General features: G+C 49.2%; 5 protein-coding genes and 1 pseudogene across 9 annotated transcripts; 3 read left to right on the forward strand and 3 right to left on the reverse strand.

Annotated features, from left to right (window-relative positions):
- The first annotated feature begins 10,149 nt into the window (after window positions 1-10,149).
- On the forward strand, window positions 10,150-18,559 carry LOC120649735 (MADS-box transcription factor 14-like). 2 transcript variants are annotated; one of them, XM_039926606.1, is made up of 8 exons: window positions 10,150-10,561; window positions 15,987-16,065; window positions 17,217-17,281; window positions 17,366-17,465; window positions 17,556-17,597; window positions 17,717-17,758; window positions 17,880-17,998; window positions 18,136-18,547. In XM_039926606.1, the coding sequence occupies exons 1-8, from the start codon at window positions 10,377-10,379 to the stop codon at window positions 18,239-18,241; spliced, it is 738 nt and encodes a 245-aa protein (XP_039782540.1). In that variant the 5' UTR covers window positions 10,150-10,376; the 3' UTR covers window positions 18,242-18,547. The 2 variants fall into 2 exon arrangements, with proteins under 2 accessions (XP_039782540.1, XP_039782539.1); XM_039926605.1 differs by having other exon boundaries at window positions 10,316-10,561; window positions 18,133-18,559.
- Window positions 18,560-39,808: 21,249 nt separating this feature from the next.
- On the reverse strand, window positions 39,809-43,224 carry LOC120649737. Of its 2 annotated transcripts, none has more exons than XM_039926607.1 (5): window positions 42,886-43,224; window positions 41,379-42,754; window positions 41,008-41,121; window positions 40,773-40,904; window positions 39,809-40,414 (listed from the first exon to the last, which is right to left on the reverse strand). In XM_039926607.1, the coding sequence occupies exons 2-5, from the start codon at window positions 42,663-42,665 to the stop codon at window positions 40,268-40,270; spliced, it is 1,680 nt and encodes a 559-aa protein (XP_039782541.1). In that variant the 5' UTR covers window positions 42,666-42,754; window positions 42,886-43,224; the 3' UTR covers window positions 39,809-40,267. The 2 variants fall into 2 exon arrangements, with proteins under 2 accessions (XP_039782541.1, XP_039782542.1); XM_039926608.1 differs by having other exon boundaries at window positions 39,849-40,414; window positions 41,379-42,747; window positions 42,781-43,188.
- Window positions 43,225-44,218: 994 nt separating this feature from the next.
- Window positions 44,219-46,349, reverse strand: LOC120649739 (senescence-specific cysteine protease SAG39-like). Its single transcript, XM_039926609.1, has 2 exons — window positions 45,583-46,349; window positions 44,219-45,223 (listed from the first exon to the last, which is right to left on the reverse strand). Exons 1-2 carry the CDS (start codon window positions 46,043-46,045, stop codon window positions 44,631-44,633), a joined length of 1,056 nt encoding a protein of 351 aa, XP_039782543.1. The 5' UTR covers window positions 46,046-46,349; the 3' UTR covers window positions 44,219-44,630.
- Window positions 46,350-49,712: 3,363 nt separating this feature from the next.
- LOC120649740 (two pore potassium channel a-like) lies at window positions 49,713-51,912 on the forward strand. The gene is made up of 3 exons (XM_039926611.1): window positions 49,713-49,880; window positions 50,566-51,511; window positions 51,622-51,912. The coding sequence occupies exons 2-3, from the start codon at window positions 50,598-50,600 to the stop codon at window positions 51,773-51,775; spliced, it is 1,068 nt and encodes a 355-aa protein (XP_039782545.1). The 5' UTR covers window positions 49,713-49,880; window positions 50,566-50,597; the 3' UTR covers window positions 51,776-51,912.
- A 540-nt stretch (window positions 51,913-52,452) lies between these two features.
- LOC120649742 lies at window positions 52,453-56,522 on the reverse strand. Of its 2 annotated transcripts, none has more exons than XM_039926613.1 (5): window positions 55,653-56,522; window positions 55,225-55,542; window positions 54,270-55,149; window positions 53,120-53,896; window positions 52,453-53,044 (listed from the first exon to the last, which is right to left on the reverse strand). In XM_039926613.1, the coding sequence occupies exons 3-5, from the start codon at window positions 54,357-54,359 to the stop codon at window positions 53,030-53,032; spliced, it is 882 nt and encodes a 293-aa protein (XP_039782547.1). In that variant the 5' UTR covers window positions 54,360-55,149; window positions 55,225-55,542; window positions 55,653-56,522; the 3' UTR covers window positions 52,453-53,029. The 2 variants fall into 2 exon arrangements, with proteins under 2 accessions (XP_039782547.1, XP_039782546.1); XM_039926612.1 differs by having other exon boundaries at window positions 53,120-53,908.
- Window positions 56,523-58,284: 1,762 nt separating this feature from the next.
- Window positions 58,285-59,651, forward strand: LOC120649741 (annotated as a pseudogene). Its single transcript, XR_005665363.1, has 2 exons — window positions 58,285-59,215; window positions 59,337-59,651. The product of XR_005665363.1 is annotated as a two pore potassium channel a-like (transcript).
- The last annotated feature ends 9,818 nt before the right edge of the window (window positions 59,652-69,469 follow it).

Genomic DNA, 69,469 nt, shown 5'->3' on the forward strand with positions numbered 1-69,469 from the left:
GCAAAGAGATCAAGGGGTCGGGGTGGAACTTACCGAAGGCTCGTGGTGGCCAGAGCTGCTGCGCAAGGTGGTCGTCGGCGAGCTCCGGGCGGCGGGTCGTGGCGGAGCTCGCGGAGAGGGTGCTGGAGGATTGCGCCGGGCCTGCTGATCCACGAAATAGGTCCGCACGAGTCCTGAGGAGGTGTTTCGGGGGTCAGGGAAGCCCAGTGTACGCCGGCGGCGAGGATTTGAAGTAACGGGGCTACTCACCGGCGGCGGCCCACGGGGAAAAAAATCCGGCGCACGCAGGCCTCAGAGTCGCGATTGGGGCCTTGGAAAGCTACCTGGTGCCAGAACAAAGCAGCTTCGGGGCCTGGTCAGAGCTAGGGTGCGGCGGGTTGGCGTGGTTACGGCGGCGAGATGCTCTCCTCCAAGCAGAGGCAGGGCGGAGCGGCTAGGGTTTGGGGCGCGGTGCTGCGGGGCGAGGGTAGGGGGAAGGAGGCCGCGGGGCGCCAGTTAAAGGAGGAGGCCGGTGATCACGGCGCGTACGCTCGGGAAGGGAAGCCGACGATCTCGGCGGCAATGCCGCGCGGACGTTGCGCTGCGGGGGGGAGAAGAAGGGCCTGACCGGTGGGCCAGGGCTGTCAGCGGCGGGGAACGGGCGAACGGCGACTCGCGAGGCGCGGGAGGCAGCGGCTGACTGGTGGGGCGCTCGGGTAAAGGAACCGTGTCACTGGCAGGCGGGCCCGGGAGCGGGGTGCGGGGCGCGCGCGAGCGGGCTGAGGAGGCACGCGCGAAGAGCGGGCGGGGTGCGTTGGGCCGTGCCGCATGGGGGAGGCTGGGACTCGGCGGGAGTGGGCCATGCGTGGGGTTCTGCTGGGCCGATCCAACAGGCAAGGAGGAAAGTGCGTCGCGGCGGACTGGGCTACCTGGGTTGGCGCTGCAGTTGGGTCGCGGTGCTGGCTGAGCACGCGGACGGAGGCAGCTGGGAGAGGAATGCGCGGGTGGAGTGAGGCGCTGACCGGTGGGCCGGCGGGACACGTCCATGTGGGCGTTGCGACGCTGGTCTGCGGGCCTAGCTGGTCGGACGGGGGAGGCGCGCGTGACGCAGCTGAGCGGAGAGATGGAGCGAGCGGGACGTGGCGTTGGCGTGCGGGTGCTGCTGGGCCGCGCGGGCGAGCCGGGGCGCTGGGCGTGAGCGTGGGCCGAGCTAAGCAGGAAAGGGGGCAGGCCAGGCTGACGGGCGCTGGGCCGCGGGAAAGGGTGCTGGACTGGGCCGGGCTGGCTGGGCTGAGTGCTGGGGTGGTTTGGGCTGGGTTTGGGTTGAGTTAGTGGGCTCCCTGGGTGTGGGTTTAGGGGTTTGGGCTCCTTTTCTAAATCAAATCCTAATTCAACTCAAGACAAATGAATTCAAATTTAAATTTGAATTCACACAAGCACTCAACAGATAAAACAATGCTCCAGCATGAATGCAACAACCAAAAATCAAACCTATGATAGATTTTTAATTACTTATAGAACAAAAATTTAGATTAAATGCAAGTCTAACACAATAAACCTTAGAAAATTAAATAAAACCAATTAAATTTATTATAAATGGCTGAAATTTGAATTAGGGTGTTACACTTGCAAAGGTATGTCAAAAAAAGTTGATAGCCCGTGATGGAAATAACAAAAGAAAGAGAGTCATGCAAAAGAGTTCATCCTCAAATCACCAGAAATAGTCCAAACACTTGCACATCTTGATCAGACTGTATGACTCATTTCTGCTCGGATCTTGTTTTTGACTCAGCAATACAAGCAAGGCAAACATGCCTCTCCACTCCTACCCTGAGCCCCACATAAGCCTGAGTAGATGGTAGGAGAAGGACGGCAGCATCTTTGTCTTGGTGAGGATATAAAACAAAAAGAGTGATTCAGAGAGTAATTTGAGGAGCAAGGCTATCTTTCTGTTTTCAAAATAAAAATCTCCAAGTGCTAAGCAGGAAGAGCTAAGAGCCTGAATTCTGAGTCGTTCCTTTGTTCAATCACCCAAGACTGCATGGTAGCCAGACAAAAATTCACAAGGGTGAGAAGAAGCTTGGAATAACTTGTATGCAGGTTAAATTCAAGGAGTAGCATCCACCTTGGTCCTTCAAACTTTACTCGAGGACGAGCAAAGGACTAAGTGTGGGGGTGTTGTTGACGGACCTTAAGTGTCGTTTTCGACCATCAACTCTTGCAGCTTTTTACTAGAAATAATCACCAAACGTAGATATAGGGCTTACAACTAACCATTTCCACGAGTTTTGGTGAATTGTCATCTGCAGGCACCCACATCTGTAAAAGAGGGAAAACACAAGTGAACATGAGGAAAAATGCACAAAATATCCACAATGAAATGTGTCACTTACAAGGAGGGCCCACATGTCAGAGCAAACGGGGGAACCAAGGCAAATGCACCATGGGATCTTGACATGGGCCCACAGATCAGACTCCCCGAGGAAGATAAGGACGAGAGGTGACCAGGTGGGGCCGCCCGACCCCCTGGGTCGGCCGAACCTGGCCGGCCTCCCGTCCAGGTGCACTTCGACGTGGCGTGCCCCTACTCCTCCTGATCACCTTCCATATATGCTTTTGGCGGGAACCGACCTTGAAGACTATAAAAGGGGGCTCCCTCCACCTCTCACAAGACACACCATTTCATATGTGAAGGAGAAGAGTAGAGAGGCTCCACCTCTTTGTATCATTAGCCTAGGGAGTGTGTGAGGAACGAGTGCGGAGAAGAGCCGGACTTGTCGGCGTCTCTTCGGCTTTGTACCTCTACGGATATGGTACATTTGGAGTACATATCCGGGTTCTTCTATTTGGTGAGTTCTAGTAAAGTTACTCTTCTGTTCTCATTCGTTCGCGGGTTCATCGTCCGTTCTCGTAGCGGATACTCTATAAGAGGGCCCCTGATAAAGACGGGATAACCCTGCGCAACTCTAGAGTAGTAGTCGAAGGCATAGGCGTGGTGTCTGGGCCTTAGATTACCTTTGTTTGTCTCGTACTCAGCTGGTATTGTGGGGTAGACGGCAGGTGGTGACAGTCATGTCCATCTGCTACGGAGACAGTCTGCGTGGTTAGGGCACTCCCCCCCCCCCCCCCCCCCCCCCCGCCTGGGTACGACATAGAGCGATACCGGATATTCCTAGGCAGACCAGGGTCAAACTGGTGCCTAAAGTGAGCGAGTGGAAACATTAGTGTATCTTCGCTTGAACCTATCCATAGATCAGAATCACACTACCCTAAGGTATCTTTATCTCTTATCTTCTTCAGGGTAATCTAGATAGAAGACAATTACACACCCGTTCCTCGTGGAAAATACGATACCCTGAATACTCCCGGGTGAAGTGCTACAACGGTATTTCCATGCGCTTGTGGATTCTCTATGAGAGTTAAGAAATACCAACAGGAGTCCTCCTCCTCGGTGGACTCGGGCGTGGCGGGCTGCGGCTTTCCCTCCGCGTGTGCAATCTTGCACTCCTTATCGTGCTTTTCCTTCCTCTTCCTCTTCCTCTTCCTGGCGGCGGCCTCCTCCGCCGCATCCTTCCTCTTCTTCATCGCCTATCCGTGCAGGCGGTTGACTTCGCGTTCCTCCGGGACCGAGGGCTTCGAGGTGTTGCCCTTGTAGCTCACCCCCTACAAACGCAACGAAGACAGGATCAAGGAGTGGGGAGTAGCACAAATCGACTACAAATTGAAACTCGAACTCACCACAAAAAGGTACCCCATCTCGGGGTGCATCTTGATCTCCCAGAGATCATCTGGGTTGTCGAGGAACTCCGCCATCGCATTCTTCGCCCTCCGGGCAGCGACGTCACGGGGGAGCGACACGTTCGACATCTTCGAGCCCGCGCCTCGATCCCCAGGTACCCCTCGCAGATGGCGATGAAGACCACCGCCTGCGAGATGGAGTTGGGGCTGAAGTTGTGCAGCTCCACTCCGTAGTATTCGCACAGCGCCCGCATGAATCTGACGACAGGAACGCCGAATCCCCGCTCGTGGAGCCGCACGAGACTCACGACGTAGCCCTCGAGGGGATTCGGCTCGGTCTCCTCCGGCCGCGGGGGAATCCACGCCGGCCGCTCCAAGTTGTTGTTCATTGGAAGCAGCCTCTCTGCGACAAGCTGCTCCAAAACCACCACGGTGGCGGTGGACTTCCCCCACGGCAACGGCTCCTGGACATCCGACATCACTTCGAACTATCAGGGAATGCGGGGAGGCAAGCTCTACAATGGCTAAGGTACGCTCTCGCTCTCTCCTTCTTCCTCCCGCTCGCGGCTCTGGGCTCAGGATGCAGGGGAGGCGGAGAAAGCAGGGGAGACGAAGGCAAAGTGGCCAGGTGAGCCCAAATAATGTCCCCTTCCTCGCTTTTATCCATCAAGACGGGCAAATTCGCTGCCGCAACCCGAATCCACCGCATTGAATGCGGTAGATTTTGCGGTCATCGACAGTTGGGCCCCACAACCGCGGAGTCTCCCACGCGCGCACTCGGCGATAATTACGGCGCGGTAACCGACGAGCGCGGCGCGACTGTAGCATTGTTCCATCCGTCAGCCGCCGCCCACGCCTCTTCGCCTACCCGAGGCAGCCGCCTGAAAAGGCACACCCCGCACCGCGCTAAGCGTACTGGGCCATGTAGCCCATGACTAATGGGAGACTGGCGCGCACAACCGGCGACTCCACGCCGTTTAGCGAACCGTTACGGAATATTCCCCTCGGGGATTCCTTACCGTCGAAGGAAATCGACTTCGAGGCCTTACTGATCAGAGGTTCGAAGACTGGCCCGTCGAGGGTTCGACAGGTGCCCCATATCACCAGAGTCAGGGACTACATGGATGTACCATACAAGCTACCCTCGAACATGGAGTTCGAGACATCCTACGCAGTGTTCAAGGCCAGTCGAGGGTGCCTAGCAGGGGGATCCCATCGAGGGAGAGCATCGAGCCCTCGGACCCTATCGAATTGGTCCGAGCCCCGCCTAGCGAACCTTTGCGAGCGCTTTATGTGATGTGTCCACGGACCACGAGCCGACCCCTATCAAATGGGGCACGGACGTCCACTTGAACCACCCGATAATAGCTCACTGAAGCAGTCATAGCTCGCGGCCCGGGCATGGGTAGCATGGTGCGCTTCACCCCTCCTCCCTGCTGAAGGGTGACGAGGGTCATAATAGAAGTCGAGGGTCCCCTGAACGCCTTCACACAGGCCAGGGCTCGGGGGCTCCTCGCACACCGCGGCTCAGGCTGCACCCTTGAATGGATCGACAACCATCGATTGTGAAGCTCCATGTGTTTAACCAAAACCCCCACTCTTAACGCGTGCCCGCCAGATGGTTCAACAGGACCCCGAGTCGCTGTGCCAGCACGAAAAACGCCGAGGCCGGCTGAAAGGAATGCCGATGCCAGCTGAAAAGGAAGCTGAGTAGCCTCCCTAGTAAAGCAACCAAATAGGGCGACGTTTATAGCCCTTGGACGAGTGCAAACACTCCTCCAATGCCTCGGGGGCTACACCCGCGGGTGCGCTGACGCGCCCCCACGGAAGAAACTTCACACATTCGAGGACCAAAATCCTCTGCAGGCCTGCTCGAATGCCTTCAGCAGCCAGACGGCAACATCCCTAGCGGCGGCGTCATGGTGCTCGAGGTGACTATGATCTGCATAGGCAACTCGGAGTGGCCACCTCACTGCTTCTCCAGCGACGAACCCCGATCCCGAATCAACAATGCTCCCCGGAGCACCGTTGCGCCCCCGTCGGGCAAACCAAGACCACCGCGGTCAGTACCCGAGTCACGCGCTCGAAGGGTTAAGCCTCTGCAGGGTTGATGCTCACCCTTACACCCTCGGTCATCCTCTCCGTGAAGAAGTAGGAGACTTCATTGCTCCTTGCAATAAAGATTACAAAGAGTTACCGGCTCGAAGCCGTCAAAAAGTACAAATGCATTGCCACCTACATGGCAATTTTCCCTGTCTTGGGGAGGAGCGAGCGCCGATGAAGAGCACCGAGTCCTTGGCCGACATTACGACCAGGCTGCTCGGGATTGCGAGGAGCAGCCCCTAGACTACACGGGTCCGAAGGGATGCCCTTCTCGCAAGCTTTCTTCTAGCTTCTCCTCCACCGAAGACCTTGCGGGGGGGCCAAGCTGGCGGACAGCACCCTCTACGCCACCTCCCAGAGAGCAACTTTGTCGCCAAGAGGGATGGTGCAAAGAACGGCTGCCAAACCTGGCGCCGACGCCATGGTAAGGCGTCTCAACGCCCCTTCAGGCTGAGGGACGTCGCAGAAGCAGGACCCCACGAGCCCAATGTTCTACTGCTAATCCCACTGAAGCTGAAGGACGGTGAGCACGCCCTCTCCAGCATTCCCCCGCCACTCGCAAGCATTCTTCTAGCCTCAAAGCCTAAAGGAGCCAGGCCACCCCGTCCGAGGGTAGGCCGTGAAAGGCAAAGGGAAACATTACGAGACTTAGGCGAAGCTAGAAGTAAGAGCAGGGAAGTTGGAAAGGAAAAGGAGTCCCACGACCCCTATTTATAGTTGCGTCGGGCGCCAAGCTTTAAGCCTGTCGCAGGGGAAAGGCTTGGACCGCCCGTGACGGTGCGGCACCCCACGAGCGAAAGACGCCCTCGGTTATCGTGCCGAGACGTGACCAGACAAGGCAAAGTCGAGCCACTGGACGTTGAGCAGCGCAACATCGGCACTGGCCGACTGCCCTCGAACGGTGCATCGCGAGGCCACCAGGGAAAGCAGGGCGGAGACCCTGCACGTCGGACAGCGCGGCATTAGCACCGGCTGCAGAGCAGCAGGCGCCATAATGACCTTGGCCTACTCAGCACGCTGACGCATCTCGTCACCAAAACAAACAAGAAGGGGCGCGCGCCTCGGAGTACTTTTTCTGCAGGCGCACTACCCCGACCGACGAGTTGTCATCTCCACCAGGCAAGCGCCCAGACGCGCCCGGCGGGAACGCAATGCCGATCGATCACATCAAGGAGTAAAATTGCCAAATACCCTTTAGCCGAATCCCCTGACTCGACCAAAGGCTCGAGGGCTACTGTCGGGTACCATGATTAGGTGCACCCTAACCAGGGGACTAAAATCGCCGTAAAAACGCAAACACATGTTAGGCAACCGGGCCCACAAAGGCCTACAGCCTCCTTCCAATCCGGAAGAAATGAAAAGACTCAAAGAAGCCCAGTACGCGACCCACGTCCACAGTGCGGCCCATCCAAAACCCCTCGAACCCGCGGGGCGATCTCCGCCTCGCTCGAGGGCTGCCCGCCGAGACCCTCGACCGCGCCCCACGTCTCCGCCTTGCTCGAGGGTAGCGAGCCTACCCTCGAGAGAACAGATCGACTCTGCCTCGCTCGAGGCCACCCCTCGACAGGAAGGACAAACGGCCCTTCCTCTCACCCGCCCGATGTATGGAGGCATTAAATTCCAACCACTCCTCCGCAGCATCCGGGTTGGACGGCGTCAGGCAGCCACTCCGCACAGTGGCTGTGACCGGAGTCCTGTCCGCCAACTCCGGTCACTGCTCCGCCATTCCGAACACTGTGGCGGCACTGTGGAACCAGCGACGCAGTGAAAGACGTGCCCAGCACTGGTCCAGCCACTGTACTGCCAACTCCCCATACCTCCTGCACACTTTCCCCTCCGCGAAGCCCTCGAACGGCATGGGCACGACCCTTGGAAGCGGCCTCGACCTTGATCAGGACAGGACCCAGGCCTGCAGGACCCTCGGAATGCCGCCACGCCAAGCCTGGGGGACGGTACCCCCTACAACAACCACCACACCGCCCGCTGGAGCTACGAGGACGCCGGCGCGATCTCCGCAAGACCAAGGACGACTGCCATGCCAGACGCTATACCCCACAGTGCACTTTCTACAGTGCTCGACCACTGCACCCCCGCGATTCGGGGAGAAGACAACGACTTCTCCTTTCTCCCGTGCATGTACACCGCCCCTCCTTGTGTCTATAAAAGGGGGAGGCGGGCTCTATCTCAGGGGGATGTTCGTCTGGACAAAATACAACACTCAGCACCACTCATAGAGCACATACGCTCTTCGGAGCCCCGATATTGGCACTCGCCTCAATCAACCCTTGCTCTAGCAGAGACCTGGGAGCTTCCCTCCCTCTCTCGCCTCGCTTGTACCCCCTACTACAGGCACCCCCGGTGCAAGACAGTACAGTGCTCTCGCACACCCCTTTGCTGGACGTACGGCCCCACAGCCGGAACCAGGATAAACCCGTGCGTTACTGTGTTGCCTCTTGCATCAACCATCTGGGACGAGGAACACGCAGCATCATCACTAGTTGGTGCCGGACCACCGGGTCAGGACACCGACAAGTAAGAAGCTAGAAGGGCCAAAATGAACTGGAAAAGTGGTGAAATTGGTGAAGCTAGGAAATCGAGCTTCACCAGCTTCAGCCTCACCTCAGCATAGTACTGCTACAGTGTCAGAAGCTGCAAACGCTGAAGCTGTGCCAAAGGGAGCACGAAACTGAAGCTGCGCCAAAGGGAGCACGAAACTGAAGCTCGCCCGGGCGGAGCTGTGCCAAAGGGGGCCTTAGATTGGGAGCCGAGCGAAGCCCCAGTGAGCAGCGCATCTGATGCTTAAGGCGTGTTTGATAGGGTGGCCCGTGGGCTCGGCTGCGCTCCCGGGAGCCCAGTCCAGCATTTGGCTTCACTCAAGTCTCCCCCGGCCCGGCCTGCGGGGGCCAAATCCGCCCCCTCCGCCTGGCTGCGAGCGTACGCGAGAAATCGGCGTAGCTGGGGAGCTCGGCTCCGCGCGGCGCAAGGCGGGCGATTTCGGCCGGCGGCGGGTGGCTCGCGCGGTCTCGAGCGGGAACGGTGAAACTTCTCGCGCCATCCCTCCTCCGCGAAATTGTGACCGTGAAACCCTTGAACCTTGGTATTGTAAATGTTGGTATTGTGACCGTGAACCCCTTGAACCTTGGCACCTTGGTATTGTGAACATTGGTATTGTGACCGTGAACCTTGGTATTGTGACTGTGAACCTTAGTATTGTGACTGTGAAAACTTTGGTGAAACTGGTTACTGTGAATTGTGACTGTGAAGAAACAAGACCTTGGTGTAATTTTTACGAATGGTCGATCAATCCAATACTAGTACAAGGAACAAGATGGATCAACCGAACAAGATGGTTGCCCAGCCTGGCTCGGCACCAAACACCACCTCGAACTGGCAGTTGGTGGTGGTTGGGCTGCCAGCCCGGCTCCCAGGTGCTACCCAAACAACACCTGGGGACGCCCAGGCTGGGTTGGGTCACTGCGACAAACAAGAATGGGTGGCCCGTTGCCACCAGGCTCTGGCTGGCAATAGCCTGATCGCTGGGCCGGGCTGGCCACAGCCACCCTTCCAAACACGCCCTTACTGCGTCCGCGTGGCATGCATGGAGGGAGGGCTGCACGGAGGCAACTTTACAACTGATGCCAGCTACGGCTGATCTTCTCTCACAAGCACACTATAGAAACAGCCAGCCCCAACCGGCTTAGGCCCGGTTTAGGGTGTGTTTAGATCCCACCCGTAAACGCAAAAAAACCGTAAACGCATTAAAGTGAAAAGGAATCTTGCTAATTTGAAGTACTAAATGAAGTCTATTTACAAAACTTTTTGCATGGTTGGGCTGTAAATCGCGAGACGCATCTAATGAGCCTACTTAATCCATGATTTGAAACAGTTATTCTACAGTAATCATTTGCTAATTATTGATTAATCATGGATTAATTAGCATCATTAGATTCGTCTTGCGATTTACAACTCATCTGTGCAAAAAGTTTTGTAAATAGACTTCATTTAGTACTTCAAATTGGGAATATTCTCACACAAAAAAAATTTGGGTTTACACCTCCCCTAAACACGGCCTTAGTTCCCAACCGAACAGGCCCAGCCCTCCAGCAGGGAATTTTTTTTCCGTTTCGACCGTACGAGGAGGAGACACATCACCCCGCGGGGTGGCGGGCCCCGGCGACGGGAAGCCTCGGCCAATGGCAGTTCGACAGCGCCCTGCACGAAACCATCCCGGTTTCGCGATACCGCCTTCCTCCCCGCCGATCCGTCGCGCGGCGCGGCAGCGCCGCTTTAAATCCGGCGCCACCCTCCTCCTCCTCCTCCTCCTCCTCCCCGCCCCGGCCGGTCCCCCCCGCCTGCCACTCTCTCTCTCCACCACCGCGGCCGTGACGTCATGCACTCCCCGGCGCTGCCGCCTACCCTCCACAACCAGAATCTAGCCAATCAGCCCTCGTAGGTGGCCTGTTTTATAGCTGCTGCCGTCGTTGTCGTCGCGGCTGAGGCGACGTGAGGATTGGTTAGAGAGGGAACCAGGAGGACTTGGTTGAGAGGAGGCGGCGATGGGGCGCGGGAAGGTGCAGCTGAAGCGGATCGAGAACAAGATCAACCGCCAGGTGACCTTCTCCAAGCGCCGCTCGGGGTTGCTCAAGAAGGCGCACGAGATCTCCGTGCTCTGCGACGCCGAGGTCGCACTCATCATCTTCTCCACCAAGGGGAAGCTCTACGAGTACGCCACAGACACATGGTACGCGCTTCGCTGACTCCGCCCGCTTACGTTTCAACCGAGCCCGTTCCTTGAGCTTGAATGCTTGATTACTCCGTTTCCGAGCTGCTTCAACTTTGAATTGCGGTATTCGGTTATTTATCTGTCTGAATTTTGATGAGATTTTTCGGTGCTCGGGTGATCTAGAATTCTAGATGAATTTTAGCGTGTAGCGTGCGTCGCTCGTGCGCTATATATGAGGTAATTTTATGTTCCGCTTTCGCTTGGGATGGCGTTCGTACTGCTCTATTTGGGGAAATTTTTGTTGCCATATGCTGCATGTGTTAATTGCTCGACTGAGTTGACTCTTAAGTAGGAGTACAAAGCTTAGTACCAGAAGAGGAAGGATACTATGCTATACTCAGCTCCTACTCTTAATTTGTATATGAACGTTACATCCTTGCCATGCTGGGATGATTTTGAGGATTACATGGTGGATTATGGTTTCTGTAATTTGGATTTTGCTCATCCAGCTGGTACCATTAAATCATTAATTTCTAGCCACATGATGTGCTACCTCGCTTGCTGCTTGGAGTCTGCTTCTTTCTTCGCGTTTCGATCCACCGCTTAGTTTGGCCGTGATTTAACATCCGTTATCGGGGAAAAGAAGTTTGGTCGTGATTATTTCTTTATTCTTCTATCCTTTCAACCCCTGTTGATTAGAGCTACTTGCCGTCGACCTCATGGTATACACACGATTTCATACATGGAGTTTTGCTCACTGCTACAAGCATCTAAGCTAGCTTGTCTCTCACTCTCTTGACTGACGATCGATGGTGCTGAGCCTAACTCCTCCAGTAGAGCATGCTAGTATCTCAAGCCCAAAATCAACATGAACTTTAGTTTGTGTGCGTGTAGACTATTTATTTGACTTTGTTATGATACACATGCATGCTACTGGGAGTTGCCTTGATTTTCGCCAAGCAAGAATAGATAGACACACTACTATAACGTGGATCCCACCCTCTTCAGTACTACTTACTATCGGCTATTAGCCCATCTTGGCTTCTATTACCATCTCATTTCTGAGTTTAATTCAGAACAATTAGTGGATGTGACTGGTTTCTAAATAGACCCCATTCACTGCAGCTGCTTAAGTTGATGTGAATTTCTTCTCGTTTTCCCCTTTTGTTTTATCATCGTTCCTTTTGCCATCAGTATGTCATATCATCTGATGAATGACCCTTAGCCATGACGACCCAGGCACTTTTGTGGATGGGCAAATCTTGTTAGTAGTTATGCATTTTATCAGGTTCGTAGTTTTTATTGATTAACGTTGTGTGCATACAGTTCTTGATTTTTGTTCCAGAACTATGCTAATTAGTGGGGCTGAACATATATGCGAGTAAACACATACTCTCTTGTGCATCAAAATAACTACGTCTGTTCTCCCTCTTCTCTTCTCCACTTTCTTGTCCCCCCAAAAGTCATTAGTTCCAATGATTGGTTTTTCGTGTGTATCCTCCAAGAACCATTCATTCGGATATAACTAAAGTGTCTTCCTTGCGAGCTCATTCAGCAGTTTAATTGAGTTAGAACAAATGAGGGTAGATGGAGGGGGACACATGCAAGTACAGGTCATGCATGTAATGTGGGGAAAAGCCAGACCACAAGTTCACCAGGGTCCTGTACCTATCAAACGACGGGGTCATCATGCACTATTAATATGTATGAACAGTGATTTTCATTGGATTTAGCAAAATTCGTCGGGGTCGGCGGACCCCGGCGAGAAGCTGCAGCTCCGCCACTGGTGATGTATGTGATTGAAAAGGGAGGACTCTCAGGCAAATGGGAAGACTAAGTTTCAATTTGAAGAGACCTGCAGTTTGGGATGGAAAGACTGTTAACTTGACCTAACTGAACTTATTCATCATCATTAACTCTCTGTAAAAAAGAAGCATAGGTGGCCTGGTGCCTTGTAGTGCAATATATATGTTTCTCAGACCAAGAAGAATTTTTTTTGTTGATGCGTTACGGGTTCTTACACGAGCAACATGTGGGATGCTTGCATGTAATCTAGGAAGATATGATACTCAGTACTGCATGAGTAAGGCTGAATAGGAGGATATAAATCCTTTGACATTATATCCATTCAAGTGTGGCACTCATGTAAGAACCTGATCTGCTGTGAATTTGGTTACCCCGAAATAATGAAATTAGGGTGCTGCCCCATTACAATAACAACAACAACATAGTCTTTTTTCCCAAGCAAGTTGGTGGTGCCCCATTGGAAAAAAGGAAAAAAAAATGTGGCACTCGTCTATTGCAGTTCTCTCAAGCTCCTGTAACCTACAGTGAGCAGGATTCTGAGATTATGTAAAAAACACATGTAAGACATAAACACGATCACTTTGTTAACTAATGGGAACTTGCATTAGTCGCATGAGAATTGCTGCTAGAATTTAAAAAATGCAGGTGTTTGACCTTTCAATTTAGTGAAGTTTTATATGAGAATCTGTTCCTTTGCAATATGCATGGATTCCTAGTTCAAATAGATGAATGAATAGTAGCCTTCTCTACCAGAGAACATTTAACTTGCAACAATTTCACTTTCTAAACATTCGTCACATGCCTATATTATTTTCTCCCTTCCTTTTCCAACTTATCTTGACATTTTTCACACTTATCTTCTAAAATTGCAAATAGTTGCAGATTGAATTGAAAAATCAACCAGATTAGATTCGGAATGCATGTTATTTGCATCTTGATCAATATCACATGTGCAATTTTGATTCATGATTGTGGTTGTGTACCAATGCAAGCTTTACAGGTAGGAACATTCCCACATATCACTCATTAACACATGAATGCCATGTGGTGTATAGCCGTATGGGGGTACCCTGTTGTGGACTCCATTGATCTGAATTTTCAGTTGCAGTTTTATTTCCTTGTTTAATTAAGAGATAAGGTTCTATGAGGTTCCCTCCAACTTGGACTTACAGCCCACCACTTTCTTGAAGTATAATAAGTGTATAACTTCAAAAGCTTTTGCTGGTTTTATTTTAGCAGCTTTTATCGAAGACCTTATTTTTCCAGAACACCTATGGTGTTTACATATTGAAAATTATCCTTCCCCTTTCGGTAAAATTCTAGAAATTAGCTTTTGTATAAAAATGTAAAAGATTATGCTTGATGTGCTTCATGATTTGACAAAAGTCAGTAACCAAATTCATACAGTCACTCAAAACATGAACTGGAAAATCACACACTTTTATCTGTTTGCTTTATGGATTAATTTAACAAAATACTATGAATAAAATGCACCAGAGGTCCACCGCCTTGTAAGAGTGTGTCATTTAGGTTAACGAAATCCAAAAGTGCATTGTTAGGTCCATCAACTTGTAAATTGTGTCAACACTTAGGTCCATAAACTTTGAAGACATAGGTCCATAAACTCTAAAAGTGCATTCCATAAACTTGTAATTTCTGCCACTTAGATCTATAAACTCCAAAAGTGCATTTTTAGATCCATAAACTTCATCCATGAGTAGTTGTGTGGTCACAGACACGCCCACAATGGTCGTCTCGATATCACTATCCATAAATATCTTTCAGCCCCTCACCGAGAACCATTGTGGATTGATCCCAGTCTAACATCGTCACGAGATTTTTTGCCACAACACCTGGTGCCACCATATCTGGCTCCCCGCGCCACAAAGGACATAATATCCCCTACCACAGTACGCATGCTTTGAGTCCCTCTTTGACATCCTCCACCTTTTCCAAGCCATCACCCCTCCTCTCCACCCACATTACGGGTTCATATCTAGATCTAATCTCCAGAACTCACCAATGGCAATCTGTAAGCTTTCCTTTGAATCCTAATACATGTCAATAACCTCCAAAATAAGTCTTTCATCCCTCCTACCTTCTCTCCATGTGCTCTTGATTCAAAATTGGGGCTCCCTTCTTGTGAAACACCATCAATGTGTGGGCACCGTGTAGATTCATGTTGGTGTGATATCAATGCATGAAGGCTAGATGGAGGGGTATAGATCTAGGTGACACAAATTACAAGTTTATGGATCTAGAAATGGACTTTCAAAGTTTGTGGACCTAAATGACACAAATTACAAGTTTATGAACCAGAAATGCAATTTCAAACTTGATGGACTTAAGTGATACCTTCTTACGAGTTGATGGACCTCTGGTGCATTTTACTCAAATAATTATTCCAAACACAAGTTCCTAAAGATAAGTTTATAGTAATACCCTTGTAAAGTTTTTCCAAGATATTATCTTAGGAACAAGTCTATGTAACCCCCAAACTATTGTGGTTGGACTACATCACCCACCAAACTAAACAAACCTAATATTTAATCCCTCAACTTTGCAAAAACGTGTGCTTAGCCCCCTTAGCTGATTTTGCATAGCGGTTTTAGCCATGTGGCATGACGAGATATGGTCCAACTCAGCATTTCTGTCCATCTCAGCATGCCACGTGGCTAAAATCGCTATGCAAAACCAGCTAAGGGGGCTAAGTACATAGTTTTGAAAAGTTGGAGGGGTGAATATCCGATTTTTAGTTTGGGGCGTGATGTAGTCCTACCATAGTAGTTTGGGGGGTTATGTAGACTTCTTCCTATTATCCTATGTTGTTATGCAAGTGTCTTGTAAATTAACTGATGGACAAGAGAAGCTTTCATTTATACCATGATGTTTTAAATTTAGTAAGCTTATGTGATTTGCTAGATATTCATATACTTTAATGTGAATATTTATACATTGCTCCATGGAAATTAAGTTACTGCAGAAAACAAATAGAGTCTTGAATCATAAAAGAAACTATACAGGAATAGTTCATAGCAGTACTTTCTATGTTTGGAGAAATGTTCAACTTTTGGACCGAGGTTCTTTCATTAACATAGTTCAGTTTTGATGATAACCAATTTTATGGTACAGGTTATATAAAAAGACTACTATGAATTCTTAAAAGATATACTTCCACACTTAAACTGACTGAAAGAGCTAGCTGCAATGTAATGCAGTTAACAGCATCCGCAACCTTATTTTGACTTGGCTTCTTTAATTTACTTCATATATGTTGCTGTCTTCTGTAACTGTTCTTGAGGACGCTGGTGCTGTAATTAACTGGGATGTCAAAATTGGACTCCATTTTTTGTATCCTGCTTCTAATTTGGTTTCTTAACCAGTTGCACTAAGTGTTTTTACATCCTTGTTGAAAAAGGGAGAATATTTAGGTAGTGTATGTCTGTATGAATTTATTGTAGTGTATAAAATATTACATTATGAATTTATGATTGAAGTCTTATAGGGCATAAAGGTGCCATGATAATTGCGTACATTACTGAATACACACTTCTCCCATTCTTTATCTTCAATTGTATATTCATGTTTACATTTATTTACTTCCAGTGATAAAATATCATTTCCACAATTTTCACAGTATGGACAAAATTCTTGAACGGTATGAACGCTACTCCTATGCAGAAAAGGTTCTCGTTTCAGCAGAATCTGAAACTCAGGTACTAGCTTTAGTAATTTGTCTTTATTTGATTCATTACTCATTACTACTGTTTGTTTTTAGCTTTTGTTCATAAGAAATCTCATTCAGTTCGTGTCAAGTTGGGCCAAAACTATGATCTTTCATGTTGAACTGATTGTACTGTATAAACATGTTGGTCTTGTCTTGAACTATTGGTAGAACCTACTACTTTATTTCTTTTGCCAAATTAATCTGTACCTAGGAGCAGAAAAACTGCTTTCCCTTGCATGGATGTATCATTGATGCAGTAAATATGAATGTTAGATGGACTCGAAGTCTTTATCCACTTAGACCTATCAGAGCACATTGTGGTATAACAGACATTATCGGGCAGTCCATGGAATACCTTAGTTTTATTCTATATGCTACTATTTGTGAAGTGCTAGCAATTTAGTGTTTCACAAAAGCAGGGATTGTAGGCTCAATATGCACATGTCAAATAATTGTCATTGATCACTAGTCAAAATAAATTGCCACGCACGTCCCAAAAGAGGGAAGGAGACAAAGACAGATACGAACAGACATTGTGGAATTGACCGTAATTAGTTCCACCATTATGTTCACTTTTCAACAGGATTTACTTTGATTTTTTTATGTATTTGGTGGACTTGGCAATCACAAGACAGGCGTCAGTACTGACATACTGTTGGCAGTTATAAGAATACATAGGCGTAAACAAATTACAAAGCATTGATAATTTGGGATATTCTCTTGGTATAAAAAAATTCTCTTTATTATATACTAACTCACATGTGTTTTCAGGATCTGTTTTTGTGTGACATTAGTAGGATCAAGACGCACATATTGTTATTGAGGTTTAGCAATATAGATCCTAAAAGTACCCATATGTTATACCATGTTTATAGTAGGCTATGGAAGCACAAGAAATACTAAATTCAACCATATGTTGTCAACCTTTTTTTTTACTATCCTAATGCAAACTCCATGGATATTTGTCATATTTGTGACTATAGATGGTCCAGTGTCCTAGTTATTCACAGCAATAAATTGATTTCAAACTAATAGAAAAAAATCACACAACCAATAGCAGTCCTTGGTTCAGTTAGTTATCCCCTTTAACTGTGACATACTGAATTGGTAGTATTATTCCTTTTCATGATGTCCACCCAGGGCAACTGGTGCCATGAATATACAAAGCTAAAGGCGAAGGTTGAGACGATACAGAAATGTCAAAAGTAATTCATTGTGATTTAAGTCGCAGCAAGTTCATTAAACTACTCGGTGGAAAAAATATACGAGCCAATTTGTGTGTCCTACAGGCACCTCATGGGAGAGGATCTTGAAACTCTGAATCTCAAGGAGCTTCAGCAACTAGAGCAGCAGCTAGAGAGTTCACTGAAACATATCAGATCCAGAAAGGTAGTGTAACCATATATACTGTACACTACGCGGGGACAATGATGTGCTAAAAAAGCTGACAACTACGTATTATATTCGTTGCATGTGCAGAGCCAGCTTATGATGGAGTCAATTTCGGAGCTTCAACGGAAGGTAAATTGTCGAACTTGCATGTTAAACTGTGATTTCTTTAGCTGTCCATCAGATGGACTTGGTTTATAGCAAGCCATGTGAATGTTGTGAATGCACTGTAACATCCACGCGCTCCGCAGGAGAAGTCCCTGCAGGAGGAGAACAAGATTCTGCAGAAGGAGGTAGGCATAGCTATGGCTGCTGGCTGCTCAACCCATTGCCTCGTCCATGCTCTAGCTCTTCCATTGTTTTCCCATGAAGAAAGTTAAATTGACAGAAAGCGTTATTGCTCCTTCCATGCAGCCCGCAGAGAAGCAGAAAGCTCAGCGACAGCAAGCGCAATGGGACCAGAATCAACAACAAACAAGCTCGTCTTCCTCGTCCTTCATGATGAGAGAAGCTCCCCCAGCAACAAATATCAGGTAGATCACATCACACTCCAATCCCAAAATAGTAAAGATCTTCCCTATTTTCCCCCAGAACGCGCGATGCCCTACTGACCATTCCAGGCAGCAACTGACAAAAGAATACCCGCCCGTTTGTCTGGTTTGTGCAGCAGCTACCCTGTGCCTGTGGCAGCAGGCGGGAGGGTGGAGCGGGCAGCAGCGCAGCCGCAGGCTCTCATTGGGCTGCCAGCGTGGATGCTTAGCCACATCAGCAGCTGAACTGAAGGCTTTCCTCTCGCCCGTGTCGGTGCGCGAGCCCAAAAATCCAGCAACGCAACGGTAGCATGCTCACCCCCGGCTGCCCCGCGGCTCCACCTGATGAATTATTATCGTCGATCTTGTCGTGATCGCCACCGGCAGCAGTAGCAGGGGTTTATCATAATTTGAGCAGCATATAAGTACCAATCTTCGCTGTGTATATTTTGCTTTTGTTCATCGCCGTTTCCGCTGAGCCGACCGTACGATGAATAATTTACCCATGTAATATATAATATAATATGCGCAGCATGAATGTCAAATATCCCACTTTCCATGACACATTTGCGCGGTTTGTCAATCGAGTCCTCGCCTCCCCCGCTGCAGCCGAGAGCACCCCGCATTCTGCTTTGGTGCCTCCCTGCATATCGCTGCTCCTGCTTCTGCTGGCACTGCCCAGATTTGACCGTGTGCCTTCCCCTCCCAGCACCACACCATTCTCCTGTCACACCACCCCCCTCCCGGCCTGTGCCGCTACCGGTTGGTGCGCGGTGGCGAAGTACAGCCGCAGCAGTGCTGCAGGTGCCGCAGCTGGCCTCGACACCGCGCCACGTGGCCCCTTAGTCTTATTGGTCTGAAGATCACTTTGTTAGTTTAGGGAAGAGATTATGTAAATCCATCTTCGTCGGAATGCCCTTTTCCCCAGCATTCAAATAGTATCAAAGCTTACAGCTGTGATGTATTAATAGAGATTTGAAATTTATTTAATCATGTGTAGACTGATTGTTTATGTTGATTTCAAGAGTGTGCTCATCTTAAGACTCCTAATTAAATTTCTAAATTCACAGAGAGATGAATGCAGAACCAAAAATACTCGAGATTACAAGTAGTAGTGCAGTTACCAACATGTAATAAACAAAGAACCTGAGTAGGTGGTGGCTTTAACAAAAAATTCTGTAGAAATATGGTGGCCCGAAGAAATTGCTGTCAGCGATAATGTACCAGATTTGTATTGAGTTATATCGTCATGTTTTATGTAAATAATGATTATATCAAATGAAGAATTCAGTTTGGAAAACACTATTAATGGAGCACAGTTTGTAAAGATTTTGATGGAGGAAGGTCCTCGGCGCCTAGGTCTCTAGGCGACTCGAGGTTTTCGTGGGCGACTAGGGTTTCCTCGTTTCCCCTCCGTTTCTTCCTCCTTCTGCCTGGCCCGATCTCCACCTTGGTGATCTGACTTCGAGTCCACGTCCCATCCCACATCTGTGTCCACGTTGAGATCTCGGTTGAGCCTAACCTAAACCTGCTAGCCTCCTAGTCGCCCCGGGGTGTCTGGTAGTGGTGTGCAGATCGCATCTCTTGTTGGTGGGCGAGGTAGTAAAGGAGAATGGAGGCGGTGCAGGGCATGATGGAGCGCATGAAGCTGACGGTGACGGAGAGGAAGGGAATTAGGGTTTCGACGCCGAGTGGATCGAGATCCAATTCGGGTGATCCGCAGGCGGTTGGTAAGGTTCTGGCAGAAAAACTGGTGAGCGAGGAAGGGTTGAAGCAAACCATAGGGAGGATCTGGTGTCCGATCAAAGGGGTGTTGTGCAAGGATCTTGGAGAAAACCATTTTCTGTTTACCTTCCTGCAGGCGGCTGGAAAGAAGCGTGCCCTGGAAGATGGTCCTTGGATGTTTGGCAAAGATCTGGTCGTGATGATCGACTACGATGAGATGAAGACTATTGAGGAAATGGACTTCTCGTTCATTCCAATCTGGGTACGGGTGATAAAGCTCCCTCTTGGCATGATGAATAAGGCGATCGGTGAGGCCATCGGTGGAGAGATTGGTGAATTCATGGCGATGGACCTGGATGAAGATAATTCTGCTGTGGGGCGCTTCCTTCGTATTAAAGTGAGGTTGGATATCAGGAAACCTCTCATGAGAGGTGTGACGGTGTGTGTGGGGAAGGAGGAAAAGACTTTATGGTGTCCTGTGGAATATGAATTCCTGCCGGATTTTTGCTACACCTGTGGCATAATTGGCCATACCGACAAGGTGTGTGAAACACAATTGAAAAAATGGGAGCCCCAACAATTTTCGAAGAAGCTGAGATGCATTCCTGAGAAGAGAAGGGTGGAGGAAGGTAGTGGTGGGCGATTTGGGGGGGGGTCGTTTTAATCAAAGCTGGAGGACTTCTGGAGGAGGTGGTAGAAGCAGGTTTGTTGGCACTGGCTCGCGCAGCAGTTCTGGCAGATCGGGAAGTGATGCTCCTTCATGGAAGAAAACTTCAAGTGATACTGGTATGTTGAAGGAGGGAAACAAGATAGGAGAGGAGGACGAGGTGATGAGCCCTAGCAAAAATAAGTGCCCCAGCGAAGGTTATGCAAAACAAAACACTTTACCTGATCATTCGGCTATGCAAGCGAAGGTTGGCGGATCTGATGGGGGAGGGGGGGAAGGAGGTTCAGGCTATTGGGGGATGCGAGGGAGGGTGACAGACTAGTTGTGTTGCCTGATGGGGAGCACATGAACAGCGCCCTACAGACCATGCATGTAGATGAAGTGCCGCTGGCCCCTGGTGTTCGAGAGGAGAAGGGAGGAGAGGAAGGAGAAAAGAAGAAGGAGAGGAGAGCTGGCACTTATAAGAAGAGGTCACGTAATGTTGACCAAAATAGGGGCACCTCTCCCCTTGGCGCTCTCGAGAAGAAAAGATAGCTGGAGGTTGTAATGGACGATGTTGATGGGAAGAAACTGAAATCTGATGCACACTTTGACAAGGCGGGGCTGTCAGAACAACCCTGCAAAGATCAATGAAGGTAATTGCTTGGAACTACCGGGGGCTGGGGAATGGCTCGGCAGTTCGTAGCCTTCTGAACCTGCAGAAGGAGGAGGATCCCGACATCCTGTTCTTGTCCGAAACCAAGATGGACACGAGGAGGATACAAGGCTTGAGGTGGCGATTGGGGCTGACAAACATGGTTGTAAAGGATTGCAATGGGAAGAGTGGTGGACTAGCAATCTTCTGGAAGAGTGGAGTAAATTTTCATCTAAGATCAGCGTCTCGGCTGTACATTGATGGAGATGTGGTGGAGAAAGATGGCTCTGTCTGGCGTCTCATGGGATTCTATGGCGAGCCGGGGTCAGATAAGACAGAGTTGTCGTGGAAGGCGTTGCGAACGCTTAATACGGGGAGGAGACATCCCTGGCTGTGCTTGGGCGACTTTAATGAAATTCTTTGGAGTCATGAGAAAGAAGGGGGCCAACCTAGGCCGCAAATCTGTATGGACAGGTTTCGGCTGGCATTGGAGGATTGCAAGCTGAGTGATTTGGGGTTTAAGGGAGATGTGTTCACCTGGTGGAACAATAGCCACCATGATCAGTACATCCGAGAACGGTTGGATCGGGCGGTGGCGGATGATGAGTGGCAAGCAAAATTCCTAGGTTTTAGCGTACGAAACGGCGATCCAAGACACTCGGATCATAGGCCAGTAATTGTGACAATGGAGAAAGAGGTGACTTCCAGACGTCGGGGTCATGCCCCGGCATTTCGGTTTGAAGCTGGGTGGGTGCAAGAGGAGAACTGTGAGATGATCGTTGAGAATGCCTGGAAGCTCACGGTTGACCCTGGGGGGGCAGGGGGAGGTGGAGGATGTTGTTCGGGAGGTAGCAGCAGAGCTGCTTGATTGGAGCGGAAACTTTCTTGGTGATCTGGACAAACAAATAAAACGGGTGAAGCAAGACTTGGAGCGTTGCCGTCGGGGGGACATCGAATGTGATAATGTGGCCCGACTAGAAATATTGAGATATCATTTGGAGAAGCTAGAACACCAGCGGGAGTTGTATTGGAGGCAACGTGCAACTTCACATTGGCTACAAAATGGAGATCGCAACACCCATTTCTTTCATGTATATGTGTGTCGGGTATCATGATTAGGGGCACCCTAATCAAGGGACTAAAATTGCCCTAAAAACACAAACACGTGTTTGGCAACCGGGCCCACGAAGGCCTACAGCCTCCTTCTAATCTGGAAGAAAGAAAAGGACTCAAAGAAGTCCAATACGCGGCCCACGTACGCAGTACGGCCCATCCGCACCCCCCTCGGACCCGCGGGGTGATCTCCGCCTCGCTCGAAGGCTCCCCGCCGAAGCCCTCGACCGCGCCCCGTGCCTCCGCCTCGCTTGAGGGTAGCGAGCCCACCCTCGGGGAGGCGGATCGTCTCCGCCTCGCTCGAGGGCACCCCACGACGGAAAGGACAAACGGCCCTTCCGCTCACCGGCCCGCCGTACGGAGGCATTAATGCCAACCACTCCTCCACAGCGCCCGGGTCAGACGGCGTCAGGCCGCCATTCCCCACAGTGGCTGTGACCGGAGTCTCGTCCGCCAATTCCGGTCACTGCTCCGCCATTCCGGACGCTGTGACGACACTGGGGGAACCTGCGACGCAGTGTAAGACGTGCTCGGCACTGCTTCAGCTACTATACTGCCAACTCCCCATACCTGCTTCGTACTTTCCCTTCCGCGGAGCCCTCAAACGGCATGGGCACGACCCTCAAGAGGCTCCGGCCTCGACCAGAACAAGACCTTGGCCTGTAGGACCTTCAGAACGCCGCCACGCCACGCCTGGAGGACGGTACCCCCCACAGCAATGACCACGCCGCCCGCTGGAGCCGTCAGGACGCCGGCGCGATCTCCGCAAGACCAAGGACGATGCCCAGGACAACTGCCACGCCCGGCGCCATACCCCACAGTGTACTTCTCACAGTGCTCGACCACTGCACCCCCGCGATTCGGGGAGAAGACGACGACTTCCACAATCTCCTGTGCATGTACATCGTCCCTCCTTGTGTCTATAAAAGGAGGAGGCAGGCTTTCCCTTAGGGGGGTCGGCCCATTCGGTAGAACACAACGCTTAGCACTACTCACAGAGTACATACGCTCTTCTGAGCCCCGATATTGGCACTCGCCTCAATCAACTCCTCCTCTAGCAGAGACTTGGGAGCTTCCCTCCCTCTCTCGGCTCGCTTGTACCCCCTACTACATGCATCTCCGGTACAAGACAGTATAGTGCTCTCGCACACCCTTTTGCTAGACGTATGGCCCCACGGCCGGAATCAGAATAAACCCGTGCATTACTGTGTTGCCTCTTGCATCAACATCTGGGACGAGGAACATGCAGCATCATCACTGGTTGGGTCCGGACCGCCGGGTCAGGACACCGACAATGTGTCGGAGAGAAGGAGGAGAAATAGAATTAAGAAGCTGGTGACCGATGATGGAGAGGTGGTGGAGGATGATGAGGGCATCAAGGTGCTCGTGACTAACTTTTATAAATCACTTTTCCTTTCCAGTGCAGGAAGTCGATACGATGAGCTCCTTCAACATGTACCACCTCGGGTGACTGAGGCCATGAATGCTGACCTGCTTGCTGAGTATACGGAGGAGGAGGTGAAATTCGCGCTAGATGGCATGGGCGATCTGAAAGCACCAGGGCCAGATGGCATGCCGACCCTGTTCTATAAGAGGTACTGGAGCACTATTGGGCAAGATGTTGTCAGGGAGGTGACGGCTGTTCTGAAGGGTCACCCAATGGGTGCAAATTGGAATGACACGGTGGTAGTGCTGATCCCAAAAGTACAGAACCCAGAAAAACTGAAGGACCTACGCCCCATTAGCCTTTGTAATGTGATTTATAAGATCGCTTCTAAAGTGCTGGCAAATCGACTGAAGAAAGTACTTCCTGATGTCATCTCATCGAATCAGAGTGCGTTTGTTCCAGGAAGGCTTATAACAGATAATGTTCCTCTTGCTTATGAATTGACTCATTATATGCATAATAAGAAGAGAGGTTCTGACTACTATGTGGCTCTTAAGTTATATATGAGTAAGGCTTATGACCGGGTCGAGTGGTCCATTCTGGAAAAAATGATGCTGAAATTGGGGTTCCATCGCAGCTGGGTGGAGGTGCTTATGAAATTTGTGACAACAGTGAGATATCGAGTTCGGGTGAACGGTGAGCTAACTGATGAGATTATTCTTGAGCGTGGCCTGTGTCAGGGAGATCCTTTGTCTCCCTACCTCTTTTTGATGTGTGTTGAAGGCTTTTCCTGCTTACTGAATTCGGCAGAAGAACGGGGTGAATCAGTTAGTGTTCGTGTGTGTCAGGGAGCGCCTAGTATCAACCATCTACTGTTTGCAGATGATTCGCTACTCTTGAAAATTGAGAATGGGAGTGCAGAACATTTGCAAAATGTTCTTTCATTATACGAAGATTGTTCTGGGCAGACTATCAACAAGGATAAATCATCGATCATGTTCAGTAGAAACACCACAGATGGAGTGAAGGAGGCTTTCATGGCTGAAATGAATATCAATTCAGAAGCAAGAAATGAGAGGTATCTTGGACTACCTGTCTATATGGGTAGATCCAAAGTTCAAACTTTCAATTATCTAAAGGAGAGAGTTTGGAAAAGAATACAGGGCTGGAAGGAAAAGCTCTTGTCAAGGGCAGGAAAGGATGTTCTCATTAAGGCAATTGCACAAGCCATTCCAACATATGCCATGTCCTGCTTTGATCTAAGAAAAACACTTTGTGATTATATAAGCACAATGATCTGCCGGTACTGGTGGTCGCAACAGGAGGAGAACAAAATGCACTGGCTTTCATGGGAGCTTCTATGCAGTCGGAAAAAGAAAGGGGGCCTGGGCTACAGAGACTTACATTTGTTTAACTTGGCCATGCTGGCACGGCAAGGGTGGCGCCTACTTATTGAATCTGATTCCCTGTGTGCACAAGTGCTCCGAGCAAAGTATTATCCAAATGGTGATCCGTTAGGAGCAGAAGAGAAGCCTGGGATCTCATATTCATGGAGAAGTATACTGAGCGGATTCAAAGCGTTGAAGGAGGGGCTAATATGGAGGGTTGGCAATGGAAATTGCATTAACATTTGGAGTGATCCCTGGATCCCAAATGGTGTTACACGTAAACCAAGCACGCCAAGGGGAAGGGTGGTTGTGAATAAAGTTGCTGACTTGATTGATCCTGTGACAGGACAGTGGGACGAGGAGTTAGTCTGTAACATTTTCTGGGCAGAAGATGTGCAACACATCTTGTCTATTCCACTGAAGCAAGGTTGAGGATACTATCGCTTGGCATTTTGATCAGAGGGGCTTATTTTCTGTAAAGTCAGCTTACCACAGGCTGGAAGACAAACGTGAGCAAGAGAAAGTGAGGCAAGTTGGTTCATCAAGCTCAGGAGGAGATGGAGGAAGAGAACAATTGTGGGGACAGTTGTGGAAGATTGAGTGTGTGCCGAAAATAAAGCTGAAGTGCATCTAGGCCGATAGATGTAATGGTAAGTTTCAGTGATTAATGACAACCGTATGCGACTAACGTGTGTTTTGAAGGAAAAATTAATGATTGATTTAGTCCCATATGAAATGTGAAAAGAGACCCCTCAATTCGGAACAAACATGCGTGCCAAGGACTCAATTTCAAAGATTAAGGACCTTTCTAGTCTCAAGTGTCACAAGAAGATGAAGGACACTTGATTTAGATAGGGTTTATAGTTTTTAGTTCTTGACCGTACTATTAAGAGGGGTTCATGAGTTAGTAGCTTGATCAAAATTGAGTTGGCCTTAGAAATCTTGCACACTCGCTCAAAAACAGCTCAAGATAGCCAATAGAAGTTAACACAACACTTGGAAGAAGAAACAATCGAAGTTACATTAAAATCCAAGTCAATTCAGCTGAAAACCAGGAAAAACAGCAGCACCGGTTGAACCGGTGCCCTAGCGTCGGAGCATCCGATGCTTGGCGGAAGGACCGATGCCCTGTCGGTCTATCTCCTCTGGATGAAGGCTGAAATCCAGTATAGCACCGGTTGAACCGATGGTCAGAAAAGTAAGCACCGGTGCAATGAAAGTTCTTTGTTCCAGAGAGCATGTTTTGGTGGACTTCAACTTCTCTTCAGCACCGGTTGAACCGACGCTTCGGAATCAAAGCACCGGTGCATTGAACGTCCTGTGTTCTAGAGAGCTTGTTTGAATTGATCAGTGAACCTCTTCAGCACCGGTTGAACCGATGCCCCTACGGAGCATGCACCGGTGCATTGAAGCAAGCCTGGACACTGTGTCAGAACCCCAACGGCTACAATTTGGACACAGAGAGACCGGTTGAACCGACGCCTCAAAACTGACACCCATCGGTTCTTCCGGTGCTCACGGTTTTTCTGCAGTGGACTTCCAACGGCTACGTAACTCCTTCCACTCTATAACTCCTTCCACTCTATATAAGGGCACCCCATGGCTCATTTCAGTTGCCTTTGACACCCTGAATACTTGAGGCCACCCTTGAGAAGAAGAGAAAGTGCTTTGAGCAAACAAGAGAAGATCTAGCATTTTGTTTGTGCTTCAACCTTGAAGAATCCATCCTTTGCAAGTGTAGCAAGTGTGCTTGAGCTAGGACCAACTGAGTGTAGGTCAAGTGAAGGCTTAGGAGCTTGTTACTCTTGGTGTTTGACGGCACCTAGCCAGTCTTGGTGATCGGGAGGTTCTTGGTGAGCTCTTGGAGTTTGTGGGAGCCCTAAGACGAGAAGTTTGTACACGGTGTGAAGCTCGCCGTTCCGGAGATGGAGAAGGAGCATTCTTAGTGATCACTTGCTTCTTGGTGGAGCAAGGGAGCTATACCCTTGTGTGGGTGCTCCAACGTGGATTAGGGGGGAGCGTCAACTCCTCGATACCACGGGAAAAAATCTGGTTGTCTCGTGTCCTTTACTTTTACTTCAAGCATTTAATTCCTTCTGTTGCTTTTCTTGCTTGTACTTTGACTAGGACAACTTGCTTGTTAGCGTGAGCTCTTACTTAAGGATTTGATCTTGCTAGTGTGCATCCATCTAGGCAAAATGATCATGATAGTGTGTTTACCTACCTAAGGACCCTTTGCTAGCATGCTCTAGTGACTAGGTTTCGAATTTATAGATTGGGCAATACTAGTCTAGGTTAAGGACTAGTTAGAAATTCGAAAAAGTCCCAATTCAACCCCCCCCCCTCTTGGGCCACGATCCTTTCAATTGGTATCAGAGCAAGGGCTCTCTTTGTAGGCTTAAAATCCTAGAGATTGGCCGGGGGAAGTGGTGGTCCACCCAAGCTCGATGGGAGAAACTATGCTTATTAGAAAGCTCGCATGGCGGGTTACCTTGAGGCTATAAATCTCATCGCTTGGGCGGTCACGGAAAAACCTATTGTTGGTCCATGGAATGAGGATCAAGTCAAATATGGTGCTAGAGCTAAGAATGCTTTATTTGATGCTCTTAGTGAGGAGATCTTTGCTCGTGTTCATAGCAAGAAGACCTCTCATGAAATTTGGGAAGCACTTGAAGCTATCTATGTTGGTTCTAAAAAGCTTCGTGAAGAAAAATATCAAGTGCTTAAGGAAAAACTTAATGAATTCAAAATGCTTCCAAATGAGTTGGTTGAACAAATGTTTGCTAGATTAAATGTGCTTATTGAGGATATTAACGCTCTTGAAATTTCTCCCTTGTCTAACAGTGACATCATACGGAAGATTCTACATTGTCTACACAAGCCCAAGTACAACATCGTCACCTCATTGCTCTATGAGAAGGATCTTGAAACGCTTGAAGTGAGTGATGTTGTTGGGAAGATTCGATCTCATGAGATGTTCCTCTTGGGAGAAGTTGATCCACCGCAAGACAAGAGAGATCTTGCACTCAAAGCTAAAAGTGATCACAAGTCCAAGAAAAAGAACAAGTGCAAAGTTCCATCACCAAGCTCAAGCGAAGATGAAGCTAATGAAGATTCAAGTGAAGAAGATGGTGATGTTGAGCTAGCACTTCTCATGAGAAAGACCTCCAAGATGATGTCAAGGTTGAACAAGAGAGGGTACAACTATGACCCTAAGAAAAATAAGTTTCGTACCCGGAAGAGCAAAGACAATGTCAAGAAAGTTTGTTACAATTGTGGCAAATATGGTCATCTCTCATATGATTGTCCGGAGCCTTCAAAGCTCAACAAGAAATAAGAAGATGGTGACAATCAATACAAGACTTCAAAGAAAAATCATGAGAAGAAGGACCACAAGAAGAAAGGGTCTTTCACAAGAAAAGAGAAGGTCAAGGCTTTCCTTGGAGAATGGATCACGGATGGTGAATCCTCAAATGATGACTCAAGTGATGAAGAATCAAATAAAAAGATTGTGGGGATTGCCATGCATAATGATGAAGATGATGGTGATGAGGCACCTCTACCTCCACCACCCATGTGCTTCATGGCAAGAGGTAACTCCAAGGTGAGTGATAATGATGACTCCTCTAGTGATGAAAGTGAACATTGCTTATCTCCTATTGAAGTGCAAAACATCCTAGAAGAGTACCAACAAGTGATCAAGAAGTACAAATCAAAATGTAAAGTTCTTGAAATTGAATATGCCAAGCTTAAGGCCTCAAATAATGAGTTAATTGTTAGGCACAATGAGATAATAGAAACCCATGATACAAGCATTGTTCCTAGCAAACAACTTAAAGAGGAGCATGACAAGCTACTTGTTAAGCATGATGAATTAAATGTTAAATATGAGGAAGTAGTTGTGCTTAACAAGTCACTTACTTCATGCAACAAAAAGCTTAAGCTTGATTATGCTAATTTAAATATGAAGTATCAAGAACTTGACCTTGCCTTTGATGCTTTGGATGAAGAACTAAAAGAAACTCAAACAAAAGTCATCAAAGTCAATATAGCTACTTCTTGTGATGATCTTGTGAAGTTGCCTCACCCTACTACTTGTCATCATGCTTCTCCTTCTTGTTCAAAGACTAACCATGATAGGGAGAAACAACTTGAGGAGGAACTTGAAAGCATGAGCAAATGCATGTTCAATGTGACAAGAGGAGAATACTTGCATAAGGAGATTCTCTTCCACAATGCAAGGCACTATGGGACAAATGGACTTGGATCATTTCCCAACCCTCCAGAAAATTGTCCCAAGTCGCCGGAGCTCATGGCATGCTTCAACAAGGAAGTTGGCTCATATTGTCAACATTGTCAAGTCACCGGGCATCACACAAGGGAGTGTCCAATTCCTACACGTCCATCTCCTACCTTGCCTCCTAATTACAAGTCTCAATTCAATGAAAATCATTTCTTGTTAAGCAAGCTTAAAAGTGGCAAGGTTAAGGCAAAGTTTATTAGCACTCAAATTAAGGGAAAACTACCACGCCAACTATGGGTTCCTAAAGGTTTAGTAACTCATGTCAAAGGACCCAAACTTGCATGGGTTCCCAAACCTCAAAGTGATTCACTTGTGTGTAGGTGAACTACAAAGCCGGTGGCAAGCATTGGGTGCTTGATAGCAGATGTACACAACACATGACCGGCTATGTAAAGATGTTCACCTCACTAGATGAAGATGTGGGCGATTATGAACATGTCACCTTTGGTGACAACTCAAAAAGAAAAGTGGTAGGTTTGGGTAAGGTAGCCATAACCAAGGATCTCTCTATCTCTAATGTGTTGCTTGTTGAGTCGGTTAGTTTTAATTTGTTATCTATTGCTCAACTTTGTGATTTAGGACTAATATGCACCTTTAGTGATAGTGAGGTTGTAGTGACAAGCAAGGAGGACAAGAGCTTAATATTTAAAGGATTTCGATATGGTAACATCTATCTTGTTGACTTCTCATCTAATGATGCAAGCTTGGCGACATGTCTCTTCTCCAAGAACTCCATGGGTTGGCTTTGGCATCGCCGCATTGCTCATATTGGCATGAGTCAACTCAAGAAGGCTTTCAAACGAGGAATGGTGGTTGGTGTTAAAAATGTTACATTTGACAAAAACAAATTGTGTAGTGCTTGTCAAGCCGGGAAGCAATTTGCATCATCACATCCCATGAAGGCTTATTTGTCAACATCAAGAAGCTTGGAGCTACTACACATGGATCTCTTTGGACCAACCACCTACAAAAGTCTTGGCGGTAACATCTATTGTCTTGTAATTGTTGATGATTATTCAAGATACACTTGGACTTTCTTTTTAGAGGACAAGAGCAAGACTATGGGGATCTTCAAGATTTTTGTCAAGCAAGCTCAAAATGAATTTGAGTCAAGTGTTGTGAAGGTCCGGAGTGATAATGGCACGGAGTTTAGAAACACTCAAGTGGAAGAGCTTTGCAACGACTTGGGGATCAAGCATGAGTTTTCATCAACATACACACCCCAACAAAATGGAGTGGTGGAGAGGAGAACAAGACATTGATCACTCTTGCAAGAGCAATGTTGGATGACTATGGCATCTCACAAAGATTTTGGGCGGAAGCCATCAACACCGCATGTCATGCATCCAACCGAGTTTATCTTCACCGCTTCTTGGGAAAGACACCCTATGAGCTTCTCATTGGGAGGAAGCCCAACATCTCCTACTTCCGGGTGTTTGGATGCAAATGCTACATATTCAAGAAAAGGAAGCACCTAGGCAAGTTTGAAAGTAGATGTGATGTTGGTTTTCTTATTGGTTATTCATCAAACTCCAAAGCATATCGAGTATTCAATAGTGCTACAAGCAAAATTGAAGAAACTTGTGATGTGGAGTTTGATGAGACTAATGGCTCCCAAGGGGAAGTTTTCTCTTGTAATGATGTAGGTGATGAACCACTTCGAAAAGTCATGAAGAACATCACTATTGGGCAAGTCAAGCCAAAGGAGGAGGTAGAAGATCTACAAGTCTCATCCACTCAAGTTGAAGCCACTTCCAAGGATGACTCAAAGGATGAAGACAAGTCTACACCATCACATCACCGTGATGAGTCATCCGATGAAGAAGATGATGCCTCACCTCCTTTTCATGATGCCCAAAATGAACAAGTGGTTGAAGAACAACTTCCATTTGATGACACGCACATCACAAGTGAACAAGCCCAAGCTCAAGATCAAGATGATGAATCACTAGAAGAATCAACGTCTCAAGCACAAGAGAGGCTTACAAGAACTTCAAGGAATCATCCCATTGACTTGGTCATGGGTAACCCCTCTAGTGGAGTAAGAACTCGTAGACGTCAATATGCCTCTTTTTGTGAACATTACTCGTTTGTTTCTTGCTTGGAACCCACAAATATAGATGAAGCTCTTGAGGACCCGGATTGGGTGATGGCCATGCAAGAAGAGCTCAACAACTTCACCCGCAATGAAGTTTGGATTCTTGAAGAACGTCCTCAAGACAAGAATATCATTGGTACTAAGTGGGTCTTCCGCAACAAACAAGATGAGCATGGTGTAGTGATTCGCAACAAGGCAAGACTTGTGGCAAAGGGTTTTGCACAAGTTGAAGGGTTGGACTTTGGTGAAACATTTGCCCCCGTTGCAAGACTTGAAGCCATTCGTATCCTTTTAGCGTACGCTTCACATCATAACATGAAACTCTTTCAAATGGATGTGAAGAGTGCATTTTTAAATGGCTTAATTAATGAGTTGGTATTTGTTGAACAACCTCCCGGGTTTGAGGACCCTAGATATCCTAATCATGTTTATAGGTTGCACAAGGCGCTCTACGGGCTCAAGCAAGCGCCAAGGGCTTGGTATGAACGCCTTCGTGACTTCCTTATCAACAAGGGCTTCAAGATCGGGAGGGTGGATACAACTCTATTCACAAAAATCATCAATGAAGAGCTATTTGTATGTCAAATTTATGTTGATGATATCATTTTTTGTTCAACTAACCCCACTCTTTGCAAAGATTTTGGAGAGATAATGGCTAGGGAATTTGAGATGTCCATGATTGGTGAGCTCAATTTCTTCCTTGGGTTTCAAATCAAGCAATTGAAGGAAGGGACATTCATCCATCAAGAAAAGTATACAAAGGATATTCTCAAGAAATTCAAGATGGATGATTGCAAGCCGATCAAGACTCCAATGCCAACTAATGGACATCTTGACTTGGATGAGGGAGGTAAATCGATTGACCAAACTCTCTATCGTTCTATGATTGGGTCACTTCTTTACCTAACCGCATCTAGGCCCGATATCATGTTTAGCGTATGCATGTGTGCCCGCTTTCAAGCTAATCCTAAGGAATCACACATTAGTGCCGTTAAGAGGATCCTTAGATATCTCAAGCATACGCCTAGCATAGGCTTGTGGTACCCCAAAGGCGCTAGTTTTACACTTTTGGGATACTCGGATTCGGACTTTGCCGGATGCCGTGTGGATCGCAAGAGTACATCCGGTGGGTGCCACTTTCTAGGGCGTTCCTTAGTCTCTTGGTCGTCAAAGAAACAAAATTCCGTGGCCTTGTCAACCGCGGAGGCGGAATACATTGCCGCCGGGGCTTGCTGTGCTCAAATCCTCTACATGAAGCAAAGCCTCTTGGACTATGGTGTAGTATTAGATAAGATCCCGCTCCTTTGTGATAACGAGAGTGCCGTTAAAATTGCTAATAACCCGGTTCAACACTCTCGCACCAAGCACATAGATATTCGCCATCACTTTCTAAGAGATCATGTGGCAAGGAATGATATACTACTTTGTGGTGTTCGTTCCGAAGATCAATTGGCGGATATCTTCACCAAATCTCTAGATGAGAGCACCTTTTGTAGGTTGCGAAGTGAGCTTAACGTATTAGTTGCTTCTAATGTCATATAATTGCCTTGTCATATAGATGCATTTCATATGTACATGTGCTAGGGGCTTGTCTAACCTTGTCAAGATAGTGATGAACTTGGGTCTTGCATGAGCCGGTGGTCTTGGTTTCGCTCATGGCATGAAGAATGGTTCATCATGAAGAAGCTTGACGAGGGTTCAAACTTGACAAGATAGATTTAAATTTTTGCAATGTATGTGCTTGTCATATAGAATGCATCCATATTTAATCTCTCGCTTTGCATTGGCATTGCATCACGTTTGTAGCATCACAAGGGAGCAAATCACACTTCGAGAAAGATATTCATGCTAAATATGATATATCATCTCTACAAGCGTGATAAGATCAATGTTGTGCTTTCATGCCTATTGAGTCACGTCCTATCGAACTTAAAGTTTTTATCTCTAAGTTCATAGGCAAAGTGGCTCATACATTTGGTTTTTGTGTTTAAACCTCGCTTGGTTCTTAATTTGTCTATGTTTATATAAAAGCTTGCGAGCACTTAGTATGAGTGTTTAAGGGGTGAGGTTGTCTCTCAAAAATGATCCAAATTGAGTGTTTATGGCTTTGTTTTTTTGGAAATTTGGATCAGAAGTAGAGTTAGTAGTTCAGCAGAAATTTACCTTAACCACCGGTTAAACCGACGCCCTGTGTTTATCCATCATCGGTTCAACCGGTGCTTAAAGTCTTCGTGGCTCGGTTTCTGCATTGCCTCTAGAACGACCTCCTATTTTAACACCGATGGCCACCGATGCTTCCGATGCATGGCGGATGAACCGACGCTTCAGCATCGGTTCAACCGGTGCTACTGCGTGGAGTAAATGGCCCTTGCATAGCCTCTGGACCTTACTCCTGCCGATGCACTGACGCCCGTCGGATGTTCCGGTGCCTCAGTGGCGGATCTTCCGGTGACCCTGTTGACCACGTTTCATTTTTGTTCAGATCCGGTCAACGTTGCTCCGATGGTTACACCGGCGCTATTTTCTCTGAACCATCGGACCTTCCGGTGCCTAGGGTTGGCAGGCCCGCCCGTTTTGTTTTCACTTAACCCTTCCGCGGGCCCACGCGTCAGTTTCCCACAACAGTTTTCTTCCTCCTCGCGAAACCGCCGCCGCCCCTGCACCCGCGCCCGTACGCCGCTCCGCCGCCGCCCCTCCGCTGCCGCACGCGCGCCGCTCCTGCTCCTCTTCGCCGTCGCGCCTCGCGCCACGCCAGCGCAGCGCACGCACCGCGCCTGCGCCTACGCCAGCGCCGCCCTGCGCTGCCCTGCTCCGCGCGCCGCCGCCATTCCAATCCAGCGCCGCCGCAGCACCTTCCCCTCCTTCGCACGCGCGCTCCTCTACTTCTCTATCCTTCTCGTGCCACAGCCAGGGATCTCTTCCATCCTCTACACCCTTTGCTCAGGCGCCCTCAAGGTGTTCGAGGAATTGCCTCTTAGGTTTTTCTTCGCTTTCTTCCCTGATCTGCAAGGGTATGGACTTTACACTCCTTGGCAAAGTGAAATTCCATCAATACATCATCCTTTGCACACATGCACATATACGCACACACTTTTTCTTGATCCTGCAAACCCCTTAGCGTGGTTTTTCGACGAATATCCACTAGAATTCATGCTTGAGGCTCATATCCTACCATACTACTTCTGTGTCAGATGGCAGGAGACAAGAAGGGCAAGGGAAAGATGGTTGTGCAGAAGAAGAAGAAGCGCACCCGTGAGGACCGCGAGCGAGAGCAGGCTGAGGCAGTGGCAGACGCAGCTGACAGGCAGGGCTCACTCAGGATCAGGGATCCTCAGGCTCAGGGGGAGCCACAGCGGCAGTTACGTCGCTCAGGACGTACTCAGACAGCTCAGGCCACACCTGAGTCCCGCTCACGTCCACGGACTCGAGGTGGTGGCACTCAGAGGGGAGCAGGCCATGCACAGCAGCAGCAGCACACCGGCAGTGACACTCAGATAGGAGGTCAGGATAGTGGTGAGGAGCTGCCCGAGGTTGAGTTGTTTGATCTCAGGGGTATACCAGGACCTAGAGTCAAGAGACTGAGATATGTCACCCCAGAGCAGTGGTTTCCCGAGCAGAGAGACATTGGAGTTGATCGTCGCTTTTACACTCTGCTTCAGGAGTCCTTTTACCATACCTACTGCCAGTTGGACATCAAGATCAGTGAGCACAAGATGCTCCACTGGGTAGCTATGCGTGTGGCAGCAGGTGGGACTCCAGTGCTTCCTCTCTCTGAGAGATATGTTGGATTGCCTGCTCTACTCAGTGAGAGGTCCAGGTACATTCGAGAGTGGGTTCGAGTCTTCTACGCCACTCTATTCATTGAGGAGGACCGGCAGTTCATTGACTTCATGTTCCAGGAGAGGCACTATCATTTGACCCGAGCACGACTGGCTACCTTTCTTGGAGTTCAGATTGCCGAGGAGCCACACTTCGTACACTATCAGGCTTATGGCAGCACGGTACCTCCTCGACGTCCTCATGAGTCTCACGTTCCATCTGACGAGGAGATCAGTGTTCTCTTTCAGCAGCCTTTCCTGCCTGGCACACCGAGGACTCCGGATAGGCTGACTCCCTTGGCACACTCTATCCATCTAGCTTTGAGGAAGAGCTTGTTGTTTCGGATTGGATACAATGAGGGGATCACAGCTCTGCAGCAGTGGCTTCTACTTTATATCATGACAGGTCGTGACTTTGACCTAGTTGACTTCTTTATCTGCGAGCTAGAGGATGTGATTCTGGATGGGATGACAGTTCACCGTCGCCATCCATTTGCTCATTGGATCTGCTGGATTCTGGCTCAGCTAAGTCAGAATGAGCACATGGATGAGCTGGAGCACTCGAGGACACAGTTCAGTTTTTACTCACCTGCTACTCCTCGAGACGGTCGTCGTGGCTCGAGAGGCCAGCGCCGAGCACAGCGGGTTCTGGATGAGCGTTTCTTGGCTGAGGGCAGAGTTGCAGATGATCCGACAGCAGCCGAGGACGCTTCACTAGCAGCAGCAGAGGCCCAGCTCCCACACTACCTGATCACTGACTCAGAGGACTCGGAGGATGATGAGGATTTCATTCCCACTGTTACCGTCCCTCGAGGAGCTCATGATGATGAGGCAGGATCTTCTGGTGCAGCACGAGCCCCCGCTCCTCCAGTCTCCACTGCTCAGGTCACTCAGCCCGATGCACTCGCTACCATTCTTACTCGGCTATCAGATCAGCAGGACAGATTTGCTGCAGCTCAGCTGAGCATGCAGGCCGAGCAGGCTCGTCAGCAGGAGGCCCAGACACTTGTTCTTGAGGGCATTCGGCAGCAGCAGGAGGCCATGAGGCTACAGCTACAGCAGCAGTCTCAGATCCAGCAGCAGATGTTCACATTCTTCTCGGGATGCTTCGGTCAGCTGTATCGTCACACTGGACTGCCTGAGCCTCAGCTTCCTACACCCCAGCAGCTCCAGTTCGACCCTACTGCTCCCGCTCCTCCTGTTGGCGGATTTGTGCAGACACCCTTGTCATCTTTCCCGATGTCACCACTTCTTCAGACCGGGTTGTTTGCCAGTCCTGTTCCTACTGCTGCTCCGGCTCATGCTCCTCAGCCTAGTGTTTGGACTGCTGAGCAGCGTGCAGAGTTTCATAGACAGCAGCAGATCCTACACCAGCTTCAGCACCCCTCGGCTCAGTCTCTCACGTTCGACTCTCCTTCACAGCCTGAGGTGCTCCGTCCGTCTGTCGTGCGCCCCACTCAGCCAGACCTGACTCCTGTCACGTCTGCTCCTCCGACGGACTCCACGATCGTCGCCGCGCCAGCTTCTACCGCTACTCCAGCTACTTCTGCTGCTCCGACGACTCCGGTCGAGCAGAAGTCTTCTTCGGTCGACGACGACTGGACGGACGACGACGCCGACGACTCCGCCGCTCAGTTTTCCACCGGACCCAGCAGGAAGACCCCGCCTTCTCCAGCTCAGGATTAGATCGCCTTCTTTTTTGGTGCTTTGTTGCCAAAGGGGGAGATAGATAGGGGGAGTAGAGATAGGGGGAGCTTGGTGGTTTGTGGCGTGATTGGATCTTCATGGATTTTGTGTATGGACATGTTATTTGGATATTATGTATGCTCTGTGTTGACATGTCCCTACATGTGCTTTATTTCTAGTAATGCATGCTTGTTTATCTCTTTCAATTTCTTATCTTGAGTATCTCTACTTTGTGTTGTCATCAATCACCAAAAAGGGGGAGATTGAAGTGCATCTAGGCCGATAGATGTAATGGTAAGTTTCGGTGATTAATGACAACCGTATGCGACTAACGTGTGTTTTGAAGGAAAAATTAATGATTGATTTAGTCCCATATGAAATGTGAAAAGAGACCCCTCAATTCGGAACAAACATGCGTGCCAAGGACTCAATTTCAAAGATTAAGGACCTTTCTAGTCTCAAGTGTCACAAGAAGATGAAGGACACTTGATTTAGATAGGGTTTATAGTTTTTAGTTCTTGACCGTACTATTAAGAGGGGTTCATGAGTTAGTAGCTTGATCAAAATTGAGTTGGCCTTAGAAATCTTGCACACTCGCTCAAAAACAGCTCAAGATAGCCAATAGAAGTTAACACAACACTTGGAAGAAGAAACAATCGAAGTTACATTGAAATCCAAGTCAATTCAGCTGAAAACCAGGAAAAACAGCAGCACCGGTTGAACCGGCGCCCTAGCGTCGGAGCATCCGATGCTTGGCGGAAGGACCGATGCCCTGTCGGTCTATCTCCTCTGGATGAAGGCTGAAATCCAGTATAGCACCGGTTGAACCGATGGTCAAAAAAGTAAGCACCGGTGCAATGAAAGTTCTTTGTTCCAGAGAGCATGTTTTGGTGGACTTCAACTTCTCTTCAACACCGGTTGAACCGACGCTTCGGAATCAAAGCACCGGTGCATTGAACGTCCTGTGTTCCAGAGAGCTTGTTTGAATTGATCAGTGAACCTCTTCAGCACCGGTTGAACCGATGCCCCTACGGAGCATGCACCGGTGCATTGAAGCAAGCCTGGACACTGTGTCAGAACCCCAACGGCTACAATTTGGACACAGAGAGACCGGTTGAACCGACGCCTCAAAACTGACACCCATCGGTTCTTCCAGTGCTCACGGTTTTTCTGCAGTGGACTTCCAACGGCTACGTAACTCCTTCCACTCTATATAAGGGCACCACATGGCTCATTTCAGTTGCCTTTGACACCCTGAATACTTGAGGCCACCCTTGAGAAGAAGAGAAAGTGCTTTGAGCAAACAAGAGAAGATCTAGCATTTTGTTTGTGCTTCAACCTTGAAGAATCCATCCTTTGCAAGTGTAGCAAGTGTGCTTGAGCTAGGGCCAACTGAGTGTAGGTCAAGTGAAGGCTTAGGAGCTTGTTACTCTTGGTGTTTGACGGCACCTAGCCGGTCTTGGTGATCGGGAGGTTCTTGGTGAGCTCTTGGAGTTTGTGGGAGCCCCAAGACGAGAAGTTTGTACACGGTGTGAAGCTCGCCGTTCTGGAGATGGAGAAGGAGCATTCTTAGTGATCACTTGCTTCTTGGTGGAGCAAGGGAGCTATACCCTTGTGTGGGTGCTCCAACGTGGATTAGGGGGGAGCGTCAACTCCTCGATACCACGGGAAAAAATCTGGTTGTCTCGTGTCCTTTACTTTTACTTCAAGCATTTAATTCCTTCTGTTGCTTTTCTTGATTGTACTTTGACTAGGACAACTTGCTTGTTAGCGTGAGCTCTTACTTAAGGATTTGATCTTGCTAGTGTGCATCCATCTAGGCAAAATGATCATGATAGTGTGTTTACCTACCTAAGGACCCTTTGCTAGCATGCTCTAGTGACTAGGTTTTGAATTTATAGATTGGGCAATACTAGTCTAGGTTAAGGACTAGTTAGAAATTCGAAAAAGTCCCAATTCAACCCCCTCTTCTTGGGCCACGATCCTTTCAAAAGCAGTTCCTGTGGCGTTTTGCTCACAATAGCCTTCCTGTGCGCATGAACATAGCCCGGAGGGGGATGGACATTGACACTCGATGCCCGATGTGCGGGCGGCTAGATGAAGATGGGGGGCATTGTTTTCTCAGGTGTAAGAAGGTGAGGAAATGCTGGCAAGAACTGAATTTGGAGGATATCAGGCTCTGTCTAGTAGCCCTGGGCTCGGCTAGAGAAGTTGTTCAAGAAATTCTGAAGATGAGATGTGGTCGCCAGAAGTTAGTAATCAGCTTTGTTGTGGGCATGGTGGAATGGAAGGAACAAGGCAAATGCAGGAGAAGTGGTGGCCTCAGTCCAGGAGATTTCTCATAAAGCTACCCTGTTTTCATCTGATGCTGAACCAATGTCAATAGATGATGGCAACCAGGGTACTGCTAGGGACAGAGTAGTGAGAAGATGGCTGCCCCCTCCAGCTGACGTGCTCAAGATCAATACGGATGGTGCTTTTATAGAGAAGGAGAAATGCGGGGCATGGGGCTTTGTGATCAGGGATTGTGATGGGCACGGTGTTCTTGCGGGTGCCGGACGGTTACGGGCGGTGCATGATGCATTGACTGCTGAAGGAGAGGCGTGCTTGGCAGCTCTACAAGCAGCTTTGGGAGCCGGGATCTCCAGGATCATCATCGAGACCGACTCTTCTTTGCTGGTCAAGGCGATCAAATCTGTTGCGACGGATTTTGGGCCAGGAGGTGTGATCTTCAGGGAGATCCGAGAACTACTATCTCTGCATTTTAGTCCTGAGAGCATCACCCATGCTCCCCGTTCATGTAACCGTTGTGCTCACGAGTTAGCTCACTTTGGACTCTCGCGGGACCCGGATCAACCGATACTTTGGGTCGATCCCCTCCCATGTTTTGTAAGTATTTTGTTGGATCGCGAATGCGCTGATCCAGACGTTGATTAATAAAGAGAGTGAGCAAGTTTTCAAAAAAAACACTATTAATGGGCCCCAGAACGCTAATAACAGAGGAACAGTCATATCATTAGTTCCAGCCATACAGTGAGGAATCCGACTAAATTTAAATTAGCAGATTATAAAGCATATCCTACCCAACTATGGCAGCCTGACAACACGTGCTCATGGGCTGTTGGGGGCGCGCTAATCACTAGCAAGTCATGAAAGATGGTCTGCAAGAGAATGATCTTTCTGTTATCGCTCCTGTACAACCAATTCCCGATCCCAACCCAAGAAAAGAGTTTACGGCTAACAAGAATCCCTACCACTTCAAGGAAAGGGGGAAAAAGTTGCATTTAACGAATTCTAAAGCCCTAGTTCCTTCTAAGGACGACAATAAATATCTTCTGAACTCTGGGTCTTGACCGGCAGGTGAGATTTCTGCCTCGAAAAGGAGGATGTGACTAAAGACACGCACAAAAATGAGATGCGCTCGAGATGTTTTGTGCGATCTTGGGTACTGGATTATATTGTTAGCAAAAACCGCGGCAGCTTCTCCTTCAGTCGTGAAATGAACTTGAATGTCTCCTCTGCTTTGACCTGTTGATAAATGTCATTTCTTGATACCCTATCTGGATGGAATTTCAGAAGTGCTTGCTTATAGGCTTTAACCTGAAAAAAGAATTTTGTCTCATCAGAGTTAACAATTATAGATATTCTTAATTCTCTATGGCCACAGCAGAAAACATATGGACTTAATTTTCTATGGCCACAGCAGAAAGCATATGGGACAATCTGAAGGAATTTTCATGTGTCTAGGGATACATCTGCCTGCAATTGCAGAAACTAGCCTTATCTGAGAACATTGTGTTTTTACTTTCTTTATGGGTAACCAAGGGACAAGGACCAACTGTGATTGCAATAGGCAAAACGTGCAAATTCAATACAACAACAAAGAAGCTATAACAGCAAATAAACTTTTTACCACCAGCAACCTATGGGCTGACTATATCAGTAAGACAGGGCATACCTCACCACCTTCAACAGAGATGCCTAGGGCACGCAATATTGAAGTCATATCCCCGTATCTCCTTTCCATATCTTCAAGTTCCTTTCTTACTACACCCCGATACTGCTCCTTTAGCTGTATAGCTTCTTCATTCTACATGAAGCAATAAAAAATAATGTCATATAATGGCACAAAAAGTGACAATAAACAAAAAAATTGTGCCAGTGCCATATTGTAGACTGGTGCCACAAGAGACCTTTCTCTGTGATTCACGGACTTCTTGCAATCTTTGCTTTTGTCTTTTCTCCATGTCACGCAACCGTTGAGCTTCAGCTTTCTTTCTCTTCCGCAATTTCTTTGCTTCCTCAGCCTGCAAAAATGTTTTCCAACAAAGAACCATCACCAGTCATGTAACAGATCCAAACATGCCATTAGCCTGCTAGCTATTTTGATCATTACCTTTTTTTCCCAAAAACTTTTAAAACTAGGGGAGCAAAAAAAAAAAACAAGGCTCCTGCCGCAAGTAAAGTCACATTGAACTGAGAATGCTAGATTTATGTTCCCAAATCTATGCATGCCATCACATAGTATAGGTTAGCATTAATTCATAGTGGCAAAATACTGTACCTGTATCTGTAACTGCCGCTGTCTGGATTTCCACTCCTCCTCTGCTGCCTGTTTGAACTCAATAGATTCTTTGTGTTTTTCACGAACACCAATCATGGAAGCATCTTGAACTGAAGCAAATTGCCCTAGTTCTTCAGGATCATGTATCAAATCCTTTTGAGGCAAAGAGCAACTTCCAGAGACATTTACAGAAGTACTCTTGCTGGATGTTGCACCACAATACATATCTGTGTTGTTGTAAGCTTCCAGTGGTGACTTATCCTTTTGTGAATATACACCTTCAGTCATTTTCTCATCAATCTTTTCAGGAGTACTCACAGACATTGGAGGACTTCTATCTTTCCAATCTGCTGAGGAGCTTCCGCGAAACACCCTATTTGCAGAGGCAAAATTATGGCAAGGAGATTTAAAGCCTTCTGAAGTTTTTTCAGGAACGACCTTTTGTTCTCCATTTGAACATTCCTTGGCATTTGGCGGTGAAGCAGGGCCACAGTCATTGTTTGAGCTGCCATTATTATTTTGCACACTTCCCTTAGAAGCATATTCTGAAGGGACATCCTTTGCACCGCTATTTCTGTAAGAGCCATGGCCATCATTCGCTCCTCTGGCACTACTTTGAGCATGTTCAGTGGCTTCCTTTGTACCACCTCTGTTACTTTGTGAACCATTCTTCCATGTAGCACAAAATTTAGTGCCATCTAGATTGCATCCTGCACCAAAGAGACCCTCCGACCACATACCTGACGTGAATGCAGTACCTCTGACACCATGAGGCGTCCTCTTCTTTGAAGCAGCTGTCTCCCACATCTCTCGGGCTGTCCCAGCCGTGTCATCCAGAATCTCGCAATCCGAGCTGCCGCCATAATCGGTGGCATAGTCCCACCGATCAGACAAATCGCTCTCGGAGCTGTCCGATGTGCTGTCCAGCCCGTATCTGTTCCCCGGAGAACCTCGCCCTGGTGTCATCGACGCTGGAGACCCAGACGATGCACGGGATGTGCTGGGGCCTGCCTTATCCCATCCAGTACCCTCATCCACGTCTTCATCGTCATCTATGTTGATCACATTACCAGACGCGCCGTTCCTTTTCCTGGCCCGACACCTAGGCACCGCCGGCACCGCGCCATCAATTATGAAAACCTCCGCGTCGGAGGAGTCGTCGCCGTCATCCTCCTCATCCAGGAGCACAACGGTGCAAGGCGCGGGCTTCGGCGCGGGGCACCTCCGCGCCGACGACCAGGTGGGCCCCTGGTAGGGGTCGAAGCTGTTGAACCGCCCCCACGACATGGCTCGCCCGACCACGAGACGATCGCCGTGGCAGGCCGGGGGCTAGCGCATCCCGAGACCCACGACAAACCCCGGGTTCCGCGTCGATCCTGCGGGGAAGACGGCGGGGTTACGCAGATTCAACCAGACACGACCGGGGTCAATGCGAAATCGGGAACCCTAATCCGCAGGAAATGGGCGGGGCCGGCCGCGGCCAGGGGAAACTGGGGAGGGAACTCACCGTGGAATCGGCGCCGCCGGCGAGAGTTTGGAAGGAATTGAATCTGGGGCCGTCGACCGCGAGCCCCGCTCCCCGCCGGCCGCCGCCTGCCTGATTGGGGAAAGAGGGGGGAAGGGGGATTGGGTTCGGAGACGGAGTCGGTTGGTGTGCGGGCGGCGGCGGGGAGGAAGGGGATCGATCGGGCCCCGGCCGCACTGGTTGAAATCCACCCTCCCTTTTTTTTTCGGATTTGGGCTTTGGATAGAGCCGTTTCAGTTTGGAAAAGCGGCGGGGTGGGAGGCGGAGACCGCGGGTGCACGGGAGGGAGGGTGGGCGGCGGGGGAGGGGGAAAGTTGCCAAAGCCACGAGCCGACGAGGCGAGCCTTCTTCCGGATTTTTCCCCGCTCCGCGCGGTCGTTTTCGAGGGTTTTTTTTTTCGCCGTCCGCGCGCGTGAGGAAGGGGTGGCGTCCGCGCACTGGGCCGCGGAACATGGGCGCGTCTGAGGCGGATGCCGGATGGGCTGGGCTGGGCTGCGAAGGTGGAGGCGGTGTTCTTTTTAAAGAAACTCATAGTCTCATAATCTTTTTAATAAGATAACGTATCATATGCAAACAAGAGACATGGGGAGTGGGATAATTTTACAATTAACTGTCCGCTCTTGAATTAGGTAATCATATTTTTTTGCAAATCCCCCCTCTCACTCCCATGCACCCTCCCCTTGGATGTTGATCCGGTGGCCCTATTGAAGTTTGTATAGTTTTCACGAATAGGTTGATTTGCACCTAATATTTTTTTTAATAATAGCCGACGGTGTTCTTTTTAAAGAAACTCAGTCTTTATATTTTTTTGCGAGATATTGATAGTATTTATACGGGTGATGTACTAATTTTTTAAAAATTACTACTCCCTCTGTACTGAATTGTAAAAATATTTTAGTTTGTTCTCAATCTGTTCGCAGCAATCAACCAACAGTGTTTTTCTCTCACACCAAATCAGTACCAGCCAGCAGTACTTTTCTCTCACAACAAATTAGCACCAGCCACCGGACACAGCACATCGAACAGAGTGAAGTCTAACCGTTCTAAAATTGACCAACTATTTTTTTTACCAGATACCAAACTATTTTAAATAATTTGGTGATAAAGGACTCTTCAATAATGGCCGAGGATGTTCAGAAGTGCTCCTTCTTTCCAAATTATTTAGAAAAATTAAAACTATATTTAATTAGGGATGGAGTGAGTCGTACTATTGCGTCCATGATCTGATACTGAGTTCAGAATTCGGAAACCCCCTTTTTTTCTAAGTGAGCGTAAAAAAAACAATCTACATCAACTGCAGCACAACACGTCAATATGGTCCCAAAGTATTACTTCAAACTATACACCGTTTTACATGTATTCCTGATTTCCTGTATACATTTAACTGGTCTGAGAGCCAATCTGCACAGTACAGTACGCGTGTCGCCCCCAGGTAAGGTACAACCCCGACCATTCCTACTGCTGCAGGAGTAATGGCTTTGCACAATTGCAGTGCTGAGTCGTGATCTACACACATCATGCCATACTGTAGCTTAGAGACACGCACGCACGCACGTCTTAATTAGGACGACATTAACTTAAGACTAGCAAACTAGTCGAAACTGCCATGCACGTCTGACGTTTCGTGCGCGGCCTTCGTGCTACGAGCACCCGAACCAACGGACGCCACCAGCCGTGCATCGCTTAGATCCGACAGAGCAGCACCACCCGTCACGGCGGCGCGCAAGCTAGACGGGGTAGGACGGCAGCTTGGCGAGGCCGCAGACGCCCTCGCCGCGGACGCCGCGGCGGATGCGGACGTAGCCGCCCTCGCCCCACGACGCGCCCCACGAGTTCTTCATCACCCAGTACCGGGTGCCGTCGCCGGCCGTGCCGTAGCCGACGGCCGTGACGGCGTGGTTCAGCTCGGTGTCGCAGTCGCCGCCGCCCAGCACGCCGCCGGCGTAGAACCGGAACGCGGGGTCCGCGCCGTTGATGGCCACGGACACCGGCTGGTGCGCCACGGCCGCCGCGAGCGCCGCCTCGTTGTTGCGCGGCACGTCCTCGTGGCCCCGGATGGACGCGGCCCGCGCCGCGGCGGCGCCGGACGAGCGGCACGACCCGTCCTCGCCGTCGTACGGGTACCCCGACTCCGAGGCCAGGCCGCCGCGGCGCGCGATGAACTGGAAGGCGTCGTCCATGAGGCCGCCCTCGCAGCCCTGGTCCTCGCCGTAGACGTCGCAGTCCACCAGCTCCTGCTCCGACAGCGACACCAGCCGCCCCGTCCGGATCTTGTTCAGCCCTTCCACCGCCGCCACCGCCGAGAACGCCCAGCAACAGCCTGCGACGACCATGCATGTTAGACTTGGACTGCTGATAGAAATTCCAATAATAATTCATGTCGTCAAAAACTTCTTCGTTGACCAAGTCCTTTTTGACCTTCTTTGACCAAGAGTCATGCACTAGTGCTACATCTAGTCTCCTACCAGTACAAAATCTAGTCCACTGTCTTTTCTGCTGTAACCTTTCCGTTTTGACCGCACGCGTGCGTTACAATGGAGACGTGTCCACGCGTGCGCTGCAAAAACTGCAAATTTATACCGCGGTAGATTTTGACCAGCTAATAATTTTTACCCTAGCTGCTAATATATATACTCAAATCAAATCATGCATGTGGTGTATGTGTGCGTTCGTATGTACCACAATCTCCTTGGTCCTTGACGCCGGTGACGGCGCCCATCGCCCGCCAGTCCACGCTCGCCGGCGCGTCCGCCAGGCTGACGTTCTCGTACCTGAACCGGCCGGCGCGGCTCCCGGCCGCCGGCGCCGGCCGCCGGTACCCGGTCCTGGCGGCGCGGAACTCCTCGTCGGTGAGGTCGGTGAACCTGTTCGTGGCCAGCCGGTGACCGCGCTCCCCCGCGGCGGCGTTGAACGAGTCGATCAGCCTCGCGTTGGCCCGGAATATCTCCAGCCGCCGCGCCTTCTCCGCCTCGTCCTTGTACGCGCGCCCGTGCTCCGCCATCCACTCCTCGTGCCGCAGCGCCATCGCGGCGGCGTCATCCTCCCCGGCGGCGAGCTCGCGCGCCGCGAGCGCGCGGGGAGCGGTGGCGCACGCGCTGGCCACGACGACAACGGCGGCGAGGATGAGCCGTGACATGGTCATGTTTGCAACGAACAACTTTCAAGTGCCGATGTGCTACGCACAGTCGCACACAAATGGCTAGCAGCTAGCTCAGGTGTGTGCGCTGTGTGCAGCAGCCACTAGCTAGTTTTGGATGGCCCAATGCAAGTCGCTACTTCTTCCTGGCCAAAATCTGCAATGCAGGGATGGCTTTATATAGAACGTAGTACGTCTCCAGGGGCAGGAAAGAACAGAGAAAAGTTAGGCATCGTTAACTGTCACTCGACTAGCGCTAAACACAGGCGAGTTAGCAGCCCAACACAAATTGTATATCCATGGAGGAGGAGGAATCATGATGATTGACGCGAAGAAAAGAGCCGTGAAGTAAGCTCCAATACGGACAGTTTTTGCTCTCACGCATCCATTCACTTGTTTTTTCTCCTGAAATGATCCAAAATTCAGACGCATAAATCTGATGCAGCTAGCGGACATCGGCATTCATTAGGTAACGAACATGATGTTACCTGCCGTCTTTTTTGGCCGAGCGAGACGGGCAAGAACATGGAGTCCACATGAGTCACGAATTGCTTGGGTCCCTGCAGGCCGGGAGCATGATGCAGCCTCTGCTGGTTAATTGGAGGCTTGGAATTCGATTGGTGGCGTGAGCCAGCGGCTCTCCTCGATCGCGCCATGAACGATTCCTGATCTTCTTGTGGTCAGGGGTGTTGTTGTACTGTTCTGGAATTGAATCCTACGGTAGCCTTGGAATCTCTCTTGGCTCGCGGTTGGGAGATTGGGGGGCCACTTATCCTCTGAGAGATTGGGAAAACCATTGCGTGAATACAAAGAGCGCCTAGGTGTCATTGTTTTTTTTTTTTGGGTGGGCCTAGGTGTCATTGCTGGGGGCGTAGGAATTTGTATCCGTTTCTTTGAATTACGACCGCAGTTATTGGCTTAGTTTTACACACAACACGACTATAAATTCAGATTTGCAACCACATACTAGCTTGTTGTAAGGAAGGGGAACTGAACAAAAGAGGATGATAAGATGGCTCTAGAATTGGGGAAGGTCTCTATGGACATTGCAACAAGAGATCGAAGACAGGCGTTATGCAAGGCTGACCAAGAGGTCTTGGAGTTGGAGCTCGTACTTAGCAATGGGCTTTTTCATCACTGGCCAACATGATCATTATTTCGTTGCTTATATGACAACCTATACCAGCCAGGGTTTCAGAAATCCATCAACTGAGCATGCTGATGCATAGATCACTAACTTCTGATGTGATGATATCAGGAATAGCACACCACTAACTTGGCTGCTGGAGATAGATGGGTTTCCCATGCACGCATGATTGCGCCCAATTTTGAAATTGCTGCCCAATAACGGCTGATCATGATCAGGTCATGTACTCATGTCGCCGTCGCAGTATCTCCGTTTCCATACGCAACAAGGCACGGGCAGCTTGATTGGAGGCTATGCATGCATTTAACAACTGAATCCGGGCGAGAATCGTCAACATGTGGGGGCCTCGCTCCCCGGTTTCCACTACCACTCTACCAGCACTTGGAGATGAGATTCTGATTGGGTTCCTGTCAGCTGCTCTAGTTCTAGGCTGCAGTGCCACTCTTTCATTCATCAGTCCCCATGAATCCATGACACAGACGCAACTCAGCGTATGCATTCTTTGACACTGGCCCTCTCACGTCTCACCCGTATCTGCCCTCCGTTTCAGATAAGAAATGTGTGATTGATTCTGCTTTTTTTTCTTCTTCTTCTTCTTCTGTCCTACATGTTGTAGTTAGGATTATTGTCCCAAACAAAATTCAGTTGATAGTTGAATAGTTTCAAAGAGAGAGAGAGAGAGAGAGAGAGAGAGAGAGAGAGAGAGAGAGAGAGAGAGAGAGAGAGAGCATACTTAAATTTAGCTGGTTTATGCGCAACTTACTGATTCACCAAATGACCAGAGTCTGAAAAAGTCTGACCATTTACATCCACGCAAAAACGAGAAAAACCACGTCGCTTTTACCTGTGCTCCAGCGCTCTCTTCGCCGGTCGCCACCAGCACAGCAATCACCATTAGCTTGGTCCCGGTGGAGCAGTCGCCCACACGAGCTCCACCGGCGCGCGCGCGCGCGCATGCCCTCCGGAACCGGGCCTTATCAGCCAAGAGAGCTCCATCGCTAGCTGCTCTCTTCCATTGGCCGGCTCGCGTCCCCGTTTCAACCGTGGTCTCTCTCTGGTCTTAGTGTGCTGGACACTCCGACGTCAGAGGCCACACCAATCGCGGAGCTTTCTGAGCGTGCCATCGATGAAAGCTCCTCCTCCTTTGTTTTTCTCTTCTCTCTTCGTATTTGGCGGCCGCAAAGCTTTTTCTGCTGGACGGAAGCAACAAGAGGTGGATGGAGAGAAAAGAAGTGGTGTGGCCATGAGCTCATGGATTGGGACTTTGGGAGCATTTCGACCATAACGGACTGGGCTTTGAGACTGATGCGATGGTTTATTTGGCATGTGGCCCATAGCTGAGCTCGAGTGATTCGGCAGCATCTTGTAGCACGTCGGGATCCTGATGTGTTCCAGAATTTAAGAGGAAGAGCGTGATGCTATTGGCATGATCCGGGGCAATTCTCTTTCACTTTAGTATTTTTTTAAAAAAAACTGCATGACAGTTTTGCTTCCTCATATCAGTGTTGCTTGAATCTCCCAGCTACCGCGTTTCTCCTTTTCGATCATGCTCGCCACCCCCCCCCCCCCCCCCCCAAAGTTTCCGTTTCTATTTTTAGTTTGCTAATTAAATTCCAATAATTGCTTCATGCTGATCGTCAATGGCAGATCTAGAAAAAATATTAGGAGAAACTTATTCACTTCATCTTCTACCTATATCCACTTCTTTCAAATTTCAATAGCTACAAATTTATAGGGGGAGCTTACGAGGGGCTTCATGCTTCTAGCACGGGTAAGAGGGGCTCGAGCCCCGACTGACCCGGTGCTAGATCCGCCCATGCTGATAGTAGCAGCAGCCTTTTTCTACTTTCCAAATTTTTTCCATCAAATTTACGATAGGTTTCGTCGTCCTTTTTTTAAGCAACGGATGATTTTAATTATTTTAGTAAGAACGTCTCCAACAGTGCAAACCTTGATCCAAATTCAAAATGCATTGTGCACACTGTTTTGCCTATCAAAAAGTCACTCCAACGGAAGATGCAACAGGGTACTCATTTTTCCTACCACGCGAGACGTGACGCTTATTTGCATCACCTCTCTCTCCACGATGTGATGGGTCCGCGGAGGCGTGACGGGGAGCGGTGGGAAGGAGCTAGCGTGACATGGAGAGGAAAGTTTTGCGTCCGCTGCTGGAGAAGGGATGTTTTGGGGAAGGGACTCTTTTACTATGCACGATCCAAACTGTGAAATGCCTTTTCTATTTGGGTTTGGACTATTGGAGACATACAGACAGTCTAACTATTTTTAAGAATAAATTGGATGTATCATGGAACTGTAATTCTATGACGAGTATCTGAACATGTTTGCAACCAACATTTGTACCTTATCCTCCCCTCCGCGTCATCACTTTCTGTTGTGGATCTACGCTATTGTACCGATTCAGTGACAATTTTCTATTCTCTTTTCAAATTTATTTTTGAACTCTAAATTTGAGCACTTATATTATTTAAAAATTTGTGCAAAATAGCACATGGCAACCACGCGTAGCTCACGTCGGCGTGGATCTTGTCTGTCGGCCCAGCTCGACTTGACAAAAGGCAATGCCAAGAGAAGCGTTGACTGCGGAGGAGCTGAGTCAGAGCTCCAAGAGACGGGCGAAGAGCTTCCCTTTCCTGCGGGATTCAATCAGGCTCACTAGATCTGACGCTCCCAGAGGTAAAGCTCCTCTCCGAGTCGCCCCAGTCAACCCGTATCTATTCTTGTTTGCTTGATGCCAAATCAGATCTCCCTTGCAAATTGCAATCACTTCCAGTGCTGCTTCAGTGGGTGCATAGCTGCGCTTGTAGCGGAGAACCGATCGAGCTTTTTCCCCCCTATGGGTAGGATAGGGATTAAGCTAGTCTAGAATGAATGCTGCAACGAAATGCCTATGCTCCTGTGTGTTCTTCATCATCAACCTTGCTTGGATAGTTGAAATCCAGGTTTCCATGCTCACCCAGAAGAGATTCTCACTGGGTTTCATGGATTTTTTAAGCTACAACTTGACACCAGGCAGGGAACCAGAGATCCGATCTCAACAAATTAAGAATCGAGGATATAGACTGAAATGGATTTTTTTGAAGGGACTGAAATGGAAATTTGACCTAGAGAGAAAAGGACAGGTAGGGATGACCGGATGAGGGATGATGACTGCCCAGAGGCCAAGCGGACCGACCAAACGTGGAAGGGTGTGATACTGCCTTTTCCCCTGTAAACAGTCCAATTTCTTCATGGTGCTGTTCATTTTGGATTTGTGACCATGAATAGGCTTACCAGCCCTGTTTACATGTGGCGTGTCGCCTGATAATCTGCAAGTCTCTCATTATTATATATGTTAACATGCGCTTTATCTGAATTTCAGGCCTTTGATCGCAGTAGATCCAGGCCAGGCTCATGGCTGACAGCAGCATTCAGCAAGTGTCGATAGAAGATTCTCCTAATGTGCTGAAAAGGATACCATCTGAACGAGCTAAACAGGTTCGACGATGCAGGTCAACTCCCTTAGATCCCACCGATCAAAACCCCGAAGATCAAAACCCCAAAGATCAAAACCCCGAACAACCTGCAGAACACAGCTCTGTGCTTCAAGTCAAGGAGTTGCCAAGCTTGAGACTTGTGGGACTCATCCTTTTTGTCTACCTGCTAGCGGGTGTCATCACCTTTTACCTTGTCATGGATCAGATATCCGGGAAGACAACTAATAGAGTGCTTGATTCTCTGTACTTCGTCATTATCACAATGACCTCGGTTGGCTATGGGGATCTTGTCCCAAACAGTGACACGACAAAGCTGCTTGCTTGTGCTTTCGTCTTGATAGGCATGGTGATGATTGCTCTCTTCATCAGCAAAGCGGCGGATTATTTTGTTGAGAAACAGAAGGTGTTGTTCTACAAAGCACTGCACATGAATATGAAGGGTGGTGAGGCCAAAATGCTCAGAGCAATGCAGACAAGGAGGATAAAGTACAAATTCTACATTGTCGCTCTACTTCTTGCAATTGTTATTGTTGCTGGCACTCTATTTCTGTGGAAGGTTGAGAAGCTGAGCCTTGTTGATTCCTTCTTCTGCGTCTGTGCCACGATCACTGCCTTGGGTTATGGGGCTAAAAGCTTCTCATCCAAATTGGGGCGTGTTTTCGCGATATTTTGGATAATCACGAGCACTATCATCCTGGCTCAGTTCTTCCTGTACCTTGCTGAGCTCTACACTGAGCGACGACAGAAAATGCTGGCGAAATGGGTGCTCAACAGGAGGATAACAACCATGGACCTTGAGGCAGCTGACCTGGATGGCGACCGACAAGTCGAGTAAGTGCATGACTTATTACCTCATTTTGCCACCCATCTTCCAGCAGTCAAATATTTTCGGAAGTGCTTGTATCACTGGTGCTGACGTCTGATCCTCGATCTGTTTACAGTGCTGCTGAATTCGTACTTTACAAGCTAAAAGAGCTAGGCAAGATCAGCCAAGAGGAGATATCTTCTTTCCTCAAGGAGTTTGAGAAGCTCGACGTTGACCAGTCTGGCACACTCTCGACTCATGATCTTATTGTGGCAGAAACCAGTCAATAACTGGTGTATGCATATGTATTTGATTTTGCTGCTTGAATCAAGCCTGTAACAAACAAATATTTGATGGTGAGCTTGCACACTGCACACCCTGCGGGGTGCCATGTTTCCAGCATATCATGTTAAAATGCTGATGGTCACCTGGATACTCGCAAACTTTTATACTTGCTACCCAGGCTCACCGGAGAGACCAGCGAGGAGCATGACTGCCCGCCTGTTCGGCTCGCTGGGGCTGGCTGGAAGCCTGGAGCTGGCCGGTGCTGGGCTGGAGCAAGATGAAGAGAGAAACGATAGGATGTCCACGGCCGGCGGATATCGCCCAAAACCCCAAGTTAAGTTCAGGTTACTGAAACAGTAAAAGTTCTTGTCTGAAACACTACAGCCATAGTGCTTTAGGCAGCGTTTAGTTGCCGGAAAAGTTTGGCCGAGCTAAAAAGCTGCCGTTGGCAGCGCAACCCAAAAAATCTTTCCATCCCAAAAAATTTTGGGTGGTGTTTAGTTCCCAAACTTTTTTGAGCTGCAGCTAGGACTTTTCCTGTTCCCTCATTTAATGCTTGCATGCAAAAAGCATTCACAGCCCACAAGCACAGCATCCAAGCGAACAGTTGCAGCGGCACAATTTCAAAATTAAATTCCCAGCATCCGAACGCAAAGCATCCAACCATTACTCACACACCATATAACAAATTCACAGAACACATGTGAACATTATTAGCGTCATTGAACCACAAAAGCACAGTTCTCATCCATACACAGTTCCCGCACAAACAAGGCAGCACAAGACATTTTCCATCTCGCAGTACACACAAGTCAAACAAAACTTTTAATTACGGTTAAACAAAGCAAGCGCAAGGGTATCACGAAACTCATTCATGCTGTCCAGTTCATCAGGCACTTCTTCTGTGTCCGGTTGATCCTCCGATGCTTCATCTGGGACATAATTTTCATCACGATCACAGCAGCGGAAGTGTCTATCCCGTATGCCACTATTCCTAATGAAATTATGCAATGCACATGCGGCCTGTATGATTTCGCTTTGCTTATCAGGGGCATAAGCAGGTATCTCCTTCAGCATCCTCCACTTCATTTTCAACACACCAATAGACCTTTCAACGACATTCCTAAGGGAAGAATGTGCATAGTTGAAGGTCTCTTCCATATCTTATGGAGTTGCGGCATTCCTATACTCCTGCAAATGGTACTTTGTTCCTTTGTAAGGAGCTAGGTATCCCACCTGGTTGCGATACCCCGAGTCCACTAAGTAATATTTTCCTGCAGCAAATAGCGTGAGTTAGTGACATTACCTCACATAACATTGGCAACATAACTTGCTGATTTGAATTGTACCTGCTGGTGGATGTGGAAGACATGGCTATATGTTGTCAGTGCATCATTAAAGGGCCTCATATCATGAACTGATCCGGGCCATCCACTAAGCACAAATGTGAACCTCATGTCAAAGTCGCAGGCTACCATAACATTCTGTGTGGTCCTCCCTTTCCGACTCAAATGCTGCATGAACAGATTCTTCGGCACCACACACGGTACATGAGTTCCATCGATTGCCCCTATGCAATTACTGAAGTAGGGATAGAACCTACGGCTGCGAAGTCTAGGATGCACAATGCTGAATTCTGGATCCTCCGGCTTTATGATGTCGGCAGCAAGCCTTAGCACACTCTTCAAAACTTTGCTGAACATGCTGAAAACTGTCCCCAAAGATCGCTCAAATCTGTCCTCAGCTTGCCGGGCTGATTGAGGGGACCCAAGCACCCAAAGAAACATCCCGAGCGCCTCAATCGAGGTTGATTTTGAACTAGATTTGAGGCCATATGATTGTACCAGAAGAGAGTGCAGACTATGAAACATGTCTGGGCTGACTCTAAACATGTTGTAACAAGACCTTCTATTGCTCAATTTCAAATTAACCCATTCCAAACCAGACATTTTTGGTTGCCTATAAGGTGCTCTACTCAAATGCTTGTCAGCATGAATTGCAAACTCATACATACTCTGGAAGAAGGCCTCGTCGTCATCATCTTGCAGGCACAGCTCCACCAGCTCAAAGAAGCTGTCCTCCCATTTTGAACTGCTATTTCTCAAAGTTGATGATGTCCCTGGAACCTGCATAAGCAACTGAAGCACAACATTGTTAGCGGCAACCAAAGGAAACAGCCCGAACTCATATCGTAGATCAACACTGCTGCACAGTAAGTCAAATCATATTTTAAAAAAACAGCCCACTAATTGAGCGACCACACAAATGAGTCAACAAGTGCACATTAATTTAAATCATCTCAGGCATGCATAAATAATAACTTCCATTGCATCCACTACTCAAACCACAGACTTAGTTCAAAGCACATGACAGTTACCACAGACATACTACAACCCAGTCTTAGTTCAAACTCACATGCCAACCAACACAGACGTACTACAAACCATACTTAAGACACTAATCAAACTGCATATTATATAGGATGGTCTAGTTCTTGACCGTCTTGTACTCCTCCAGCATGAATCGCCTTCCTACGGGAGTTGCTTTGAAAGACAGCTCCATATGAGTGTCGTCCTTTACTAGGGCCATGACTGCTCGGAACAACTCCGGTGACGTCTCTGGGGTGACACCTATATCCTCAGCAAGGTCGTAAACCCTCTGCACCCTCAACCTATGTTCATTCCTAGCAGCTTCTTCCTGTTCTGCCCTTTCCCTAAAAAGTTTTCCAATGAGAGCATTCCTGTCGCCCTGGATTTCATTGTGGCGGATCAAGCTGGATGAAACTGCCCTAACAGCACGAATTTTGTGCCTCTTGCTTGGGCTGCGGGCAGTGGTGCTGGTGCTGCTAGCTCTTTTGATGCAACCTGGATTCTCTGAAGTGCTGAAGCAAAGTCAGCAAACACTGTAGCGGTGACTTTCGGTGTATTTCCGGCCGTCCGATCTGAGATGGATGGACAGAACTGATTGCTACAGTACCCCTGATACAGTGTAAAACAGCACCTTTTTGAACAGTGTTTCATGAACAGTACCAGCTGCAGTGATTCACGGTAGGGGATCACTGTTCATCCAGACTCAGATCACTGTTCATCTTTGTGACTTCGCTTCTTCAAGTCAGTGAAGTTGGACCCCTTTTGATGCTATTGGAGGGAGGGGTGGTCACGCTGTGGGGGGTGCCTGTCTGCTCAGCTTCGGTGTTGGTGTCATCTTCATCGTCGTCCTCATATTCATCTGAGGACTCTACCTGCTCAACCTGCTGTGCAGTACGTGTTGCAGCACAACAAGCTGAGGGCCCATCAACAATGGCATGCTCAAACATTCTGTCCATGTCGTCCAAATATGGAGGGTAGCCGTGTCTAAACTATTTCAAGGACTTGTGCTTCTGCAAAAGAACACAAGCAACTTAGCGCATGACTTCATAATGGCAAGTAAGAATTTACAGAAATTAAGTAAATACCTTGGTGTGGTTTTCCCACCATTGGTCGTCGGCAACAGGGTTTCCATTTGCATCTCTATCCAACCCCGATCCCCCATAGCGCAGCAAATTGATAAATGCCCATTCTTTTTTGAGGTTTCTGAGCCGGCTAGAAAATTGTTCAGTGGTATGCATCATGCCAGTTGCAGCAAAGAACCTGGTCCTGATATCGGTCCAGCCTGACTTGCTTATAACACCCATGTTGCAATTGCCGTTGTCTATTTGCATGAAGTAAAGCTTACAGAAAAGGGCTGTGTGCTCAGGAGTCCAATCGGCTCTGTTTTTTGCAACTTTCCGACCCTAAAATTTTTAGCAACCACAACAACAACGGAAACCACAATGACATCTACAAGGCGTTCAATTTACGATGGATGACATTAGCGAGGACAGCTGGGGATGAGGATTGTTACCCGGGGTGGAGGCGGTGGGGGCGGTCCATGCGCTGTCGAAGTTGTCGCCACCGATGGTCATGCCGGGGCCTCGGACTCGGGGACTCCTGCGCGTCCGGCCCCTCGCGCCCGTCCCAGTACCTCCTCCTTCTTCGGCGTCGCTGCGAGGACCGTCGGCGCCAGACCTTGGGGCTGTAGAATGAGATGGCAGGCGAAGGGGGGAGGGGCCTGCACTGCGCTCACGTCGTGGCCCGAGCTGATGTAGGAGGCGTAGGCGTTCATGTCCGGCCACGAGTTGCCGGCGTTGAGATCCAACGTGCTGAAGGCGTGGATGGGATTGTTGCTGCCAGATCCGACAAATGGTTGCGAGGCGGCGGGGTAGCCGGGGAGGCCGTGACCTAAGGTCCACAAACTCGGCGCCCTCGGGTACTCCGTGGAAGCCGCAGCCGCCGGGAAGCCGGAGCCTCCCAAGGTCCACGAACTCGGCGGCCTCGGGTACGCCGTTTATGACGCGGCCGACGGGAACCCGGAGCCCACTGCGGAGGGGGCACCTTGGTTCGGAGCATCGCCGCCTCCATTGAAAGCCTCGCCATCGGAGCTGTCCATGGGGTCCAGCGGGAACCCGAGCACGTGAATCTGCACGGGCTGTGCTGGTCCGACGGGGGTGTGACGCGATGGTGGGAAGAGGAGCTAGGGGAGGCGGCAGCTAGGGTTGGCGAGGGCGACGGGCGAATGGAGGCGGGTCAATCGGAGGATCTGCGCGGTGGGGGTGAATCGGACGACGACCGCCGGCGGACGGAGCGAGGGCAAGCAGCGGCGCAAACGGGTATGGGAGCGGCGCTCCTGCGCGCCTGGGAAGAGGATCGAGGGGCGGCGGTCTAGGGTTGGTGTCACGGGGGTGGGTGGGGATATGGGTTCTGCGGTGGTGGGCCGGCCACAGAACATTTAGTTGAACAGTACAAGGTCGAAAATTTTTGCATGCCGTTTAGTTCAATCCGCACGCCGAAATTTTTTGGCCCACCCGAATTTTTTCAGGAACTAAACGCGGCCTTAGTAGCCGTGCGCGCGCGCACACGCGCAGCAGCAGCTTCTTTGTTCAGCGTTGGCGTACTGTCTCCTGGCGCCACACCTGGACCCGCACCAACAGTGATGACAGACGGGGAGTCAACGGACCTGCGTAACTTTTTGCCAGCAGAGAAGTCCAGAACGGCAGAACCAGGGGCCTGTTTGGTTGTTTAGCATGAGTAGCGCGCACAATTTTCGAAAAAATTTTTTTACATGCATGGAGTACTAAACGAAGTTTATTTGCAAAAAAATTTCACGGATGGGTGTAATTTTTCACGACGAATCTAATGACAGTAATTAATCGATGATTGGCTACAGTGATGCTACAATAACCATCCTCTAATCGTGCGGTCAAGAACCTCATTAGATTCGTCTCGCGAAGTAGCGCAGGATTATAGAGTTAGTTTTGTAAATTAACTTTATTTAGTACCTTTAATTATTAGTCAAAATTTTTATGCTACTTGTACTACACACAACCAAACAGGGACCAGAGGGAAGCAGCAGGCCGACAAAAAAAAAAAGGGGCAGTCGGCAGGCACGCGTAGCTCACGTCGGCGTCGATCTTCTCGGCTCAGATGGTTTTTTTTTGTCTTTTTTTTTATGAGGGCTCGGCTGGAGTTGACAAAAGGCGAAGCCGAGAGAAGCGGAGACGGAGCAGGAGCTGAGAAAGAGATAGAAGAAGAGGACGAAGAGCTTCCCTTGCACGCGGGATCCAATCCGGCTCACCCGATCCGACTCTCCCAGAGGTAAAGAAGCTCCCCGAATCGCCCCAGTCAACCCATCCCTTCTTGTTTGCTTGATGCCAGGTCAAATCTCCTTTGCAAATTGCAAGCACTACTGGTGCTGGTTCAGTGTATGTATACCTGTGATTGTGGTGGAGGACTGAGCTTCGTTCTCCTGGATAGGATAGAGAGTTAGCTGGTCCTGACTCCTGAGTAGAAATGCCTCTGCTCCTGCGTGTGTGTGTGTTTTGTCCGCAGAAAAATCTGTTTGTTCTTTATCATCCAACCTTGCTTCAATAGTGGAAATCCATCCCGTCTCGAGGTTTCCATGTTCATCCCACAAGCAATTGGCGCCCCCAAACTGTCGATTTTTTAAGCCATAATTTGACTCAAGGTAGAACCGGACATCCGATCTCAGCTAAGGAGGACAGAGCCTGGAATGGAAATTTGACCTAGAAAGAAAGGGACATGTAGGGATGAGGGGTTGGTGACTCTGCCCTTCCCGTGCCCAGAGGGCCAAACGTGAAAGGGTCAGGCTGCCTTCCTCTACCTATGGAATTAGCCATCATGCTTTATTTCAAAAAAAGAATTAGTCATCATACAGTCCATTTGTTTTGCCTCACCTCAATCTGTTATCACTTATCAGATAACAGTACTGTATAGTATTCATATTTCTTCATGCTGCTGTTCATTTTGGGTTCGAGATGGCATCTCAGTTTCAAATAGACTTACCATCTTGGCCAAATATATAGTGTTTTATGTGTAGCGCATCTCTTGATAATCTGCTAGTCCCCAAATATATTCGTACTCAGTTACCTATCTCATTATTATATATGTCAATATGTGCTCGATTATCTGAATTTCAGGTCTTTGAACACGATCGCAGCAGATCCAGGCCAAGCTAATGGCTGACAACAGCATTCAGCAAGCGTTGATGGGGGACAATCCTCCCAATGTGCTGAAAAATAAGCCATCTGAAGGAGCTAAAAGGTTTCGACGATGCAGATCAACTCCTGCAGACCCCACAGATCAAAAACCTGAAGAACGTGGCCCTGCGCTTCAAGCCAAGGAGTTATTCAAGGATATACGGCCAAGCTTCAGACTTGTAGGCCTCCTCCTCTTTGTCTACCTGCTAGCGGGTGTCATCATCTTTTACCTTTTCATGGATCAGATATCTGGGGACAGGACTAATAGAGTGCTTGATGCCATGTACTTTGTTGTCGTCACAATGACCTCAGTTGGCTATGGGGATCTTGTCCCAAACAGTGACACAACAAAGCTGCTTGCTTGTGCTTTCGTCTTCATAGGCATGGCGATAATTGCTCTCTTCATCAGCAAAGCGGCAGATTATCTTGTTGAGAAACAGGAGGTGTTGTTCTTCAAAGCACTGCACATGAATATGAAGGGTGGCAAGGCCAAAATGCTCAGAGCAATGGAGACAAATCGGATCAAGTACAAATTCTACACTGTTGCTCTACTCCTTGCGATGGTTGTTGCTGCTGGCACTCTATTTTTGTGGAAGGTTGAGAAGCTGAGCATTGTTGATTCCTTCTACTCCGTCTGTGCCACAATCACTACCCTGGGTTATGTGCACAAAAGTTTCTCATCCCAATTGGGGCGTGTTTTTGCGATATTTTGGATAATCATGAGCACTATCCTCATGGCTCAGTTCTTAATGTGCCTTGCCGAACTCTATACCGAGCGACGGCAGAAAATGCTCGCCAAATGGGTGCTCAACAGGAGGATAACAACTATGGACCTTGAGGCAGCTGATCTGGATGGCGACCGGCAAGTTGGGTAAGTGCATTACTTATAACTCATTTCGTCAACCCTCTTCCATCAGTCTATTTCCAGAAGTGCCTGGTGTCAGTAGTGCTGACGTCTGAACTCTGAGCCTTGATCTGTTTACACTTTTCAGTGCTGCCGAATTTGTACTTTACAAGCTAAAAGAGTTAGGAAAGATCAGCCAAGAGGATTTATCTTCTTTCCTTGAGGAATTTGACAGGCTCGATGTTGACCAGTCTGGCACACTCTCAGCTTACGACCTTACTCTGGCACAAACCAATCAGTGACTGTTGGATGCATATGTATTTGATTTTGCTGCTTGAATGGTTTTGGTTGATGTTATTAGCATTTCTGTTGTCCATATGTACGCTGTAACATTACAAAGGTACAAAGAACCTCAATTTAACCAAATTTATAAGAAACAAATAGTTGCTGGAAGTTTATCTGAGCTTGGACGCAGCTAATCCTGCACATATATAAAGAATTTTTTAGCTCTATCCCTGTAGGCTGTAGCTGCCGTGTTTCCAGTATATGTTAATTGTTGTGTACCTGTAATGCTCACCTAGTCACCTGGATTAGTGCAGTCTTTTGGGCTTGTTACTATTGGCGCCAGAGCTGTCAGCAACAACAAATCTGATGTATCTGGTGCCTAGAAATCGTTCAGGAATAAATGCAGAAATAAGCTTCGGGATCATGACCGGGCACTGACACATGGAACACTCAACATTCATAGCTGCTGACATCACGCAATTCATTTATAATGGGCTACCATCACTGCAGTAATACAAGACAACTTTTTGTGAGAAATTTAATCACATCTATTTAAATAATTTTAGTCAACTTAAAAGATATGTTTATTTACTGGTAACATAAGTACATAGCTATAGTCAAACGAAGGAATATCCTAATTTGTAAAACTGGCACATTCAGGACGGGTACAAAGTATGTCCATCAATCTTATAAATGCCTTCCTTTTTTATCTTCTCGGGGATGTATTTGTCCGATAAAAATGAAATGGAGCTTGCAGATAGTGCCTCAATCTCAAACTTGACACCCTTTTGTAACATTGCTTCCAACTCTGACCTGCCAAATGAGAGAATATATAAGTGAATTTCAGGAGGAAAAAAATTCCAAGAAAGCAGAGAAAATTACTCAAAATTCTTGGTAGCTAAATGCTTCGTTTAATGTCTTCTAAATACCAAGCACTTGCACTTATTGTGCCTTTATTTATAAAAGCAGTAAGCTATACGGTTATTGAAGCTAAAGATCTGAGGCTAGGTACTAAATCATAATAACCACTAATCAAAAGACAGTTCTAATAGTAGATCTTGATCATGAACTGGAGACCACATCAAAATCATGGAAGGAATGCTTGTAATACAACTAGTGCAACTCCAAGAAGTTTCTGCTCATCTACCTCCATTCTGGGGCTTCCTTGTGTAAATAGCACCTAGCAAGAATACCTTCAGCTTTCCTCCTATCTGCGCAGAAGAAAAAATGGCTTCAAAAGTTGGCATTTGACATACAACAGTAAAGGAACATCTTCCCATAAAAAGATTAAATAAGAGATAAGACATTTGTGTCACTCCAGTTTGTTCACCTTCAGGTGACAAATGAAGCAGGCAGCAGTCTGGAAGGCAAAAATCCTCAAAGTCGGATGTGAAAACCCCAAGCCACCGAATATCAGGTACACGCAGCAAGTTTGCATCATATGCCAATTGCTTAAGATTAAATAAGCAGCAAAGGGTGGTCAGTTAACACAAGTAAATATGCCATAGTCTTAGGTTTCTTAGTGAAAAAATATATATTAAGGCCACCTTGTACAATAAAATAGGAAAAGAACTGTGAGTACGATGAGTAAAATGAGCATAATCATGTTTCATTTTTTTTAAAAGAAAAACTGGAACCATACTATATGATTTATAGACAACCTCTGCTAACAGAATTGTAGGAGAGAATAATGAGATGTATTCCTTCAAACCCTAGAAGGGTGGGATATATAGTTCCTATACATGGGTCTCTAGATGAGCCTCTATACATGGGCTCACATATACACCAACAGCCCCCCGCAGTCTGAACTACCGGCGCAGCGGTATTCAAAACTGGACAACAAGAAAGCTAACCCCCCAGTCTGAACTACCGTCGCAGCGGTGTTCAAAACTGGACAAGAAGAAAGTACAAAGGGCAAATAGCCCCCCCCCCCGCGCGCGCAGCCACAACTAGCCACTAGCTACGTTGCGGCTGGAGCGAAACTCCGAGAACATCGAGGAGAGAAGACCCTTGGTGAAGATGTCGGCAAACTAGGAGGTGGTCGGGACATGGAGAACCCGAACATCGCCGACAGCGACTTTGTCGCGCACGACGGCGACTCTGTCGCGCACGAAGTGTAAGTCGATCTCCACATGCTTCGTCCGCTGATACTGGACGGAGTTAGTGGAGAGATACACGGCGCTGACGTTGTCGCAGTAGACGAGCGTGCTCTTGGCGAGCGGGCTGTAGAGCTCCGTCAAGAGCTGTCGGAGCCAGGACGCCTCCGCCACGCCGTTAGCGACAGCCCGGTACTCCGCCTCAGCACTGGAGCGGGAGACAATCGGCTGCCACTTGGACGACCAGGAGACAAGGTTGCCGCCCAGGAAGACGGCGTAGCCGGAAGTGGAGCAGCGAGTGTCCGGGCAGCCAGCCCAGTCAGCGTTGGTGTAGACCACCAGCTCAGAGGTGGAAGAGCGGTGAAGAACCAAGCCGAAGCCAATAGTGCCACGGACGTAACGGAGGAGACGCTTCAGTGTAGCAAGGTGAGACTCCCGAGGATCATGCATATGAAGACAGACCTGCTGAACGGCATAGGTGAGATTCGGCCGGTGAAGGTGAGGTACTGCAAGGCACCGGCGAGGCTCCGGTAGGCAGTAGGATCAGACACGGGATCACCCAGATCAGCAGACAGCTTCGCCTGAGTATCGACAGGAGTGGAGCATGGCTTGCAATCAGTCATCCCAGCCCGCTCCAGAATGTTGAGTGCATACTGCCGCTGGTGAAGGAACAGGCCAGACGGGCGAGTCTCAACAATAACGCCCAAGAAGTGGTGGGGCTGACCAAGATCCTTCATAGCAAACTCCTGCTGCAGAGAGGAGATAATGCGCTCAAGCAATTGCTGACTGGAGGCGGTGAGCACAATATCATCAACATAGAGCAGTAGGTTGTCAGTCTCATCCCCACGACGGTAGATGAACAGAGAAGTATAAGCCTTGGCCTTGGTGAAGCCCAAAGTCAGCAAGAACATGGCGAACCGAGAGTACCAAGCCCGAGGAGCCTGCTTCAGACCATAGAGGGACTTGTTGAGCCGGCAGACCATATCCGGACGACTCGAGTCCACAAATCCCGCCTGCTGAGAGCAGTAGACAGTCTCTGACAGAGTGCCATGAAGAAACGCATTCTTCACATCCAGCTGGTGCACAGGCCCAGAACGAGCGCGCGCAAGCGAGAGGACCGTGCGCACAGTAGCAGGCTTCACCACTGGACTGAAGGTCTCATCGTAGTCCACACCAGGCCGCTGGGTGAACCCCCGGAGAACCCAGCGAGCCTTGTAGCGCTCCAATGTGCCGTCAGCCCGACGCTTATGCGTCCAGATCCACTTGCCAGTCACCACATTACAACCAGACGGACGCGGCACGAGATCCCATGTTTGGTTGGCAAGTAGAGCCGCATACTCTTCTTCCATCGCGCGACGCCAGTGAGGATCCGCCAAGGCGTCGCGGACAGAGGAGGATACCGGAGAGACCCGCGGCTCTTCCTCGGTGGCGGAGAGAGTCGCGGCCTGAGATGCCATCCGCCGAGTCACCATGGGATGGATATGCCAAGGATCCCGATGGATGACTGGCGGGTGGTACACCGCCGGCTCAACTCGAGAGCGAGTCGGTGGCGGCGGCGGCGACGGCTCCGGTGTTGGCGCCGCAGGAGCCTCCGGTGCCGGAGGTGGCGTTGGTGTCGGCGCCGAACGACGCCGGTACACATGCACCGGCTGAGCGTACCGCGGCGGCGCCAGTGCCGGTGCCGAACGACGCCGGTACACCTGCATCGGCTGAGCGTAACGCGCAAGTGCAGGGAAAGGCACCGGGGCCGCGCTGGGCGCAATAGGGAAAACCTGCAGGGAAAGGACAGACAGGTAAAGGTGGTTGAACCACTGAGTCAGTCGAAAACAGGGACTCCAACTCGGGGTCAGGAGAAGGTGTGGAGGAGGTGGAGTAGGGGAAATCCGACTCGTCAAACACGACGTGTCGGGAGATCAGAACGCGGCGAGAGGTGAGGTCAAAGCATCGGTACCCCTTGTGATCAGGGGAGTAACCAAAAAACACACAACGAGTCGAGCGGGACGCCAGCTTGTGAGAAGCAGTGACGGAGATGTTAGGGTAACATGCACACCCGAAGACCTGAAGGTTGTCGTAGTGAGGGGTACCGAAAAGAGCGTGGTGTGGAGTGGGAGCAGGAGAAGCAGTGGACGGAAGACGGTTAAGCAATTAGGTGGCGGTGTAGAAGCTCTCAGCCCAGAAGCGTGGGGGCAGAGAGGCCTGGATCAGAAGGGTGCGCATGACATCGTTCGTCGTGCGAATCATCCGCTCAGCCTTGCCGTTTTAGGGAGAGGTATACGGACAAGACATACGCAGCTGAACGCACCGAGAGAGGAAGAAGGAACGGGAGGTAGAGTTATCGAACTCACACCTGTTATCACACTGGACGGCCTTAATGGTGAGGCCGAACTGAGTGGACACCCAGGCAAAGAAGTGGAGAAGGGTGGGGAAGGTGTTAGACTTGGCGCGCAAAGGAAAAGTCCAAGAGTAATGAGAGAAATCATCAACCACCACCAAATAGTATTTATAGCCAGACATGCTGAGTACAGGAGAGCTCCACAGGTCACAGTGAACGAAATCAAAGGCATGCGCAGCATGCGAAGAAGAAGAAGAAAAAGGAAGTCTAACATGACGACCCAACTGGCACGCATGACAAAGGTGCTCAGCAGGAACCCTTGTACATGGAACATCGGTACTACGACTGAGCTGAGCCAAATCGTCGCGGCCGGGGTGTCCAAGCCGGCGGTGCCAAGTGGTGGAAGACGGCGTCACGACAAAAGCAGCAGACGAAGAAGAAGTCGAAGGCGGAGCAGCGGAAGCAGGAAGACGAAGAGTGTAAAGGGGCCCCGAGCTGTCACATCGGAGGAGCGGACGCCGGGAAGCCGAATCCTTCATAGTAAGACCAGAAGAGTCAAATTCGATGGAACAGGAGTTATCAGCAGTAAACTGGCGAATGAAAAGAAGGTTGTGAACCATCTGATGAGCAACAAGAACATTGGGGAGATGAAAAGAACTAGGAGCAGAACCCACAGCGGTTACAGGAAGGCAAGACCCATCACCAACCATGATGGAAGAAGGACAAGAGGGGCGTGGAGGTCGGACAGAAGAGAGGATACCGGCGTTTGGGGTAGTGTGGAAGGAGGCACCCGAGTCGGCGATCCACTCGGTGCTGACCGGCGGCGACAGCCCCATGGTGCTGAAGGACTACGCCAAAGCGGCCTGGTCCCACCCTCCAGGCCAGGTCGGCTGCTGGCTGGGCTGAGCGGGCGGAGTCCAGGACGGTGCGAATAGTGGAGGAGCACCGGTGAACATGGCCGCCGGCTGGAGCTGAGGACGAAGCCCCCTCTCGGACCCTGGAACGGCCACATCGAGATGCGCCCTGACCATGGGTTGCTGAATGATGGCCAGAGCGTACCTCCAGGGGCAGGGGCAGGAGCGCGAGCCGGAGTCGGCGCGCCCCGACGGCCCCCACCGGCACCAGAACCCCCAGAAGCAGGGCCACCAGTGCCACCACCACCCCGTCCCCCCTCCCCCCGCCGCCGACGTCCACACCCCCCCCCCCCCCCGGTCTGCCCGGCGGGAGCAGCACCAAGGAGGGAGCTGGCAGGAGCGGCGGAGGAGGCCGGTGGAGCAGCGACAGGCGCGGTGGGGGTGGGCGAGGACGATCCGGGCGCGAGACCCCTGGTGATCTCCTCGAGGACGAGGTCGTTCCGGACCTGCAGGAAGAAGGGGAAGGGCCTCTGGCGGGTGATCCAGGTCTTCAGGTGGTCATAGGTGCTGCTCAGACACCGCAGGACATTGAGCACCAAGACCCGAGGTCGTGAAGAGCATCGGCCATGCCCTTCATCCTCCTGCAGAACTCACCAACGGAGAGGTCTCCCTGCTCGAAGGTGCGGAAGGTGGCGTCGAGCTGGTGGGCGCGGAACTCGGCGTTGCCGAGGAACTGCCCCTCGAGCGCCACCCAGGCCTGTCGCGCGGTGCCGCCGTGGGTCCTGACGATATCCTGAAGATCTAGGGAGATGGTCCCGAAGATCCAGGACATGGCGGCGCTGTCGAGGCGCAGCCACACCACGTCCCGCGCCTCGATCGGCGTGTCGAGGAGGACGTGGTCGTCGAGGGCGTAGCGGCGGAGGGCGAGCAGAACCTGGTCCCGCCAGCGTCCGTAGGAGGACGTGGGGTCGAGAAGGACGGTGACCAGGGCCCTGATGTTCTGGACGCCGGCGGCCTGGAGGTGGAGCTGAGCGACCATGGGGTCGGTCGGGTCGTGCCAGGGTCCAGATCCAGTGGGCGGGGCCTGGTGGGAGGAAGAGGCGCCGTGCTCGGGGACGACGGGCAGCTGGCCGGAGGAGACACGAAGGAAGTGCTCCGCCTCGGCAACCCGGAGAGCGAGGGCGTCGGCCGTGGCGCGCTCCCAAGCGAGGGCAGCCACGCGGACCCGCTCCTGGACCGCCGAAGCCTCCGACTTGGCGGCGAGGAGGGCTGCGGCGAGAGCGGCGTCGGCCTGCTGCCCACGGAGGGCGGCGGCGGCGAGCAGCGCATCCGTGGGAGACATCCCGAGCCCAGACCACGCGGGATCGGGCGCGGCGTCGGCGGCGGGCTGCTTGCCTGCAGCGACAGCGGCGCGGTGGGCAGCGGCAGCGGCGGTGGCGGCTTGGGCGGCCTAGACGGCGGCAGCGGCTTAGGCGGCCTGGACGGTGCCAGCGGTCCCGGCAGCAGCGCCCCCTGCGCCCTGGGCGGCGGCTGCAGCTGCTGCGTTGGCCATGGGCCGCTGCAGCCCCCCCCCCCCCGGCCGGCGGCGGGATCCTGCAGGGGCGGGGCAGGAGCCGGCGGCGGCACGAGCAGGGCGGGATCCGCAGCGGCGGGATCCGGCCGCGGCTGCACGACCAAGGACCAGGCGGCGGCGGCAGCAGCAGAGGAGGACCAGGCGGCGGCGGCAGTGGATCCGGCGGCCGGCCTGGCGGCGGCAGCAGAGGAGGAGGGGAGGGGAGGGAAGGGAAGGAGAGAGGAGGGGGCGCCGGCGGCCGGCCATGGCTGCCGGCGGCAGCGGCGGCTTGGGTAGGAGAGGGAGGAGAGGGAGAGAGGAATCTAGGCTAATGATACCATGGGCCTCTAGATGGCCCTCTATACATGGGCTCACATATACACCAACAAGAACTTCATAAAGCAATAGAAAATTCAAATGCAAAGAGGCCAGGCCAGCTGCAGAAGGTAAATTATGATGAAAGGTGCACTATGTGATCGTATCCTTGAATCTGTTAAGTGCAATTTTATTATGCGAAACAGCAAGAAAGGTTAGTTCACAATAGCAATAGACAAGAAGAACAGCATCAGATAAATCATGCTTACCAAGGAACCAAATTTATATGTGGCCAGAATGTCGAAACCATACGGGTCTGAGTCTACTAAGCAGTAAGCAGGTAGATGCAGCTGTTCAATGAGGTATCGCAGGAATCTAGGATGGGAAAAAAAAGTTCAAAACTGGAATTCTGTGTTCAGAAATTACAAGAGGAGCTTAGAGAATATAAAGAGCACATGCCTCCTTGTTGGAATATCTGGGTAGCCTCTTCCCTGAGGAGACAAATGAATTTACATGCAGCAGCAAGCCAATAAATGAATTTACAAGAAGCAGTAAACCAATAACACTATATGTGATTTGCCACTTACTGTAATAACAATGCAGCGATTTCTTTCACAGAACTTGTCATTGGCCAAACGCTGGAACACTGCAAAGGGACTACTGAAGCATACTGTACGAAGAGTGGAAACTATTAAATGAAAATAGAAATTTAAAGCTCATACCTGTCTCCTTCTCAACTACAAGTATGTACTGAGCAACACTAACAACATCTGCAAGAGGAAAAGAAAGAAAAAGACACTAGCTCAGTGCAATGTAATTCACGGTATCATTGGAGGAAATAAAACATGATATGAATTGTTAATTATCTTGAAGCCAAGTTTCACTTATAGGCATGTAAGAATGTCTAAATCTAATTTGCTAAGCAACCACATGATAACTTTATTACAAAATTTAATTGGAATAATTTGCAGAAAGATCAAAGGTAGTTGTTTAGTTCAGAATGTATGAGTCGTTTTCTCTTTGAGGGCATGGGAATGTATGAATCTCAATTTGTTTGAAAAAAGAAAATATGAAATTGAAGATCTATGGTAACTTAAGGAAAAATTGATCAGACTCACTTTCCCGCATGCTTTCACATATGATAAAAAAAATTTACTTTTTTCAGTATCCTCTTCTACACATTTAACAATAGCACAAAAGGGGGTTGTTTCATAAAGTTGCTGTAAAAACCTTTGATTGCCTCAATGCTAACAGGGACGGAGAAAGCCTGTACATACAGAAGGTAAACGCAAACCAATTAAATGGAATCATAAAATAAACCACTCAGCAAGGGAGGAGAACATAGAAGCTTACAGCATTGACGTTTGTTATGCAATACACTTTTTTTTCACCCTCCAGAAATCTTATCCAGCCCATCACCAAACTGGGATAATGAAGGCATGTACAAATGCACAAAGTAAAATGAGAACAAATAACTGAATAATCATATGAAAACAGCATTGTAAACCTACTAAAAACTGTGGAAGAAACAGCAACAATGTTATGTGAAAATGATATTGGATTTCCAAACTCCTAACGTGACTTTACTAAGCACTTATACTACATTGAAGTATTTTGTATCCAGATAAATCAAAGACAACTCTTCATATATTCAGACATGTCTTATGTCAGAAAATATCACAAATTTGGGAATTAACACTAAGAAGGGCATCAGATCTACCATGGCTTTCATTTCCCGCCCTCTTCACATGCATAACCTAGGCAACTTTTGGGCAGCATAGTTGTATCCTTTGCTAGCAGATTGATCAACTCATAGCACAAGAACACATTAGACTAATACTACGTTGAAAGAACAGTATCCCAACTCCCAACCCTACTAGTTCATCAAATACATCCAGATCATCTTTTTACATAGAGAAGAAAAGTGCTTGGGATGACTACGAAACAGAAAGAAAAGTTTATTAGTTTAAGATATCAAAATGAAGCATCATAACATCATAGAAGAATAGAGAAAAAGCGTATCTTCGGAGACAGAGTTCATACCCTTTCACTACAGGAACCTGCAGGCAGCCAAGGGATCACAATATTCAGTCAGCTAAGAAGAATAATTGAAAACCTTATCAAATGAAGACTTTATGCATCATGCAACTCATGGTGCTGCACCGTAAGGAGCAAGCATAAACTTCTTTGCTAATGGAGAGGTCTTTTGTACATGCATAATTAAAGCACCTAAAAATATACATACTAATGGTACCTACCACATTGAGATTGTGCCGACTGCACTTGAAGAGTACGCAGATATCATTGATGGCACGGTCAACAACAGCTACTTCTGCAGTGAGCAAAGAGATGTCTATTTTAGTCATTGGTAACAGGACAAGGAGCAAACATTGTAGCTAGTCAGCACAGACCTACGAAAATGGAGGGGTACATGTAGTAGATGTCCCTCTTGGAGCAGTGCTTGTTCTGTTGCAGGAGCTGCTGCACCACGAGAAGCACCCTCAGGAGCGCATCTGTGTATCAACAGCAAACTCCAAACTAATTAGCCTGATAATTACACATTGAGATGTATGTGCGCGCTTGGCCGAACGGATGCATACTGAGGCGGGAGGTGTGGCAGTCCTTGTGGAGCAGGGAGAGGACGTCCGTGCCGACGGGGGCGTCGTAGCTGCAGACACTGCAATCACGCGGGAGCGCACGGCCAGGGACGTCACACATTTGGGTGAAATTGCTCGAGACATGTGATGGTAGGGAGCGGGGCGGGAGCGAACCATGGCGATGGGGACGCAGCGTCGGCGGCCGAGCAGTAGTTCCGGTACCGGTGGAGCACGATGGACGGGGAGCGGC

Source organism: Panicum virgatum, chromosome 9K (genome assembly GCF_016808335.1).
Source record: "Panicum virgatum strain AP13 chromosome 9K, P.virgatum_v5, whole genome shotgun sequence".
Classification (NCBI taxonomy): Eukaryota; Viridiplantae; Streptophyta; class Magnoliopsida; order Poales; family Poaceae; genus Panicum; species Panicum virgatum.

Bases quoted from the DNA above. Each gene is read 5' to 3' on its own strand.
- LOC120649735 (XM_039926605.1), top strand. From the start codon at position 10,377: ATGGGGCGCGGGAAGGTGCAGCTGAAGCGGATCGAGAACAAGATCAAC. The intron at 17,282-17,365 runs GTAATTCATTGT...TGTGTCCTACAG, and splicing joins ACGATACAGAAATGTCAAAA to GCACCTCATGGGAGAGGATC. The intron at 17,999-18,132 runs GTAGATCACATC...TGGTTTGTGCAG, and splicing joins CCCCCAGCAACAAATATCAG to CAGCTACCCTGTGCCTGTGG.
- LOC120649737 (XM_039926607.1), bottom strand. From the start codon at position 42,665: ATGTCGTGGGGGCGGTTCAACAGCTTCGACCCCTACCAGGGGCCCACC. The intron at 41,122-41,378 runs GTACAGTATTTT...ACATTTTTGCAG, and splicing joins AGCGGCAGTTACAGATACAG to GCTGAGGAAGCAAAGAAATT. The intron at 40,905-41,007 runs GTCTCTTGTGGC...TGCTTCATGTAG, and splicing joins TCCGTGAATCACAGAGAAAG to AATGAAGAAGCTATACAGCT.
- LOC120649739 (XM_039926609.1), bottom strand. From the start codon at position 46,045: ATGACCATGTCACGGCTCATCCTCGCCGCCGTTGTCGTCGTGGCCAGC. The intron at 45,224-45,582 runs GTACATACGAAC...TGGTCGTCGCAG, and splicing joins CAAGGACCAAGGAGATTGTG to GCTGTTGCTGGGCGTTCTCG.
- LOC120649740 (XM_039926611.1), top strand. From the start codon at position 50,598: ATGGCTGACAGCAGCATTCAGCAAGTGTCGATAGAAGATTCTCCTAAT. The intron at 51,512-51,621 runs GTAAGTGCATGA...ATCTGTTTACAG, and splicing joins GATGGCGACCGACAAGTCGA to TGCTGCTGAATTCGTACTTT.
- LOC120649742 (XM_039926612.1), bottom strand. From the start codon at position 54,359: ATGGCCCTAGTAAAGGACGACACTCATATGGAGCTGTCTTTCAAAGCA. The intron at 53,909-54,269 runs GTCAAGAACTAG...GTTGTGCTTCAG, and splicing joins TGCTGGAGGAGTACAAGACG to TTGCTTATGCAGGTTCCAGG.